This window comes from Tyto alba, unplaced genomic scaffold (assembly GCF_018691265.1).
Source record: "Tyto alba isolate M040663 unplaced genomic scaffold, T.alba_DEE_v4.0 Super-Scaffold_6, whole genome shotgun sequence".
Lineage (NCBI taxonomy): Eukaryota > Metazoa > Chordata > Aves > Strigiformes > Tytonidae > Tyto > Tyto alba.
In genome coordinates, this window is record NW_024881327.1 from 44,394,047 (window position 1) to 44,466,135 (window position 72,089).

General features: G+C 40.6%; 1 protein-coding gene across 1 annotated transcript; it reads left to right on the forward strand.

Moving 5' to 3' along the window:
• The first annotated feature begins 12,848 nt into the window (after positions 1 to 12,848).
• CPZ (carboxypeptidase Z) lies at positions 12,849 to 47,430 on the forward strand. Its single transcript, XM_032987367.2, has 11 exons — positions 12,849 to 13,111; positions 25,292 to 25,315; positions 27,058 to 27,432; positions 28,207 to 28,419; positions 30,527 to 30,723; positions 31,675 to 31,836; positions 36,276 to 36,434; positions 40,463 to 40,598; positions 41,680 to 41,819; positions 44,473 to 44,572; positions 46,345 to 47,430. Exons 1-11 carry the CDS (start codon positions 13,024 to 13,026, stop codon positions 46,698 to 46,700), a joined length of 1,950 nt encoding a protein of 649 aa, XP_032843258.2. The 5' UTR covers positions 12,849 to 13,023; the 3' UTR covers positions 46,701 to 47,430.
• Positions 47,431 to 72,089: the final 24,659 nt, after the last annotated feature.

Below are 72,089 nucleotides of genomic sequence, written 5' to 3' on the forward strand. Positions count from 1 at the left end.
CATCCCTCCCTGTCCTTATCTCTATTCCTGAGCCTTTTTCTCCTTCCCATTCCTGAGGGAGAAGGGGCAAGAGAACGGCTACATGGTGCTCAGTTGCTCTCTGGACTCAAACAATGTCATTTTGTTAGTGGACAGAGGCATAACTGAAGGGGAAAATATGTTTAAGGTAAGATCCTGGCTTCACTGACTTCAGGTGGAGGTAAGACAAGGTTTTACTTGAAGGTTTTCTTCAGTAGAGTCCAAGTCTGAATTTGTGGAAATCTTTCCAAAAGACCATTTAAGACCAGCTCAGTTAAGAAGTCTACTCACTGAATTAATCACATTAAAAAAAAATAAATAAAATATTTGGATTCTTTTGTATCCTAGCAAAACATTTTAATGACACTGAATGGAAATGTAATCTAAGAGGTATTAAGTTTTTCTTCAAATGATAACATACAGATATTAAGCAGATTGAAAATATAGATGGTATGGCTGTAGAGGAAGCTGCATGTCAGTCCTCTGACAGTTGCTTACACCTCTAAACCCTGTTTTTTCCCAAGCTTTCTAATGTCTCTCTCTGTATACCCCTGCTGTCCACTCTCTGATGGATACCTGTGGCTTGCTGGGCATCGACAATCACTCCAACTCTATGAATTTGGAATTTATAAGCTCCTTTCTTCTAGACCCAGAGGACCACCGTTACAGTGGTTCTGAAAAGTAATTAAAACCCAGAGTTTGTTCCTTCCTTCTGAAAAATCCTGTTTATTCTTATTAATAATAAATTCCCATCTATTCAGTTATTTTAATCTCTGGATTTAGATCTGAACAGACACAAGAACAACATCTCTGCATCTCTGCTAGCCTGTGATCCCTTTGCAACTGCTGAACCTCCGTCAATCCCCATGCTTTTTCCACCTTCATCACCTTTTAAAATCTCTACCTGCCCTCTGGTTTCTCACATCACCTGAAAGCCAGGCTATTCAGATCCTGTCTTTCCTTGATGTATTCCTTCAAGCTGTTGTGGCATTCTTTTTTTTTTTTTTTTTTTTTTTTCCCTGTGGTTTGTTTTGGTTTTCTGTGGGGTTTTTTTGTTGTTTTTTAAATAGTTTTCCACTGACAGACTGTTCAGTTTTTAACTTCATGCAGTTGAGCAGGATTGTAACATGCAAACTAAATGAACTAGAAAGAGAGCTGTGCCCCTCACTTCTTGCTGCTTGTCAAAGAAAGCAGGCAAAGGAATCAAACCAAGAATCTTACTGAATCTATTTTGACCCTTGGGATTACAGCCTACCAATTTCTGCAGTTGGAAGCACACAGTAGTAATATGAATACTGTCATATTTTCACTTTCAGATAAAATTACCAGATATCCATTTATGGCTGAATCAAGGTGTTCAACATTAATTTCTCATAAAAATAAAACTTTTATTTTTGGAATTTTGAGAAAACTTCCCACCTACTGTTCCAGTAAGCCTCATGAAGGGAAGATGGGATGGAATTGCAACCTACCCGGTGTGGATGCATAGTGGGTTTTTCTGAGCTTGTTCTGCAGTGGCTGAATGTCTGTTATCACTCTGGCAGCTCATAGCCTTTACTTTCAATGCTGATGCTCTCAGATTCAGACCTTAGAGTGTCAGTTACCTTTTGACTTTCAATTGTACATTATATGAACCTGCAAAAAAACAGATAAATGGATCCCAGGACCTTTTGCCTTGTAATTTCCCATACTGCTGCTGCATTGATTTGATGAGTCTTGAGGGTAGCTGTTGCTTGGCAACTTGAAGCTAAACAGGTCCAACATCAGGTGGAGTATGTAAATGGATTGCTCGAGCTAGCAAGGTTTCTTGACATCCTGACTTCCTCACAGAGGAAAGCTGGAGGTTGGACTTGCCTCCTGGTGCAATGTAGTTTACTTCAGGGAGAAAGAAGGAGCTATTGAGAACTGTGTCTAGCACAACAATCTGTAGGAAAATGGAAAAATTCAGCTCCTGCTGGAATTTCTCTGGATATCTGTGCTCCAAAGGTGTCCTGCTCAGCAGTGGTTTAAAGGAAGGCTCTGATTAATCAAAATTTTGACAAATTAAGTTAATCTTTTTGATGAGCCACTGTTTCTTTTTTTATTCCTTAATGATAATAAAAAAGTAGAGGATAAATCAGTGAAATTAACTGTTGAGGGAAACTAGAAAAATACAAATCCCCAGTTGTCGCAAGGAGCTCACTGTCAAAGAAGCCGAGGGAGATAGTTATGTGGCTAGGATGACTGATAAGGATCCCATCCTGAAGCCTTGTAGGCTGAAGAAACCTTTCCCATAGAGATTAGTTTGATATGTGGATGTTGTAGTTTGAGCCTGGTTGGCAACCAAACACCACGCAGCTGCTCACTTCTCCCTTCTCCCCAGCGATGAGAAAGGACAAATGAGCCAGGCTTGGGATTCGAGATAGGACCAGGAGGGGCAGATCAACCATTATGGTCATGGGCGTCAGACTTGTTAGGGGAAGAAAAAAAGAACATATATTTATTACAGACATTAACAACACTTAACAGAGTAGGACAGTGAGAAGCATTGCCACATCTTGAGAACACCTTCCCCCCAACCCTCCCTTCTTCCCAGGCTCAGCTCTACTCCCAGTATCTCTACCTCCTCCCCCAGCGACACAGGGGCAGGGAATGGGGGGTGCAGTCAGTGCTGCTGCTTCTTATATCTTCAATGGGGGGAGCTTCTGAAACTTGTTCACCCTGCTCCATTGTGGTCCCCCTCTCACAGGAGACAGTCCTCCACAAACTTTCTCCAACTGGATTCCCTCCCACGGCTGCAGCCCTTCCCGAGCTGCTCTGGCGTGGGACACCCCTGCATGCTGCAATCCTCCCAGTGCTGAACTACAACAGCAGAGGCTACCTTTTCCCACAAGAACCTGGCCTTCTTCAGGCACAGCACCTTGATCATCCATGTGAAACACAGGCCATAAATCAGTGTCTGCTCCACCGTAGATATTCATGGGTGGAAGGGATGGGCCACCCTGCTGTCTCACCACAGGATACAGGGGGGTCTCTGCTCCAGCACACCTCCCCCCTCCTTTCTTCCTCCGTTCCTTCACTGACCTAGATGTTCATGCAGCTGCTCACCACATCCCTTAAATACATTATCACAGAAGCACCACTGATTGGCTCAGTTTTGGTGCAGAGGTGGAGCTGACTTGGAGCTGGGGGAGCTTTGAGAAGCTTCTCACAGGGGGGCACCCCTATAGCCCCCTCCCCTGCTACCAAAAGACCCTACCACTCACTCAAACCCAGGACAGTGGATGATAAGGTATTTCTCACATCTGTACAAAACTTAGCAGTTCTGGATCAGATCTTTAAACAGACCAACAGCATAGTATCAGTAACACTAGATGACTTTACACTGGCAGAGGTTTTAATCCAAACCGCTGTCTTTTTTGAAAAGCAGAGAGAAGGATTTGACTAATTGATGGAGCTGTTCCCAGCCTTTAGCCCATGGTTGGTATTGTTCCCAGAGTTTAGCCTGTGGCTAGTAATTAAGGTCCTACAGCCTCCCTGATTGCCCTGTTCTTGTTCTATTGACCCTTTATAACTATGGCTTGGCCTGTCCTATACAACTTATTTTTTCTAGACTCCTGAATATCCAATTAGTCATTATTTGGCCAAGAAAAAAACATATTCAGCAATTCAAATTATTTCTCATGATGAGTCAATGCTGAAGCCCCCATCTTATTTGTTACCTCTCTCCAAATCCTTTCCAATTTGTTAATGCTTTTCCTGAGATGAAAACACTCATGCTTTTAATGTCACTGGATGCAAATAACATGACAGAAGGGTGGCACATAGCAGTGCTGTGCAGGACTAGCTCTCTAGCTGAACCCTGGAACAAATCACATGAACCAGTGACCCACCCACAGATACTGTTACAAACTACATTCGAAATAGATATCCAGATCTAGGAACTAATGCCTTTCTTACAAATAACTCAGGGAGCTGAGGTGCTGCATGTGGGTCTGGCATAGGTTATGACCATATAGACTTTGATAAAGCTGGGAGAACAGTCTCGAGATCAGCTTGCTCTCTGTAGAGCAGGCATTTGAAATACCTCTGTGGGGCTGGGTGTCGTGCTGCTGAATATACTGCCTGCATGGCATCCTGCATGAATCCAAGGATGGCCTCCAACCTGGTCTCTCCACCTTTGCTATCCCTATCCAGCACCTTTGGTCTTTGTCCTTTGTGGGCAATTCAGCACATCTTCCATCTGAGCAAAACACGTGGAGCTCGCCTGAATACCGTAGGCTAGAGATAACATCTTCCAAATTTTGTCTGGAAAAAATGGACCTTAAAATTGTTTTGTATTTGGTCTCTGTAGTTTCCACTGATAGTCTTTAAATTTTTGAATGAAAGAAGAAAACAGAAACGGAACCAAAATTCCTTATCTGTTTAGGAGGAATTTAGGCTGTGCCACTCTAAAGACGTGGAAGTTTGATATACAAAACATATCTTAAGGCACTTAAAAATTGTCATAGCCCAGATATTTAGTTGCTGATATGTAATTTTAAAGTATCTGAATACCTTTAAATACATCCAGTTTTAATTACTTTAACAGCCTATTTCTCCTGGATTTCAGTGAGGCTTGGGCCTTGATTTGATTTAGAATTTTATTTCTGAAAGTGATGTTGAAATCTTTAGAGTTCTAATGTCAATATCTGAAATGACTACTGGTCCTTGCTGTCCGAATTTAACACCCAGTTTTCTGGAGAATGTCAGCCTTAGAGGGCCTGATTTTTTTAGAAAGTGATGAGGATCTGCCTTCAAGGAATTGGGGTCCATTAAATTTTTCCCCCATTGGGTATCTACAAACTAAAGCACTCAAAGTCACTTTTTAAAAATGCTTCCCAGCACCTCTGCAAATGTGCAAAGCAAGCCCTAGAGGACTTCTTTTGGATGTTTTGGCATTAATGTTCTGTGAGACAGGGAGAAGAGATGAAGTAAAATGAGTCTCAAAATAGGACTGTCAAGTTCTTTTCTGATAGAGCTTACATTAATTTTTAATACTCCATCTGTGATCAGAAGAAAAGAAAGACCTTTAGTTCTCAGCACAGATCTTTTTTGAGCACACTTAGTTTTCCTTGTAGCCTTTATATATTCAATTCTATGATTCACCGACTTATTTGTAGTATTTTTCTTGCTTTATGGGAGTCAGGCAGAGTCACCTTTGGGCCTCATCTTGAACTAAAACCACAAAATGCATTACCAGTAACTCCTTAGCAGTAATTCTGCTTTGCTACTTTACATGTGGGAGTAATAAGAGGCAGCCTTTGAGAGGATAACAAGGTCCTCATGTCAGTTCTATCTTTTTAATGATTAAGCTGAAATAATATTGTGTGCTTATAGCAGGGTTTGGTGATCAGTTCATGCTAATTTGCACATGTTCTCCTGGATATAGAATCATATTTATTACTGTTGTCCCTCTGTGGTCTCGTTCTATCATCTGGTGCCAGGTTCCCTTCCAGTTTTTTGTATCCCTTGTGCCTTTGATCATGGCTGAATTTTAACTAGATATCATTTTCTCCTGTCATCAAAAGAAACTTTCCGAGTAGCTTCATGTCTTACTGATTAGCCCAAGAAAGCACAAAGATCACATGAAGTGTACGCTAAAAGAAAGATACATATTTAGTTGAACCTTTCTGGGACAGTAAGATCTTCTGCTTTAATTGCATTCCTCTGCAAGGTCAGGTTGGACAGGGCTCTGAGCAACCTGAGTGAGTTGAAGACGTCCCTGCTCATTGCTGGGGGTTTGGACTAGATGACCTTTAAAGGTCCCTTTCAACACAAACCATTCTATGATTCTATGACATGATGAGTTCAGTGGATCACTTGGAAGTGGATCATCAACTTTGTTAATCTGCAACAAATCATAAGATGAAAACAGAGTTTAATTATCACTGTTAGTAACTATATTGAATTTAAATATTTTTAAAGACCTGTTGGTTTTTTGGTTTTTGTTTGTTTTTTTTGTTGTTGTTGTTGTTTGGGGTTTTTTCTTTTTTTTTTTTTTTTTTTTCATTTATTATATTTAATCAGGGAGGAAAGAAATATCTGTGACTAATATTAAGAGGAAGAATAAGCCCACCCATTCATTGTTTGCCTTTGTTTCCAGCATATGAGGAAAAACTGGGGGAAAGCAGTTGGCAAAACATGCCAAAAAGACAAAAATAAAAAGAAAATAATTAAAGTCTAATTTTGGAGCCTTTGTAGGAAATTTAATTTTTGGACTCTGACTAGACTAGGTTGCTCTGAGGAGATCTACCAGGACATTACTCCTAGTCCCTTAGTGCTGGTACAAATATGGACTTGGTCAATAAAGATTAAAAAGTAACTGCCAGGGGCTACAGGGAGTTTGTGAAGTATTTGAGACTGAGTATTTTCGTCTGCTGTGCAAATGAAAATATCTCCTGGATTAATTTAAACTACTAAATCCTAAAGCTATGCCTACTGACTTTATACTGGAGCAGATGTGATGAGCTGTCATACACCGTTCTGCCAGCTTCACTAGCAACTAGAAAGGGGAGAGAATAACAGGACATGAAGTAGCATTTGGATCTGCTCTCTGCTTGTCTGTCCTTTAGAAAACAGTTATCAAGACAGCACTGCTTCTGTTTATTGTTCAACCTCCTATCAGCAGAATTAAAATAAAAAGAACCAGATAATGAAAACTATTCTGAGTCTGATATATCCCTCTGCTAAATTGCTCTGACAATAGCAAGAACCATGAGAATGCAAGCAAGTTAAATGCACTGTGTTTAATTCCAGTTTGAGTACCTGCCAAAGACATAAACCAGTTTTGGTATTCAGTCCTGTCTGAGCATTTCTGGATTGTTGCTGTACTGTGGACTGTTGGCTAACAGGAAGTTCTGATCAGAAAACAGGTAGTCAACAATAAGACCTAGTAAAATTATTTAACTTTATTGCAGTGATTAAAGTGCAAATGATTAGACTCAGCTGATGCTGCTACATCTGCTCATCACTCAGATTTGTTTGTTTATTTTAAAAATTCTTTTAGAATTGGGGTGAATAGATCATATTTAAGCCTAAACCAGAACTTGATGTCAACTCCCTGGAAAGCCTACAAGATTTAGTAAAACCCAAAAAGGAAAAGACTGAGGTGAGAAAATCCCTCTATTCCCAACCATCCCTTCCCTATCTGCTTTTAATGCCTTTGGGTTTTGCTCATGCACCAATACCTGTTAGTATTCCCATTTGATATAGTCAGTGTTAACACACAACAAATGTGAGAAGGGCAAGCAATATATAGAGTACTAATAATGGGCTGAAAAATAGCTAAACAAGGTAGAAATACTAGATGGCTGGAAATATTGTATGGGTGGGAGGAGCAGTAGCTGAACTACCGTCCCCCTCAGAAAGGTGTGGGTCTACAGGGGAACACAGAAGCAGCAACCAGGCACAGAGGAGTGGACAAAGCTTCATAGAAAGACACACTGTAAAGTCTGGGATCTAATCCCCTGGAAATAAGGAAAAGAACAGGCAATCTAAGGTAAGAGTAAATGAAATAATCCTTCCAGACCTTCTATTCTCCATGCCTTATGCATGCAACCATGGAAACATTTATAAATGGTGGTGACAAACTGATAAATTTATCTTCGTTGCTAATTAACTTAATGTCATTCTTAGGCCACTATCTACCCTACTTATGATGTGGTTTTTTTTACCTTGGTACCAAATAGACATCCTGCTTGAATATGAAAGGTCTGTGGAAGCTGAGAAATGAAGTTTGGAGCTTTTCAGATGCCAGCTATTGAGGGTTTTATTTAGTTCGTGCAGTGGAGCTTGTTAAGGGTGTGATATGTGTGGATGCCAGATCCAGGCAGCTGGAACCTGGGGATTCCCTCTTCCTGGGTGTGCTCTGACATCCAGGGGTGTCTGTTTCAGACCTGTGGGTGCAGCTACCGCTGTTCCAAATCGCAAGTTCAGCCAGCAGCAAGGACAAGTCCCATAGCAGCACACACACACACACACAAAGGTATACATGTGCCTGATGCCAGACAAGCCCTGCCATTACCAACAGCACTCACAGAAATATAAGCACGAAGAGCCCCGTCCTGTTGTTTTTTTTTCTGGCTGTTCAGGCTTGAGGTTCACTGGTGAAAACACACATGCTCCCACTCTCTCTGGGTTCACATGTACGCTAACATTCACTGACCCCTCAAATACCAGTACAAGCTCTCAGGACATGTCTGCACCTGGGGCACCTATCCAGCCATTGACTGAGACCTTGAGTCTTTCCAGATGCAAGTCTTCTCCTACTTTGCTAATCTAGACTGAAGTTTGCCAGCAAACTCTACATGCACACAGATGGATTTAAGATTATATTCAGTCAGAAAATCTAAATACATCTAGGTGTCTTCTGTTGCTGACACTTAGACCTCACAGTTTACACCTTGATCTCTGCAGTTGCTGGCACTTTGACCTTTCAGCACTCACACCTAGGTCAGAGAGGAAGATTACATAGGGAAAAAAAAAAAAGTTAAGAAAGGATTTAATATGAAAATAGACTTGATTGTAGGGACCAAGCACAGGACTCAGATGAGCACATTTTCTGTCAGCCTGCCTGCATGTAGATGTTCTCTTTATCTCCCTCCTCTCTGATTTTCCTCCTCTTGTGCCTCCCTGATCCACTCTGGTCCTTTGCTTTCCTCCTTCCCCTAAGCAGGCCATAATAAGTGTTTCATGGCTCATGAAGTCACTTTCAATATCCCACAGTATTAATGATAATCACATTTCATGTTTCTTATCAGTGACAAAGTTCAAGCTGACCCTTTTCAAGGCTGTGCCCAAACTGTTGCTTTAACGGCACACCAGTGACCAACATGTTCTGGTCCCTGTTAATATCTCCTTTATCACCTGTTCATTAATTCCTGAGTGGCTGTGGGTTTCATTTATCACCTTTCTTGTTACTTGTTTATTCTGTTATACTAAATAGTCCTTAACCAATTTACTGAACCAAGTGCTCCTTCATTGTGCACACCCATGCAGAGCTTACTCGGCAGCATGTTAGTGTGTATAGGAGCCATACAGCACACCATACGCCAGATGTTGTAGGGGATGAGCTAACTCTGAGCCAGGCTGGTTCCCCCATTCTCATGTTTGGAACAAACCTGGATGTGCACACCTCTGGTATGGGTAATCTCTGACAGCAATGCCAAAAGCCTCTGCCTCTCCTCAAGAAAAATCAAAATAAAAATACAAGAGCTTTAAAGTGCTCTTAGGCAGCCTGGTATAAAAATTATGGTGTGGGGCAGGATATAGCCTTGGAAGCACAGAAAGGGTACATCTCTGCTCCTATTATCTGAGATGGTGGCCCCTTAAAGCCACTCTGTAGCTCTAGACAATGTCGTAAAGACACCCAAGGTGACCTGCAGGAGTGAGGGTACCACGTTGCAGCCATGTATAAAGGTGGTAGCTCTGGTCCTGGAAAGCCTGCACTGAGGCCAAGGAGTCCTGACCCCTGGCAAGGATAATTAGGCTGAGCATATTGCTATGATGATGATACATAATGTTCTTTTTGTTCCAGAGCTCATCCAAGTTAATCACTATGTTGTATTGCCTTATGCAAGGCAGAGAAAATACTATATCCATTTACAATCATAAAATCATAGAATAGTTGGGATTGGAAGGGATCTTAAAGATCATCTAGTTCAAACTCCCCCTGCCATAGGCAGGAACACCTTCCACCAGCCCAGGCTGCTCCCAGCCCCGTCCAACCTGGCCTTGAACCCTTCCAGGGAGGGGGCAGCCACAGCTGCTCTGGGCACCCTGTGCCAGCGCCTCACCACCCTCACAGGAAAGAACTTCTTCCTTATAGCTAATCTGAATCTACCCTCTTTCAGTTTAAAGCCACTACCCCTTGTCCTATCAGTACAAGCCCTTGTAAAAAGCCCCTTTCCACCTTTCCTGTAGCCCCCTTTAAGTACTGGAATTCCACTATAAAATCTCCCTGGAGCCTTTTCTTCTCCAGGCTGAACAACCCCAACTCTCTTAGCCTGTACTCAAAGCAGAGATGCTCCAGACTCCTGATCATCTTTGTGGCCTCCTCTGGACTTGCTCTAACAGGTCCACATCCTCCTTATGTTGAGGGTCCCAGAGCTGGACATAGCACTGCAGGTGGGGCCTCACGAGAGCAGAGTAGAGGGGGAGAATCCCCTCCTTCAAACTGCTGGCCACACTTCTTTTGATGCAGCCCAGGACACGGTTGGCTTTCTGGGCTGCGAGCGCACGTTGCCAGCTCACAGTCAGTTTTCCACCCACTAACACCCCCAAGTCCTCCTCCACAGGGCTGCTCTCAACCCACTCATCACCCAGCCTGTATTTGTGCTTGGGATTGCCCTGACCCATGTTCAGGACCTTGCACTTGGCCTTGTTGAACTTCATGAGATTTGCAGGGGCCCACATCTCAAGCCTGATTTGGGTCAGAATAATATGATATAATAGCCTGAAGGCTGGTTGAACTGGGGCGTGTGTGTGGAAAATAATGCATAGACAAGTTGCAAATAAAATTAGATGGATACAATAACCTTGATAATAATAAATGATATAATGTGTACCACAATCTTTTAATTCAGGGAAATAATGAATGGACATTCTTAACTGACATCAAATCCGTATTCCCAGTGTGATGGGACTTTGTCTTATTAGTATTTGTGATAAAGCATGGAGCACAGTATGAATGTGGAGTATCACAGTAGGACTAACAGTGCTGGTGAAAGCAGATGTCAGTGGTTTGCAAAATTTTTTGGGGGATCGTGGTAAAGTGGTCTTACATTTGCTGGTATTTTAAAATATGTGTTCCTAAAGTATTTGGCATCTAAACTGGGGCTGCTGGCCTGAAGAATGGTGGAGGGGAGAAGACATGAGGATATAGTGCCTATGCTGAAGGATGGGAAATCAAGTGAGAAATCAGAGTCAGAAACAAAAAATACCAACAAGAAAAAGACAGAAAAGGGGAAAGCTGACAGGATTACTGCTACTCAAGGATTAGTTCTGCAGCAGAGCTCACCTCAAAAAGGATTGGGACGTATGGGAGAGATGTGACTCCATATTCTTAAGGGCTGAAGAAAATTACAATAAAGACAGCATTTTCAAGGACTGGCGATCAGCTTCTGTTTGTAGGTATAATCTCCACAGCCTTTTTTGCTGTAAGGAATTTGGCCACATTACTTCGGTTAGATCTGGGCTGCCTCATTCTTTCCCTTTAACACAAAATGCATGGCCCAGGCACAGAGCAAGCCTTGGGCTCGAACACACCCCCAGCTGTACCTGAGCACATCGGGTACAAATGTGGCAGACTGGCATTCAGAGCAGCCAACCCCAGGCTGCAGGGAGCTGGGCAGAAAGGAAAGTACTCCTGCCCTTGGAAATCATGCTTTCAGATAGTGTTGGTACTATTATTTTTTTTTTTTTTTGAGATTCCAGACATGCTACTGTGTGATCAGGACAGAAAAAAAGGCAGCTAAATAATATTCTTGTCCTTAGGAGTTTGTTCTTTGAACCCCAATGGCCTTTGGTGCAATTTACTCCCAGGGCAAACGGCAGTCTCTGTAGATCACAGTAGGAAATCCTGGGGGCAAGAAAAGCCACCCTCCATCGCAGAGCCTGACAGCAGAGGACGTACTTTACTGCTGAGCTTCCCAATCCACCTAGCAGTGTAACCTCTTCCAAATATGATGAGACATTAATTACTTTTTGAGATGCATACAGCTTTTTCCTGCATTGTTAGAGTCTTTAGTGTGTTTCCCTATAGGAGGGCTTATTTGATTACATTATCATATAGCACCTTAACTCCCTACTGAGCTCTCTGATAGTCATCAGCAAGAGACAGTGTGCTCTGACTGCAAGGCCAGATTCTATGCTCTCCTGTGTAAGCAGGTATCTGTCCTCAAAGGAACATGCACTGCCTGGAAAGATAGGACGTTTTGGTCTATTTTGGTCTAGATTTTTGAAGAAAAAATAATTTTCTTGTGATACAGGATATTTTTAGATGTGTAGGTAAGAAATGAGGAGTTCACATCCAACATAAGGCAAGCTTCACCACCATACCTGTTGCATAGGGATGAAAACATACAAGGCATATTTCTCTGAAAAAAAAACCAAACCCAAACCCAAACCAACCAAACAAAAAACCTCAGAAATAAACAAACAAAACTAAAAAAAAAAAAAAATCCATTTAAGATAAACTTAACATAGATTTACCATCCAGTTAAAGCCTGTGTTGCTGCTCTGGCATCTTATCTACATTTTTTTTTTTTTTTTAAGGATAGACAAAAAAGACACATATCCCTCCAAGTTGCTTCTATAAACTGGATCTTAAGTAAAATGCCCAGGAGGAGCATTTGGAATGGGATCCTGCTTGCTGTTTTGTGGATTCCCATTCTTGCTCTGCTGGAGGGGATGCAGCTGAGAGTCTCTTCACTGTCATGTTGTGTTTTAAACTTGTAGTTAAGTGGGTTATGAAATAGCATTCTTTGGGAGGAAAGTTACTTTTGACTGTTTGCTTTTCTCTCTTTTCCCCCTGCTCTTTCCAGGCAGTCGCTTTTGGCTTCAGCGAGACATGCTTTAACGAAGCTCCTATGTCCCTTAAGAAAACTGCTGCATGAAGACCAAAGGCGTCAGACCCATGGCCGAGGAGCAGGCAGGCACATCCCTGCAGGGACCCCCCTTCGCTCAAACTGTTTATGAAATTGTAAACCAGGCTGCAAGAGAGAGACACGGTCGGGAGGCAGAGGGGAGGGGGGAGCTCATTCCTCCTCCCTCTCTGTTTCAAAGCCTTTTGCTTTCCAAGCTCAAATGCTAGCTGAAATCCGACGCCTGGACTGCATATGCTGTGAGATGTGGGCATGCCCTTGCAGTGCACCGATTTCCTCCGCAGCTCGGAGAGCCAGAGCCGCGCCGAGGCTCTGAGTGAGGAATCGCTCCATCAGGCAGCGAGTGCCACATCACTGTGCTGCTTGCGCAAGGAGCTCCAGCATGGTCCTGAGGCTCCTGCTCCTCCTCGGTGGGCTGCTTAGGGCCACCGAGCCAGCGCCTCGCTGTGAAACCGGCCAGGAGACCCTAGGTAAGGCTAACCACCCCAAAAGTCCCCCTTCTCTCCTTCGTTCTCCTGGAGATGAGCAGAGTAAAGGGCTCCAGCTTTGAGGCGAGGGAGGCAGGAGCTGTCAATCTCCCTTAGAGACAAGGGGATCAGCTCTTTGGAAGTCTGCAGAAGTGCCAGTGATGAAACTGGGGTTGTGCTTGGGAAGCTTGGATGGGAAGGTGGTGTGACTGCAACAGAGAAACAAGTCTGTAATGTAAGGGCACGTAAAACTTTGCCATCACTGTCTTTTAAGGCCATGTGTAGATGTGTCTTTCTGCCAACATACAGAGTTCCCAGTAAGTAGGATCCCCCTCACTGGGGAATGAAGAGGATTTGCCCCATCTCTGGCCTTGCCTTCTAGGAATGTGTTAGTCAGATTGCAAGAAGATGATCTTTTGACCTTCTGTGTGTTTTTCTGCCTAAGAAAAAAATCTTCTCCTTACATTTAGCTTTAGGTCACTTATTTCAAGTCCAAAGTATGAGAAGATTTATTAGGATCTGACAGCTGTAGGGTGTGTTTTAACTTGCTATAAGCAATATGGAATTTGTATGACTTGATTGGCTGGAAAAGCAGATCTACCCATCAGAATAAAGGTTAGGTAGGAACATGCTGCTAAGTGAATTAAAAGATTTTGGTTTAGTAACTAGATGACTAATAAAAAACAAACAGTATCTTTTAAATATATGTGGTGTTTTTTATCAAGTGGGCTTAATTCAAATTTCATTTATATAGGGACAGTGGAGATGTGAATTCCAGTGTAGTGACAAGGTCTATTCTAAGAAAACTATTTTCAGAGGGTTCAAACTCAAAATGATTCAGAAAAATTATTTATTTTATGAGAATATAGGAAGGGATAAGTTAACCTGAAACTGAACTTAATCTTACCCAAAGAACTTCAGCTATATTTCAGTGCTTAAATATAAGCCATACACTGTATCTGGCATAGAACCACTACACAATGCAGTCCATGTGCCATGTGCTGCATATAATTTGAGAGTGCTGTTCCCACGAACATCAAAGTGAGGTCTACCGCAGCCTAAAGGGATTTTATTTTTGGATAAAGCTGCACAAAGAGAAGTGTTGTAGACTATTTACAGCCAATTACAGGAAGAGGCTGTGTGGCTTGCAGCATGCCCTTTCCCTGTGAGATATGATTCTACTCCAGTTCCAGCTGAGCAAATTTTTGCCATGGGGTATTAATCCTAGCAACCACAAATGTATGGATCATCGAGGGGAACTCTTCTATAGCAGGATGGTGTGTGTGTGTGTGTGTGTGTGTGTGTGTGTGTGTGTGTGTGTTAGCAACTGTGCTGTCTTTAGGGGAGAGCTTGAGGAAATGCAGGCAATGGAAATACACCTTGCATGTTGTTGGACTGGACTGCTGAATACGGCCCTAGAACGATGGTTCGGGGTAGAGAAAATGAGCTGTCAACATCACTACATGGTGTGCAACGTGAGGAAGGGGCACACTTCACACTGAGACATGTTGAACCAGGGAATAAAGTAGCAGCTTGGACATTGAGAGACCTGCCAGATTTCTCAAGGGTCTTCCTTTTCTAAAGGGGAGCTAAGGTCATATCAGGCCACATGAAAAGAAAGGGGACTGTGGTGCTGCACACGTTCACAAGTATACCTTGCAAGAGTCTCCTCCCAACATGCAGGGCAGTAGGTTATGTTGTCAGCTGTCAGCAGTGGGAGTTTCTCCCATTTTGGGTTCCCCTGTGCAGATCTTGGTGAGTCTCAGCAGCCAGACTTGCAGTGCCATACAGGAGGAGACCAGCCTGGAGCTGCTGGTGCAGGACAGAAGGGCAGTGGGAACCAGGGCCATGGTCTGACTCCCAGCAAGGCTGGAGCTGGTTTCTGCAGGCTGCCTGGCGTTCTTGGTGATATTTGCTTTGCTATGACTCATTTTGCTTTTTTTAATCAGAAACCAAAATTAAACATGGTTTACAATACCAAGAGCCTTACAAAATGCTTTGTGCTCCTCTGTTTAGAAAAATAAGGAAATGATTACTATCACCCAGCCCCACAATACAGCACAGGCATCACACACTGTGTGGGGAGCTTTTTGAGCAGCACTTGGAACCATGGCACTGAGAGAGGGCAGATCTTTTCTCCCCAGCTGCGCCCTGCATCCCTGGGGAGCCAGTCAGCCACTGTATCCTCCAGTGATAAGGTGCTACCTTGCCCCATTGTAAGGCAGCACTTCCAGACCCTGATGAGTTTTGCTGGCCTATTAGCCTCTAGTTTGGGTGAGAAAAGTACAGTTTAGCATGGTTGCCCTTTGGTGGAGGGAGCTAATAGCACAGGTTTCTGGTTTATCCGAGTTGTGCATGCCTCTGCTGCTGACTGATGTATTTCAGTGGTAATAATTACATGCAGCACTCTGCCATCACTGACAGAAAAAATAAAAACAAAGGAGTGGCCGGCTGAAGTCACATGCCTTGAAATACTAAAAGCAGTGATTCTTCTTGCAAGGGGGGGCAGCTCTACCACTGAGAAGCTATCCAGGGGTCAGGGCTAAGGCTGCAAAATACCAGCGATAAAAACTTTCCCGATCTCTCCTGCTCAGCGCCTTACTGGGGACCTATGGGGTGGAGGTACGCCGGTGCTCAAGGGGGTGTGCGAAGCCCCCGGGCTACAGGGCGAGCGGGGGGCGGGGGGGGCAAGCCCCGGGCACTCGCCCCGGCGCCGGCCGCGGTGGTGCCACCGTGTGGGCTTGTACGGACGGGTTCTGGGCAGGCACCGGGGCTGGGCTGGGTTTCGACGCAAAAGGGGTGCCTGAGCCTTCTGCCGCCCTCCCAGCTCCCTGCCCGAGCCTTTGGAAGGTGTTTCGGGTCGATGGCTTAGGCTGGCAGGCGGCACTGCTGGGGCCTGGGGCTGTTTGATCTGCAGCTGCGGAGGTGGGAGAGCAGCCGGAGCGCTGCTCGCAGGGTAGCCCCGGCCCCCACGCGTGTCACCTGTGGGCCTCCTCTTCTCCCGAGCGCCTTCGTGTTTCCCGTCATCCTGGCTCGCTCTGCTCCGGAGCCAGACACTGCCCCATCCTGAGGGTCTCTGAGTTTAACCACTGGGGATGGGAGGGAGTGGGGAGGCATAAGGAAGAGAGCTGGAGGGGGAAAAAATACCAGGGTGGGAGGCAAGGAACAGGTACCGTATTTCTGCTGGAGCCCAGAACAGGTACTGTGTTTCTGCTGAAGCCCAGAACAGGTTTTCTGGCACGGGCTCCTCTCTAAGAGAGAGTGGCACTAAGACTTTTTGTGGCACTAAGACTGATTGTCTTCTGGAAAGTCAGACTGACAAACTGTCTTCACAAATAGATGCTTTGCATTTCCCCTCTCCTGCTCTGCTGTTCCCACCTCCACAGTGTGCCATGGCTTTTGCTAGGTGAAAGAGAAAAAGGGAAAAGCCATTTTCTTCCACGAGCTTCACGCTGGCCCCAGCTTCATGGGACCCGAGCATACTAATTCACCTGGTATGGACATCTCTAATGCTTGTTTCCTGGTGAAACCTGTGTCTTCGTGCACACACACAGGCAGAGCCTCTCCAGCTCCTGCTGCTCTCTCACCATGCATGTGACTGCACTGGGTGGCCTGGCAGGGATCTGGGGGCTGCTCCTCTGCCCCAGGGCCACTCGTGCCAGCTGGGTCCCTCACCCTGCTGTGGCTGCCACGGGCAGGCACAGACACGGAGCGTGGCCACAGTACTGTGCTGCCATGTGTGGAAAAGCCCAAGCTGCAGCAATCTCACCTGCTGCACCCAAGATGGATGTGTCCAAGGCTTGTCAAAACAAAAAAATGCAGAACTAGTGTCTGCATCATGCACACTCACAAGATGAGAAATTCCAGATCTCGTAAACCCAGTTGTCATCACTGAGTCATGTGAGCTGCTCTGGATTCCCGCCACTGACTAATATTTCTACACAATTATTATTTTAGCAACACTGATCTTCAGCTACATTTAACATGGGAAATTGGATAAGAATCAGCCACTTGTGTGGGGAAAGTAAGTTTACATTGAAAATATGATACACAAGTATATCCCTTTACTGCTGACATAGTTTATGCATTATTTTAATCTGAAGGCAGAATTTTCATAAGAATACTTGTTCAGACATTTTTAAAGTGTGGATGTGTAAATACATAGAAGTCAAAATTTGAACAAAACCCCCACTGCCCTAAGGCACAGGGAGGCTTTCAGCAAGACTTAGTAACACTAATGGTTGACCCCCTTCAACATTTCTAGACATTGTTTTTCCCTTCACTCAGTCTATTAGTGGTTGTTTGGGAGTGATGGCTGGCTGATAGCTACCATGGTCCCCTTTGGGCTGCCCAGGCCACGTGAGAGCCATCCCCTTCTTGAGATGGGATGAAATGTTGGATAAATGTCACAGGTGTCATTGGTTGGGGGGGGGGGGGGGGGAGGGGGCCTGAGCATGGAATTATCATGCAGAATTCACCTATCATGTTGTGAACATGGTGTTTGAGGCCGGTGGGCCACATCCTGGTCTCTTTGCTGGGCTTTTATGACTCAGGGCTTTTATGACTGCTGAATCTTGTCTGGACAGAGTCACCCTCCCACATGCACTCAGCTGTCACAGACCAGTGGAGTTTAAGGACTTAGGGTTGTTCTGACCATTGCAGAAACAAAACTGAAATTTCAGCCCCTTTGTTTATCCTATTGTACAGGGTTATAACAGGACACCCTTATTTAGGAGACAATATGAGATTAAGGCATGGATTTAAGTCAAGGCTATTGAATTAACTGTCAGTCTTTTGTAGCATAAAAATACCACAGTTGGCTAAAATTCAGCTACCTACAGAAGAACCAGATGTGATGTTAATTACAATCATTCACATACATCTAAACTAACAAAAAGAGAGTCATGATAGGGGGGCTTCATAAACTGTGTTTAAAGAGGATAGAATAGTGTTTTGGCAAGTATTTTGGAAGGGTTGTACTATCAAAGATAAAAACCTCAGTTTTTCAGGCACAATCCTCTGTCCCATGGCACTCAACAGACTTGAACTTACTCTGACTCTGTGGTAAACTTCTGGCCAAAGCACTTAGTACTGGGTCCTTAGACAGTGGGAACTGAGCTATAGAGGGTATAAGGTCACAAAGTAAAGCTGTGGAGGCATCACAGCTCAAGATGACCAGCCTAATAAGTGTTTTCACTCTTCTCCAGTCACCCTGACAAAAATGTGATCCTTTAGATAACAGCTGTAGAGGTTTCCTGATTGTTCCACCTTCTCACTTCAGCTGTTGTTTTAACACCAACATCCCCCAGATCTCAGGTGATTTCTTCTTTCTTCACTATCCAGACTGAGAGATGGTCTCTATATGTCTCTAGATCATCTTGGTGCATAGTTAATGCATATTCAGCAACAGCCCAGCCACATGTGCAGCCTAGCAAATCTTCAGCCAATTTGGCAACTGCTTCGCCATTTTGTTGTCATTGTCTGTTTAAATTTGTTGTCCCAATTGGTAATTTTTCCCTTAAAACTTGGAAAAGATCTCAGCTGTGGCCAAAAAAAAGCATTCACTATTTTTTGTTTAGGGAATTATGCTTCTGTTCAGGATTTTCAGCTGGGAGGACTCCCTGGAGCAGCACTTACTGGCCAGAGACTCAGCTGGGGTGACACAAGGGATCTTGTCACTAGAGGCAATGAGTCAGGTGGTGAGGACAGACAAGGCAGACAAAAATACTCATTGTCAGTTCTTTTAGGCTCCTACAACTACAGCCCTGTTTGAGTTGCATCTGGACAACTGAAACGAGGGAGAATTTCTGACCACCACTGAGGCTGGCTTTGAGCTGTTTCCAAGTGATAGGTCTTGGTGTGCATCTACAAAGATTTTGACCTGTGGTCTTCAGGTTGCATGAACTCCCATCACTCATGAGAAAGTTTCATCATCTTCTCTCAGGCCCCAGACCAGTCCTGTGAGAGGAGCAGTCCTGGAAGAGCCAACTGCAGCGTCACTGCTCTGGGAACACCATCAGTAATTCAATAAAAACGGGTGTTTAGCTGAATGCCAGGCAGCAGGTGGGTTAGAAAGAAGGGTGATTAATAACGAACACTGGCTTGCATCTTCCTGCTGTGATCTCGCTCTGCAAAGTGAAGGCAGATTAAGCATTAATCTCTTTCAGGTGCTTTCAGGCTTCTTCATGTGAGAGAGCTGGGCTAAACCAGGGCTTGTCTCACGGCCTGCTCTTGGGCTCCTGCATACTGCTTCTGCCACTTTGCTAACATATCTCTCCCCTGGGGCAGTTACAGCAATTGCTAGAGTGAAAGATTAGTAACAGGAATTCAGTTTTCTACTCACGAAAGCTTTGATTTATCCAGAAAAAGGAGTTAATCACGTGGGCTGCTTTTTGCAATCATTCCTTTCTCTCCTTCAGTCTTCCTGGAATTCCTTCTCTGCGGCAGGGGATCTTCTCCACTTCTGCCACTGCATGTATGCCTATGATATGTAGCTGCCTTCTCTCCTGGGCTTTCTGCTGGACCATTTTCTCCCTAGCTGAGCTATTCATCTGCCTCATTTCTTTGCCACTAGTCTTCTTACTTATCCACTCCTCCAGCACCCTCCTCCTGGCGATTCTGATCCGTTATAGTATTCTGTAACATATCTTGTCCTGCTTTTGGTTTTGTGCTCTTGTGGGGAGCTGGCTCTGGTAGCAGGCTGTGCTTTGCCATTTGCAGGTGCTGTTGCAGTGTTTTTCAGAATGCTACAGCCCAGGAGTGTTTGCATGTTACTGCTGATACTAAATTTTGTCTCTTTAGTATTTCAAGGCAGATTATAGTTGCAAAGACTGACTCGATGGACCGTGTAGAACTGCAAAGAGAGTAATAATATGATCAGAAACTGAAATGCTTTGTTTGAAAAAGCAGAGGTTTTGACTATAAACAGACTAAAATGAATACATATGTCTTCCAGTTTAAAACAGTATTGTAAGAAACCCAGAAAGCTGGTAGGGGGTGTGCTGGTCTGTACATGATAAATTATCTAATCTTGTTCGGTCTGTCAGTCATAACAATGTAATTGTGTAAGCCTCACTGAATGATTTAGATATTTTGAATTTAAGACTGGCCCTTGGGCTTATTCCATATCCTCAAGTGCACAAGTCTCCTGTTGGCTTTGCTCTCAAAAAAGTAAGCAGCCAAGCCATGGCACTGGAAGCAGCTGTTGAGCTCTGTTGTCTGGGTTAGGGTTAATCACAGCAGCTTGCTTCTTTCAGTGCTGAATCATCAAGGGGAAAAAATGTAAGCTTGGCAGTAAAATATGTATGTGCTGCATTGTAGATTTTCAAGCTTGCCTTTGCAAATTAAAACCAGAAGCGTATATTATAGAGGGCTCAGAAAGCTTGAAATGACTTTTCTCCTCTTCAATAAGTTATTTTATCCATAATCTTAAATAGAAGCTGTGCTACTGAAAGGACTTTTGTAACTCTGGTGAAATAGCTAGATTACAAAAATAAACATTAAAAATTGAAAAGGCTGTTCTGGGTCAGGAAGAAAAAGGTCTCTCTGTATCAACCTGTCCATGGATGGGACTATGAGAAGAGGCGGCACTGTCTTCCTCTGAGCCCAGGGAAGTCTCTGCTCAAAATATGGAAGCGGTTTAGGCTCTTTCAAGCACATAAGAAGCATCAACTGAAGCCTGCCAAGTTAATCTGGAGACCTGAGAAACTCTTTGTATATCATTGCCTGTCATTCCTCTTATGAAAAAGAGAAAGGGAGTGGCTGAACTCTTTTGTCATCGCCAGAGCTTTGACAAAATGGTCTAAAATAGGTGGGGGCAGGGATTTACTGGTTATTTCTGTGTACAGAGACCCAGACCCGTGGGTGCAGGGCTTCAGGAGCACAGGGTGAAGCCGCAGCTCGGGAGCTGCCCTCGTAGAGTTTCCTGCAGCCTGCTCTCCAGGCCGGCAAGCTCTGGCCCAGCTACGTGCATCCACATTTACTTATATAAGCACACATACTGGAGAATTATCTTTGGCTCTTTCAGTGCCGCACCCTCCAAAACATATGCAAGCATTGGCATTAGGAAACATAGGAAGAGTCCAAACACCACATCAGCACACATACACATTTAAGACTAACTACAAAGCAAGATCTGGTATAAACCAGACATTTGCTGTACTGTTTTTATGTCTATTAACTCCTGATAGCCTGAAAGCTCAAGCTGTGTCACTTCTGGGTATTTACAAGACAGAGATGTGGCTGATGTATGGATTATATGGCAGTTTGCATGGGCCTGTGATGGGGAGAGGTGTTAGAGTTTGGGCAGAGCCAGCCTCTGAGGAGCAGAAGTTGCATAGACGTTTCTGTCAGAGAGAAACAGAGAGAAAACAGAATGGTACGCTACAAAAATGTTAGCCTTACATCTAATTTTAGGCTTAGATCTAGGTTTAGGACCCAGGAGGAAGGAGTCAGTTCTGCTGCTAGTCAATGAGTGAGCCTCAGTAGTTCTGAGTTTGTGAGGGACATCCTGGGCCAAAAGTAGTGGAAAAGCTTTATCCTGTGTTAAACCATCACCTCTGCTTATTACATACTGAGATAAACAACTTCAGTTGCCATGGGAAAAGTTTATATGGATTTGGGTTCCTCACCTGAAAAATAAATATATCCTCTTCAGTCAGCGTCTTTCTTAATGAGTAATACCCATGTTGCTTAATAGATTGCCTTTCCCTGAAAGTATGGTGAAAATAACAAAGTGTACAAGCCAGGTAGCAGACAGTCTGAAACCAGAGCTGTCTTTACCTCTCCTGTGCTAACATCTACTCCTGTTCACATAATAATGCAGTCCTCTTGTGAACCCAACTACAGCAGATGACTTCGCAAAATTTTGCATGTCTCTTCTATAAACTATCCATTGCTTCCTGACCTGTCCTTCTGGCCAGCTGGGCAGAAAGAGGCATCTGCTAAACGCAGCAAGAGTGTTGCTGCTCGCAGAGCCAGAGCAGGGGAAGGAGCAGCACCATGCCCAGACCCTGCCTGCTGCATTTTCCCTTTGGTTTCCTCTGCTTGTTCCAGCATGTTGCCAGAATACCTTTTTGCTCCAGCTGAATAAGCAGAATATTGAGCAACCACAGAGAACAGGTTTGTGCCACGTATCAAACTGACTGATGGCTATAACACTCCTGCACAGTAAGAGCAGTCTGGGAGATTGCAGGTGCCTCAGTTTTGTTATGTGATCAGTGCGTGTCGAAGAGACAAAAAAGGACTTTTGGAGCTTGGTCACTGAGCCAGCAGAAGGGAAATGCCTCTTACATTTGAGAAAACGTGAGCAGCTGCAGAAAGGCCATTCATACTCCCCAGGTGATCCCATGAAGAACTGTGCTCAGCACACACAACCCTCTAGTCTAAAACAATAGCTACAATTTTCTGCTGAGGGTTTAAATAAAAAAAAAAAAAAAAAAAAAGCATCAAATATTTCTTAGCCACCCTTAAAGGTAGTGAAAGGGATTCATTGCTAATGACCCTGGTGATAACCAGAGATAGTGTCACTCTGTTGGGACATGGCTGAACTCAGGCCAGTCCCATCCACACCACATTTTCCCCACTATATGGAACATGTGGCTGGCTCCAGACATGTGTTCAAGGCCTCACAAGTTGTGGGTATGGTGACATTAGGATGTAAGACTATTCAGATTCAGAGAGGTACATCCAGTTTTATCAGCAGGATTCACTGCTGGAGCTCTTACTAAAGAGATCACTCCTTTCTCTTTCCCAGCTAGCATTGTACCAAATGCTATTCCTTGATTATCCCCAGGTGTAAAACTACATGTAGTATCTGGCTGAGATGAAGCTTTTTTAGAAATGCCTTGGCCTTAATAAATAACTCACTGGGGGGATTGTGCCTAACTAAGGGAAACACTGCAGTTTTATAATGGAAGGTACTGTTGATGAACCAGGTACTGTTTATTGCTATTAGCATAATGTACCAAGCCAGGAAAGGAGTTTCTATGGATGTAATTTTTTCCAGCTTTGTGTTGGTGTTGAGGATGGGCTATTTCTGCTAGTTCTGATCCCTCATTTATTTTATGAGGTAATGTAGATCAATGACAATTCATAATATAGAGCCAGACTAATTTCCAATTAAATATCTCCCTCCAAGATAAAATTCCAGGTTTATTTTTTTTCTCATTATAATGATTTTATTTTGGCTAAAGACTGATCAACTCATTAGCAGCACATATGCAGATGATTACATTTGAACAAATATGCCAGGAGTAGAAGTTTACATTTTCCTTAGTAGGAAAAAAGGAAAACAATGAATTTGGTCTTACAAGGACAAATACTCAATTCACTGAGCAAGAATCTAGATGTCTCCACCCCAACCCCCCCCGGCCCAGTGAGAGTTAGAAGAAATAGTAGCACAGCTAGATCTCCAATACATCACCAGGAAAGCAGACCTGTTGTGTTTAAAAAGCTTGCACATAGTGGCATAGCTCCTGTGAGGCATTGGTGAAAACAGCTCCAAAACCTTGGTAGCAATATTCTTCTTTAGCTGCCAGTATCAGAAAAGGGCAATATAGAATCACTGGCTACAGGAGCAAAAGAGACCTCTCCTGGATCACCAAACCACGTTCCTTCAAAATCAAGAGAGCTTCATTTATTTGACCTAGTAAACAGAAAGCTAAGGAGATCTGACTGCTCTCCTCAAACACACGATGAAGGCACGCACCAGGGAGCACAGGGAGCTATTTAAGCTGAAGGACAATGCTGGCACAACAACACATGGATATGAATTGGCCACGAATACTTTTAAGCAGGAAATTAAAAGGCAATTTCTAGCCATTAGAGACGTGAGCTTTTGGAAAAGCTTTCCCGTGAGAGTAGCCGGGGAAGGAAATAATTAGTTTTAAGACATTATTAAAAGGATTATAAAATGCAGTTGCTAGAGATAAGATAAAATAGGATGGGGAAGAAATATGTCCCCTCATATACCCCAAATGCTTAATTGCTTTCAAGAAAGTTATACACAGCATTATATGTGACCAATAGATTTGCTAGGCAAAGATCCACAAGGCATCTTGGTATGTACAGAAGGACTCACATGGGTTTTTAGATTAAACCACGTTACTAAAGAACTACATTTTCATTAGGAAAATTTCCTAGGCACCTAACTTACAGTTTTTAAGCATGCCTAGAAATATTGTCATCGAGGCTGGGCAGCTCAATGTCTTTTTCAAACATAGGCCTGATTTCTTGCACAACCATGCTTCAGATATACTGTTAAGTCCTCCCTTTTTAAAGTGGATCAAAGACTGGCTGGTCAGTGTGCTTGTCTGGCCATGCCCTGCACCTGATCCCTTCAGTCTGTCCCGTGTTCTTACTAAATTCAATTTCCAACTCTTTGCCTGGCTGAGAGTCACTTTTTGTGTGTGTATTGGGATGTAGGGGGCTCCAAATACCAGTGACTGGTGTGAGACCATGAGTCAGAGGGGCTTGTAGGTCTGGGGTACAGGACCTAGAGGGACCAGAGTACATATGCCTTGTGTGGGTATGTCAGTGTGTGCAGTTTCTGACAAACACCAAGCTGGACTAGCAATGGACAGGACAAAAGATTTGGGAACTGCATATTTGAGCAGCTGTGATCCTGGGCTGGATACCAAAGAGACTGGAGGGTCTCAGAGCTGGCTACTGGAGGAACCATGAGGTCCAGGCCAGCTATTGGGAAGACCATGGTGTCTGGGGCTTGGCTACCAGTGAGACCCTAGGTCTGGGCCAGCCATCTACCAGAGAGACCATCATGTGTGTCAACGCATGAGTCAACTGAGAGATCAGTGGACCCAGGGGCCAGCCACTGGGTAAACTGAGCCTAGCTACTGGGGTTCAGTGTGTCTAAGCTGAGCTACTGAAGGGGTCTACCTGCTACCTATGCCTCTTTTCTGTCAATGGTCTTTTATCCTGATTAGCCAGAAAGGGGAACAAGGTGACACTTTTGGTGCTGGTTGTGCTTGCCAGTACCATGGTTTGTCTTTGTGTATATATGTAATATGTGCCTGTTGGGAATATGTGCTTGTCTCTGCTGTGGCTGGACCTCGGGCACAGAGCTGCAGCAGCCTCTCTGAGATACCAGATTGGACAATTTCTAACATGAGGGAGAGACCATGGATACCTGTCCCATAATGCTTTTTTTTAACTCTTTATTTGTAGGTCAATGCCAAACTGTACAGAAAGGTATGATGTGACTTCACTCGCTGTCCTTGGAGAATCTCAAAACTTTAAGTATTTCTTCATTGTTTCCTGACAAGTTTTCTAATGTTGGTGCTATAGTGAGTCTTGTTCTTATCAAGATATTCTCTTTCACACAAGGTAGGATTTTGCTGTTGTGACAATGGTATTTGTTACCAGCCAGAGACATTAACAAGAGAAGGAGGCTCAAATGTAGACCCATTACTGTAGTAGCCAGTAATTTTATGAAAAGATGTCTTTCTATTACTCCTTTTTCACCTCTGAGTGGGTTGAAAGTATTACCAGCATTTATCCTTCCTAAACCCTCATAACCCGATTTCTTAAAACATATTAGGTTTATGAGAATATATGTGTAAACACAATTATGGGCCTGCTTCAAGTCCCAGAATAACTTTTGATGTCTTTGAGCAATTTCAATCAAACTTCATAGAGGGGCTGCAGTTTCAGACATATTAAAGTCTCACAAATATTGTAGGGCCAAGCAAGGAAGAGAGATATTTTACTGATACCTTCCCCACTAAAGGAAAAAATCTGTATGATCTCACACCTCATCAATGAATCCATACTAAAAGTCAAGGACAGGGAAGAGAGTGATATTACAAATACACAAGCAATATGCACTCACAGACCAGAAAGCCAACCATGTCCTGGGCTGCACTAAAAGAAGCATGTCCAGCAAGTCCAGGAAGGTGATTCTCTCCCTCTACTCCACTCTCGTGAGGCCCCATCTGCTGTGCTGTGTCCAGCTCTGGGGCCCCCAACATCAGAAGGACATGGACCTGTTGTAGCGAGTCCAGAGAAGGGCCACAAACATGGTCAGAGGGCTGAAGCACATCCCTTATGAGTACAGGCTGAGAGAGTTGGGGTTGTTCAGCCTGGAGAAGAGAAGGCTCGGGGGAGACCTTAAGCAGAATTCCAGTACTTGAAGGGGGCCTACAGGAAAGCTGGAGAGGGGCTTTTTACAAAGGCATGTAGTGATAGGACAAGGGGTAGTGGCTTTAAACTGAAAGAGGGTAGATTCAGATTAGCTATAAGGAAGAAGATCTTCCCTGTGAGGGTGGTGAGGCACTGGCACAGGGTGCCCAGAGCAGCTGTAGCTGCCCCCTCCCTGGAAGGGTTCAAGGCCAGGTTGGATGGGGATTTGAGCAACCTGGGCTGGTGGAAGGTGTCCCTGTCCATGGCAGGGGGGTGGGAACTAGATGATCTTTAAAGTACTTTCCAACCCAAACCATTCTATGATTCTATAGTTCTATGAGTATGAGACAACTTTTCATTTGGAAGTCAGACTTCATTAATTTTGGTGGTTTCCAAGCTATTTGCTAAATGAACTCTAGGTGGGCATGGTACTCCAGTGTTTTCTGGATAGGGATATTGTCTTTTAATTGTTGTTCAGGTATTGAATTATCAAAATATATCTTATTTAATGACAGTGCTTATCAATCAGATAAGCCCTGGTGCTCCATCAAATTGTCAGATACCATCTGAATTCTGAATGACATCTATTTGCATCAAACTATTCTCAGTCAATCTGCAGACCAAACATACTTTCCATCATCTTTCTATAAGTGGTTTTAGACATTAAATTCATTTGAGAGTATTGCAAACTGCCTCCAGTCTATATGTGAACAGAAACATAAGTTAATTGAATGAGTTGTTATGTTGTCTTCAAACTGTTCAGAGTGTCAGTGAAGCAAGTTATCTTTCATATGTTCATCTCCTTTTCATAGCAAAATGCGTGGACATTGCCTTAAGTTCTTGTACTGATGTTGCCTATACTCAAACGATGTACCCTAATTTTCTGGATCAGAAGTCTCGAGAAGTGATTGAGTACAGCTCTGAGTACATACTCATCAGCGTGCTGCACAACTTGCTCCAGGGAGAGTGCAATCCAGACCTGAGGCTCCTGGGTTGCTCAGTGCTGGCCCCGCAGTGTGAAAAGGACAAAGTCATAAAGCCCTGCAGGCATGTCTGTGAAAACCTGAAAAAAAACTGCCTCCCTGCCTTTGATGCAATAGACATGGCTTGGCCCTACTTCTTAGACTGCGACCGCTTTTTTGCTGGGGAAGAAGAGGGATGTTTTGACCCACTGGCAAAGTTGAGAGGTAAGGAAGGAAGCTTTGCTGACACATCTTACTCATCTAGATGGGAAGGGTCTCATCTCGCTCAGTTTGACATGTCTATGACACAAAACATCTCCACTTGTCATCTTTATAAACACCTGTAGGGTGTGATTCATTTTGTTCCACCTGTTCTAAACACTTAATTAAACTGTGCTCAAGAAGCATCTATTTCTCTCCCTTATATGCAAAGAGCATCAAGACAGGCAGCTCAGAGCTAGATGTTTGGGCTGCAAATGTGCATTTAGATAAGTGCTGCCCTGTGTGATAGCTGTCTGTATACTTGAAATATTTTATTTAAAACCTGAAACTTTAATGCACTCATAAATTCATGACTACTTGACAAACTTAACAGCATATTAAAATAATATCATTGATGATTGCCACAGATTTTTGTTTGGATAAAGAAGATCTAGATAGCTAAAGACAGCTGAATCTCATAAAAAATAAATTTAATCCGCCAGATTCAAAGGGAAAAATCTGTACATTTTGTGACTAAAAGGTGGTAAGCATGCCAAAATTATAACTGGATGTTGCACAAAATATTTGTCAGTGTGCATATACATTAGTATGATTTTGTAAACAAAATATGCCACAATAAACAGTGTAGGAAGTACTACATAGATTTAAGGTTTTGATTGCAGCTGTATTTTCTATAATTCTACTACTGAAAAAGGTATTTTGCAGAAAAGTGGAGGCATTTATACAGTCCTCTGAGCACTATGATTTTAATCACTGTGTTACAATTTTTCTTTACAGGAGAAGTAGATGTTGAGGAAGATTTGCCTTCAGACTTGCCAGCAACTTTCATTCAGTTCAAACACCACTCATATTCCCAAATGGTGAGCATGTTGAAGAAGACTGCTTCTAAGTGCTCCCATATTGCAACAACTTACAGCATAGGTCGCAGTTTTGAAGGGAAGGATCTTTTTGTGATCGAGTTTTCAACCAAGCCTGGACACCATGAACTGCGTGAGTTATATCAGTGTTCATCTGGTTGCTTGAGGGGAATCCAGATTATCCAAGTGAAAACAAGTCCTTTTAATGGGATCTCACTTAAACTGTAAAAAGCATTGATTCAAAAACATTTTGCCTCCTTTATGTTCCTGAATTACAGTGATAGCTGGTGGTGCACTGTAGCAATTACAGCCCGGTTGCAATTTCCTAACTTTATGACCTCTGTTTATGACCATGGTTAAAATCCCTTGTTCCTAGATGTATGACTGTGTACTTGATTGCAGTGATATGGCTATTATTTATTTGTGCTCATAGTACAAAAAGTTGGGATAGTTTTCTGTTACTGATTAGCCCTCTCCATCATCAACCATTTCTTCAGTCTCTCTTTATTTATCACTGTACCATCAAATCCTACACACTTCCTGCAAGTAATGCCTGTCCCTAGTCTAAATATAGTCCTTCACATCCTAAAATACATACAACTTATGAGAAGGCCACAGAAGGATGTTGTCATCAAAAAAGGGCAATGCAGCACAGAAAACAATCCTCCTGAACAGAGATTCGGGTCAGTGCAATACCTGTCAGTGTAATAGATTAACAGTATCAGGAATTTATGTTACCATAGCACCTGAATACCTTTAGGATATGAGTCCTCACAACTTTTCTGCAAAGGGAGACAGTGCTGATCTCTATTTTGTAGATTCATCACTGATACAGAAAAGGTCAGATTTTTGAATGTTCTAAATGCTTCAAAATGCAGACAATTTTCTTGGGGAGTGTTAAGTATGGTTTTCCAGTTACCAGATCCCAGCTCCAGTATAGTACCTGACTAAATCTGGTGGCTGTTCCTGCTTACCAAGACCTTCAGGTTGCTTCTTATCAGACTAGCTCTGGCATCAAAGCAGCCTCAGCTGTGTAGCAGAACTGAACTACATCTGACTTAATACTTTATTGAGATTATCATCTCAGGTCAAGCTGCTATGTTCTCTGTGTGCTATGCTTCAGTGGAGACAGAGAAGACCATGAAGATTAGTATTAGCTTTGTTTACTCTCAGCCACACTACCTTGCATGGTGTAGAGGTATTTTGAGGTGCCTTTAAACTTGAGCAAGGTCCCAGTAGACATCTTTAACAGAGAAAAGATCTACATTACTATTTCCTGGCCTATCATCCTTCCTCTTTTGTGTAAAGAAAAGAAGTTGCAGGTATCTTTTTAAGCTGATACTCCATTTACCAGGAAAACACAAAGCCTATGAATCAGGCTTTTAAATTAAAACTGTGATATGGCATGATGAAAGATGGTAGTTTAACATGTTACCTAGCATTTCCTTCTAAATCTGTTGCATCATGCTGCTCAGGACAGCATAAAAGAGGGTGGAAATAGCTCTAGAGCTGGAGATTTTGCCAGCCTGAGCAAACTGGCCTAATAGCTCTGTGCAAGCCCTTCTCCAGTGTCTAGTGCTCACGGCTGGCCAGGATCAAAGATGAAAATGACGGGGTAAACAGGAAAGGGTTTCTCGAAAGAGCATCTATTTTCTACTTTCCATTAGTCTCTAAGGAAGGATGGAAATTGAGAGAATAACTGCGGGGAATTGTGAAGTTATATGTTTCTAATAGTCTTATTCCAAGGCTATTTAGCCTAAAAGCTACTTTTTATGCACGACCTAATTTCTGTTCCAAATAGAGGGGTAATATATTACACATCTGCAGGCCATTTCTAGGATCTGTGACAATAGAAGGCATTGAAACTGCCCAAGGTAAGTGAGAGTGCCAGGGGTGTATTTTGTTCATTTCCAGACATGGCTTGACATTTTTGTTTGCAGCATTCTTTGTTCATAATTAATGATGAGTCCAGCAAAAGCTCAGAGCAATGATTGCCTCTTATGGTTTGGAATCCTGAACGTATGGACTCACTTTATTTCACACTACTTAAGTTGTCACTGAACGGACTTGTAATGGAGGGAAATTAACCTGGGATTGGTGTGCTATTTACAGGAATGTATGCATTAAATTAGTGTAAATAAAACTTTCTGACTCATCAGTAAGATATTTGGGTTACTCTGCTTTTGGAAGCCATCCAGGTATAATTAAATTAAAGCATCTCATTACTTCATATTCCACAGTCAAGCCAGAATTTAAGTACATTGGCAATATGCATGGAAATGAAGTTGTGGGGAAAGAACTGCTGATATACCTCGCACAGTATCTGTGTTCTGAGTATCTTCTCGGGAACCCTCGCATCCAGACCTTGATTAATAATACCAGAATTCATCTCCTACCTTCACTCAACCCTGATGGGTATGAACTAGCTGCAGAAGAGGTAAAAGACTTTTTATAAGGAAATGTTCAGGTCTTCATGTTTCTAAAATTCCCCATGGGAAAGGAGAAACTGGGAGGGGAGTGTCACGTATGGAAGGGAGTGTTAATAATCGGCAGCCAGAATCCCAGCCTGGTTTGGTGGTAAGTTGCTTTCCAAACATGAGGTGAACAGAGCTAAGAGGAAATCAGAGCCGTGTTTGTCATTCTTGCTTCCCGCATGTGATGACATGGGAATGACTGTGTTACTTTTTCACACATTTACCACTCTCTAACAGTTCTAGAACAAAATGACCACTGACTCATTGTAATGACTGTTAAATTATTTTATAATGAAATGTAGCTTAATACTGTGGAATAGATGTTCTTCCTCTTTTAGAAGAGCGGGTATAATAAAATGTGAATATTTTCTCTACTGTCACGCTTTCATAATGGATGGCAGTTTTCAAGATCAGACGGTGACTGAAAGACAGCAAAACTTCTATTATATGCTACCTGACATCTTTCCTTTCACCTCACTTTCATCGCTAGCACCATTAGCATGAAAATAGGACCTTTCTTTTCCTGTGTTGCTCATGTGGTGAGCTCTGTGTTTTATGAGTCTGGGATTACTGCATTCTGCCGCCTGATGCTGTCTTGGAGTGTCAGCTGTATTTTCTTTTTCTCCTCTTCTAACCCACCCTGCACGTTGCTCTGTGTTGAGTAAGAAGCTGCTGTGTTTCTCTCTTGAGTCACATCGCTAGTGAGTGAAATGTTTCCTGCATGCCAGTAAGTGTGTTAGTGTCCATGAGGATAAAAAATTCTTAGTAAGTGTGCTTTTCTAACACTATAGACATTTTCAGTTTACTTCTTTTAAAACTTCCCCTTGATTAAAATGGCATTTTAAACAATTTCCATAAAGTGATATTTTGAGACATGAAGTTGTTCTGAGGTTGGCTTCTATGTTACAAATTAGGGAGCTGGTTACAATGGATGGGTCATCGGACGACAGACAGCTCAGAACTTGGACCTGAACAGAAATTTCCCTGATTTGACATCTGAGGCTTACAGAAGAGCAGGGATTCGTGGGGCTCGCCTTGACCACATCCCCATTCCACAGTCCTACTGGTGGGGTAAGGTATGAATTCCAAATTTTATAAATTACATATACTATGGAGCAACTCAGGAATTAAGAAACTGAGATTGCTTGATCTGAAGTTATTCTCTAGTAATCAGATTCTATAAGTAGGACTAAACTGGACAAACTCACAGTTAGCATGAAAAATCATGGTGTAGGTCTGGCCCAAAGAGATGTCACAAATCATTGGGAAAATTTGTGGATAACTTGGATTTTTTTATTTTAGAATAAGGATAAAGACTGTTAGAAGTTGGGTCACAAGTGTGTAATGATTAAATTAGTGATTTAAACAGTGGTAGCATGTTAAAGACTTTATGGATGTGGCTTTCATTGCACTAAGCTCTGCACAGGTTCGATGCCATAGTCATTTCTGTCTTGGAAAACATACAAAGGCTTCATGTGAAGTTGTGTGGCATCAACTTCCACAAAAAGGATGTTTATAAATGACTGTAACCAGCTGGAATGATGGAAACAGCCTGTCAAACTGCAGTGGTGCTAGAAAGGAACGTTGGTTCTGCCTCCAGTCCTGGGGAGCAGAACGGGGGCAGCACTGCAGGGTCTCACACTCATCATCACTAAACTTCGTGTTATGTGATGTCCAGGAATGCAAAACTCAGACCTACCTGTGTTGCTGGCAGCCCAGCAGCCCCTGACACCAGCAACTCACAATGGGACTTAGTTCCCCTTGAAAGAAGAAACACAGGAAGCCAAATCAGTAGTTCTGATACTGGGACCTCTGCAACAACACCAAAAGCATCTTCAAATCCATATGATCTGCAGAACAAATGAAGGTACCAATTTGCCTGTGACTTGGATGGCACCACAAAATCTCCTTACCAGCTGCAGTTTCACGTGGTTCAGAAACCTGGCAGTAAGCGGTCTCACAGCCTTACATCTCTCTCCTCTGCTGGTGGTATCACAGGACAGCCAAATCAGCTCCCCCATAATAAGCTTCGGTTTTGTCAGGCAGATGAACCTGTGGCTCTTACAGTAGTCGACTTTGTTCATGCAGAAGCATTAAATTGGATGTTTCAACACCAGCCTCTCAGCTTTCATTTACTTAATAGTGTTTATTACTGGTCTCATTAAAGTAATTATCTGAGTATTACAGGGCATTGTATAAAGATCAGAAAATGAAAAGCGAGCCCCCAGCCAATCCCATGAACTCAGGAGAGCTCCTGCCTCCCTGTAACCCACTCTGTACAGCATGTTTTGTTCCCCACTATTATGAATTATTGTAATAAGTGGTCTGAGGGCTCAGACTGAGAGTCGTCATGCTTCATCTGAAATTAAGTCAGTTAAATTGGCTTGATTCAAACAGAATTTGGAAGTCTGTGCCAGTGGAGGCTGACATAGTCTTTAGTAAAATCTGTCTGGTTGCTTCTAAAAGGGAAAAAAGAAATCTTTGAAAGCCATGGAGACAGTGACTAATTGCAGTATAATTGGCAGAAATAAGATTCAGGTTTAAAAAGGGTAGTGGCCGTTCCCTATACTTATGCAGAATTGTTCTTGTGAGATGGATATGTTAAAATTGATCTCCTCTGACTAAAAAGTAAGAACCCTGGTGAAAAAAAAATCCAAATCCACAAAACCCACATTAAAGGAAGAGTCTATGAATAGTAAAAAGCTAGAGTGACACAGATAGCATCTGATATCATCCGGTGGAGCTGAACCAGGATGTGCACATTTCAAAGCCTTAATCATTGTACATGATGTCACTGAAATGCTATTAGGATAAAAATAGTGACGTTGAAACTCCTGATTTTCCACAACATTCACTTCAATAAGATGTTGGCTCTGTGACACAGCAGTGTCTTGTGGTTTATGCAGGTATCCAGTGAGCAAGTTGGTTAATCAGGGGGAGGGACTGAATTTAGGAGTCCTCTAAATAAAACTGCATTTTACCCTTGCCCACTGAATTACAGAAACAACTTAAAAAATCTTCTTATCGAGGCCTGGGACTGATGTTTGAAAGCAGGGCTGATTCTGGCATCAGGCATGCCCTGGCTGGCTGGGCAGCAGGAGCTGGGGTGGCTGCAGGCATGGCAGGGAGCTGCTGAGATTTTGGGGGCAGCATCCTCCTGGGGAGTGCTGGTGCTACGGGGCTTGGAGGTCACTAGCTTGGTGCCAGGTCCTCAGCCACCCCGTGAAACCCCAAACAGGAATCCATGGGGCAGGCAGTGTCACTCCCATCCCCTTAGAAGCCACATGGGGTCTTCTGCTCTTCAGAAAAGAAAGGCCCAAAGGATGAACAAAGCACTTTCAGGATTCAGGTGAGAGTGGCTGGTTCACTCCCAAATTCCCTTGGGATAAAGGTCATTATCAGACCATCCCAGGGCACTGTACAAAGACCAGAACAGCAAATACTTTGACCACTGTGGGTAATGTTCTTTGGACTCTGCCAGGTTCCTTGTCACAAAGCCCTGTAGGCTGTTTTCTTCTCCCACCTCTGTGTTGTATGAGTGGGTGTGTGAGACTCCAAAGAGTGCAGAGCATTTGTCCTTTCCTTTTGGAGTGCCCTTTATCTGCCCTTTTAAGAATGTTTTTCAGGTCATGCCCTTCCTGGAAACTCTGTGTCTAATTTTCCCAATTATGCAAAAAACCTTGATTAGGTTTCTGGTGTGCAAAGTGCATTCTGTGTGTTCCTGAGTTGGTCAGACCTTACTTTTTACATCTCGTCTTCCATTTAAGTTGACTCTTTATAGTAGCAAGGTTGAAAGGGTTGGAACACAGAGATTTGGAGCCTGCCACTAGGTTGGCATATAAAATGGGCCTGGCCTGTTCCTCCTGAGGACCAGGGGCACAATCTGACTTGTGTCCATATGTTAACCACAAATTACTAATTTAATGTTTCCACTTACAGCAATTGGAACCCTTAAGTTCTTATTTCTTCCCAAGTACAAGGTGCAGCCTTTTCAAAGAGCACAGCTGCAGTGGTTGGAGTCGCTAGTTCAGCTCGATGACTACAGAATTGCATTTTAAGGAAACCTGAAAACTAGGAGGACTCAGTTAATAACTGAAGAGAGGTAGCCTTCTGCCTAGGACAGGAATGGGCAGGGTGATATCTTCTTAGATCTTTCCAGGTAAAACTGTGTTTAGGAAGGCTTTTTCCTGAGACCCTTTGCTTTCTACTTCATTGCTGGGACAATATATAACACATCTGTGGTGCACCTTTGCTTCACAGTGTTTTTGTCTGCTTCACACCTAAGTTTGCGCTACTCCTTGCATCCCCAAAGCTGTGATTTATCAATAACAGAACAGGGACTGATCAAAAGAAAGCAGGAATTACAATTTTTGCAAACCTAACATGTAGGTCTTTAGGGTTTTTGTTTGGTTCATTTGTTTGGTTTGTGTTTCTTTTCTGCACATTGCTGACTCGATTCACTGTTACTAGTCATTAGCTGTTCTAGGATCCTGGATGGATGATTTTCTAACAGCTGATGGAATCACCTCAAAGGGTGTTATATAATTTTAGCAGCCCTACATAGATGCTGGACTAAGTCCATCATAACAGATCTTGCTCATTTTTTTAAAATCCTGCGTGTCTGTACTTGCGCAAAGCCAGTTCTGGTTTAGCAGCCTCTCCCCTCACCCACTTTTCCCCTGGTAACTTCACAAACTGCAAGGAACAGAACCTCACCTCCTCCAAAGACAGTGGCCTGTGTTTGGGCTTGCAGGGACCGGCCACCAGATGACACTGTTACCCCTAAGAATTAGCTAACACCGGAGCAGGTCTGTGAAATTACTCCTCAGAAGGGGATGAAGGAGCCTCCTGTATGCGGGAGGGAGGTGGGTGCCTGAGCATCTTTGGGAGTCCGGGGCCCACTCCTTTGACCACTGTTACTGAGCATGGGCTGTCAGAAAGACAAAGTTTGCGACTTATCTGCAGCAGTTCAATGCAGGTAAACTGCAGTTGTTGCTGTGCTTTATGTGCATTAGTTTTCATTTATTTGCAGATGAACCTGGGCCAAAAGATAGCAAATGAGAAAATGTATTTCCAACAAGTGCTGAGAATTACAAATTGATCCCTGTATTCCAGTTTATCTGTCCAAAGTCAATCCCGCCGATTCAGAAATTAAATTAGATAAGGTGTTTGTTTTTCAAGTAATAGTACAATGCCACAATTTTTCAAGCCTAAAGCGCTGTCATCAACACTTTGAACTACTGAAAATGTCACTGTAATAAAATGTGATTCTTCCATCAAAGTTTCTCTTTCTTATTTTTCAGTTTTTCCACAGTGAACAATATGTCTCCTCTGTTCCCTGCAGCAAACTGCCGCTCTTCCCCCATTAACCTTTGGGTTACAAGATCCAAAAAGCCTCAGCATTCTCCTTTTTGACACACTCCCTTCCCTGCTGGGCTTCATCCTGCTCAGGATCAGATCTCTTCAGAGCTGCACGACTACTCACAGCTTTTTTTTCCTTTTTCCTGGATTTCAGGTGGCCCCTGAGACGAAAGCAGTCATGAAGTGGTTGAGGTCTATCCCATTTGTGCTTTCTGCCAGCCTCCATGGGGGTGAGCTGGTTGTGACCTATCCTTATGACTATTCAAGGCATCCTATGGAAGAAAAAATGTTCTCCCCTACACCTGATGAGAAGGTATTTTTTTTTTTTTTTTTTTTGCAGGGTAAGAGTATTGGTGTGGTTTGCACATGTGGAGCTGTGGAAACTTTTTCTTTTAACAGATAATAAACTTTGATTTGTTTAGATTATATACATGTGTGTATATGGATGCATGTATGTGTTAAATATGTAATAAATCACATGTTTATACACTTAATACATTTATATATACATATAAAAATATTTATACACTTATTTAATGTGTTTTAAAATATAGGATCATTTACACACTATTAGCTGGATCTGTAAAGATCTACCCATGTTTTGTGAGACCAAACATGATTTCACAAGACACAGGTTAGGAAAAGCCAGGCTTTTACTATTTAAGGGGTGTAGGCTGTGATATTTTTACCACTGATTTCCAGAAAAAAAGGAACAAGCCTGACCAGCAATGTTTTTTTCCATTGAAATCTCTAGGAAAAAAAAAAAAAAAAAAAAAAGGCTAGCTGCCATATGGTGGCAGCCTTGTAACATTTATTCCAGGTCAGATGAACAGAAATGGTTTTCCCCTCTCGTCCCTGGAAAGTTCCCCATTTGGGACTCACTGTAAATCTTCTGTGAAATTTTTTGCCATCTTTCTTATTTCCCTTTGGTTTCCTCAATCTAGTATTAATTGCCAACATGTCCACTAGGAGAACAGCTAGTTTTTCAGCCTTTTAGCGTATGTTAAAAATGTCCATGGACTCTTAAGAAAAAGTGGTTCTTTATATAACAAACGGCAGTTGAAAATGGTCAGAAGTTGATCTTTGACATCATCTTTGGACATATGTCTGGGCTGACTTCCTCTAAAGTGACAATTCTCGCCAGCACATATTAAATATTTATGACTACTAAATATTTTCTGTATCAATCTATTTCTTCTGAGCTGTACAATACCTACTGACTACATGTATATGACAATGATTTACCAGTAAAATAAACCAGGCACCACACAGTCGAAAGCCCATGTGAGAAATCTCTGATGGGTGGTAATGAAAGCTACAGCAGCTCTTGGTGAGGACTAGGGGAAATCATAAACCTGTGTGCTTATATCCCATCACCTGGGCTAGAGGTATCCTGATTTACACGTTGATGGTGGAGGAATATGGCCGTGTGTGTCTTATGAAGCAGTTCAGCTGTGGGATGGAAGGACAGCAGTCCCTCCATCATCTCCAGTGAGGGACAGCATGTGTGTTTTGAGTGAAATGATGCAGTCACGTGGACAAAGTGCTCCATCCCAATGCAGTGCACAACTGGGCAAACCCTAATGGCATCCCCGGGGTGCAATGGTGTAAGATACAGGACCTCACACCCGTGACTGCTGCATAGTCAGTGGCTGCAAAGCCTGGGAAGTTAGCTACATTCTTGGAAGTTTAAAACATACAGGGGAGGGCCAGGAATGTCCTCAATTAAAACCAATTTTTCAAATGAGTCAGCACAGGAACCTTAACAACACTACCAGTATCACTTTAAATTTTGCCCAGAAAGTTATAAAACCTGTACCTGTGAAGCGACCTGCATTTAAATAATGTCACCTGCAGCTGCTGATGCCAGGGAACCTGTATCCTGAAGTATAGCAGCTTGTTTTAGCTGCTGTACATTAGCCATAACCCTTGTTCTGCCCACTGACCTGTTGAATTTGCTGTGCAAGGGGAAATGAGGCAATTTTGCACCCTTGGCTGCAGCCCAGGGTGAAATGTTGCAGTGCAGAGAATGGCCAGAAATTAGAAGTCAAATTCTGTGAAGTATATTCAGACCAGGTTGCCCTGTTTGAAAAATGCATCTGGGTGATGCCACCTCCCTGTGTCCCTCATGTGCAATAGCATGAGGATCCTCTTGGCACCTGCTTCAAGACACTGCAGATTTCAAGCCTCTTCAGCCTGCATCACAGCCTGGGATGATACCTGCTGAGGTCAAGGGGTCTCAAAGCTGGACCATGTCCTTACACTCACATTCTTGCATCTGGTTCAGCCCACCTAATCTGAGTGTTTCATCCCACCAGAACTTTCCCATTTTTCCAGCTTTTGTGAAGATAGATGTTTTTAGCAGATTCTTGTTACTTTGTGTTACACAAGAAGCTGCATGGATGCCTCTGCTCAGCAGAAAGGAAATGTGCACACCAAGTCAAGTTCACTCCCTTTGGTGAATGGAAACACTCCCTTCCCTTCCCCTGAAAAATCCAACCTGAGACAGTCAGTGGGGTAAAAGTGCTGGACAAGGTAACAGCACTGACCTCGTTTTACCAGGGGAAGACTCATGCTTCCAAAGTGACAAAGATTATTCTGTGTTTTTCCCTTTTCGTTCCACTGTATTACACATAAATGTCTAAGTTTTTTGAGGTCCATGACTAGTCATACATTAGCTGCTAAGTGATAATGAATGAATCCAAGCACATTTTAACTTTTTTAAGCAGAAGTTTAACTTTATTACAAAAATCAAGTTCACTTGATTTTTAATTTCTTACTTTCTCTTCTCACTACCACCCGTCTTTGTTCACTTGCACTAGTGGTCAGGCAAAAGCCTTATGCCTCTTGGTTTGAAACAAGAGAAGAAAGACTTGGTCACTGGAAAGAAAACATCTGCAGATGTCTTTGGGAAAGGTGAGGAACTTACTCATAAGTCACATAGGCACCTTCTAAATTTTAGCAAATATATTCCACAGAAGGTTCAGGACTGTGACCCAAATTCCTGTAGAAATTAAAGGTAGTGGGCTTGGCCCCACCCTATTGGCAGTAAAAGTTCTGCTTAACATATTTAATTAACATCCATTTCTTTCCAGCAGAACTTTGAAGGAGGCTTAATTTTCTGGGCTGAGCAATACTTAGACACAGAGCTAGAAATGCAAAAACGTTTTATATTGTCAGAATATTTAGAGTCTGGTCATAAGAAGTATTTTGGTAAACTGTCTTTATACTCACATAACACTTTCTTTCCACCTTTCCTCAGTCACCTACCTGATCCCATAATTGGCTCAGCTTGTGATTATTAGAAACATTCATAAATATTAGATCAAAGTCGTGTGCTTGGTCATTTTGTTTTTTATCCTTGATGACAACAGCAAGCATAGAGTTTTAGGATCACTCCTGAAAATAGAATTTTAGCTATCCAACTTCTTGCACACTTTGTCTTAAGCAATATGCAATGAAACTCATGATGCTAAGTAGTAGGTTCTAGTAACATCTGATAATTGCTCTCATTTCAGTGTTGAAATCTGAAATGATACCTTTTGTAGATGAGGTTCAAATAAACAAAAAGGAGAGGGAGGATTTCTGTACAAAGTTGGAATAAACGTTGAAGACAAGTGTCAGGAACCTGATTCTAAGAAATGGTTTCTGCAGACCACTGCTGTTTCTTCTGTCTTCACTACATGTACTTGTCACTTTTCCTTTCTGAGTGGTGACTCCTCTGATCTTCATCAGTATGAACACTATTAGGTAATCAGTGGTGACATTCTCCATCACCACATCCTATCCTTTGCTTTTTAGGAATGGGTTCTGCCCCACAAAGAAGCAACTGTCACTGAGATCAAACTGGCAGTTTGTCCTTTGTGAGTGATAAGTGCAAAGCAAATTGGCACTGTCTATTTTAAACAGCAGCAGCCAATGCAAAGATCTGGTTGGGCTGAGGCTGTTGTAGGTATTTTTGAAAGGGTAAAAATAGCAAGAACTAAAACATAACGAGGAGAGTTAGTATCAGCTTTAAAACCTGGGACATGCATTACAAAAACACAAGCCCTCTACTCCTGCCCCAGATCATAGGTTGAAGCTAAGTATCACAAAATCCATGGGTATTTAATGCTGTCTCTGGATAAATGTGTTGGATTGCAGAGAAGGACCTTGGAGAAGAACACAAGTGAAAACTTCGTGGCAGAATATCCTTGCATGGAGGTTCACCCTGTCCATCAGCTTCAAGGATTCAGGGTGGCTCATTGTATTCTCTGGACTTGCAACAGCAATAGTTACTAGCAGTAATGACAGTGTTTACAGTTTGTAAAAGTAAATGTATTTCAAACCCTTTTGTTACAGGTGTTTAAAATGCTGGCTAAAGCCTATGCAGATGCACATCCAGTCATCTCTGACCGATCTGAACTTCGTTGTGGTGGAAATTTTGTAAAACGTGGAGGTATTATAAATGGTGCTGAGTGGTACAGCTTCACTGGAGGTAAAACCACTTTACCATCATATCAAGTGAGGTAAAACCTCTATATGACCTTTATGAGACACAAGGGTTTGAAAGAAATAATTTTATTCATTTCAGTTTACTTTAGGTCAAACCCCTGCAAAACGAAACTTGTAAGGGATTTAAATAGCAAAATGTACACTGATAACATTTATATTCAGATACCATGGGATGTGTTCAGCCCTGATATGACCTGAGGAAAGTTAACAAGCTATACGAGGGTCAAATTTGTTATTGCATGTAATATCATTCTGGCTTTCAACTCTAGAAATAAATACGTAATGCTATGCTCTCATTCCTTAGCAGCATGGGTTTGAATCCATCTTGTAGATTATGCAAGTGCTGCTTTTTCAATCTGTTTATAGAAACTCTTTTACAGGGAAAACTACAACAGAGACAAACATCTCATTCATTTGTGCTTATGTTGCTAATTTGATTTCCCCAATAATAGTATTTAGTTTTCTTCAGGATTCCTGGAACACTGGCTCAATGAAATATCAGTGTTCATAAATTTTCAGCAGTGCTTCAGTTATGTTTTCAAATAGGACTCAGCTGGATCCCCAAATAATTATGTTGAAACTAGGCATTTAGAAAGCTTTTGAGGCATGAGTGAGAATTTGGTTTAGATATCTTTGGCTTACATTCTTCTGAAAATTATATCCAATGTCTTTTGTACATAAACAGTTTTGAACAGACTAATGGCAAAAGGTCATCTCTTTACTGGTGACCCTTGGCAATAACCTCTGATACAGCCGATTATCCAATTACCGTGATTAACCAATCCTCATCTCTCTATCTCTACTTCTTGGTCAGGTGAATAATAATTTAAAATGCTGCTTTTTCGCCTGAAAGAAGTGTCATTGTCATTAATTAATTCATAGTTGAAATGATTTCTAGAATTCTGAATCTGTTGAATACTTTTTATATATTGTCCATGCACACTCTTTACGATATATTAATCCACACCCACAGGGACTGCATTCTGCTGACTGCAACAGCAAAGCTCCTGTTAAGGGTTACATGGCTTGTTCATGATCTCTCCTTTGTCTTTTGAAACCTATAGGTATGGCAGATTTTAACTACCTTCACACAAATTGCTTTGAAGTTACCGTGGAGGTAGGATGCGAAAAGTTTCCTTTGGAGGAAGAGCTGTTTACAATCTGGCATGAAAACAGAGATGCCCTTCTGAATTACATGGAAATGGTATGGCTCTGCTTTTACAGGCCCTTGTGCTTGCAGTTTTTATTCTTCATTCTTTGTTAATATTAATTTCTTTCCTGTTTCCACAGTTAGTTATCAAGATAGCACCAAATCAATCATCACACTCCACCAGGTGCCACTGTGCCTCAGTTTGGCAGGACACAAGGATAATATTTTGCCTATATTGCAGGAGGGGTGGAGATTGAGGATTGTAAAGGCCTTGAAAACAGTGAAAAAGTAGTTGTCCGTAAATACTTTGTATAACATTATAGATCAACTGTCCAAATTCGTATGCTAGAAAAAAACCTACATATTCAGAAAAATATGAATCAACCTTTCTCTTGAAGAATAAACCAACAAGATCTGCTTTCCAGAGAGCTTCCTGGAACTTTTTCCTTTCCATATTCCATGCTTGTGGCCCAAACCCTACTGCATGGCAGCAGGAGATTTAGATTCAGCTAAAATGGAGAGGTTCTAAGTATCTTTCTAGAAATGCAGTTTCCATGCTTTTCAGCTTTATTTCTTTATGAAAGTAGTTTAGAAAGATCTGAAACCTGATCTTCTAAAGGAACAACTGTATGTCTGTGAGCATTAAATCATGCCACTTAGAAGTCATTTTTAATAATAAGGTTAAGCTCGGCAAAAACAAATACTTCACTGACAATAAGTAAGTGAACACAGAAACAGAAGTTGCTCATCTTTGTCTCAGCCATTAGTAGATTAGCTTTCTGTCATGCCTTATTTTGATAGAGTACGCAGTAATATAAAATTGTTAGGAGTGTTTTTATGGCCTTTCAAAGCAACCTCTTGCTACTTGTGGTAAGTATTATCATTCAATAAAGTCTAACAGTACAGACCACCAAACTCATTTCATTTTACAGCTGTCTGATGAAAATGAGTTTTAGTGAATCCAAATGGAACTGGGTTAAATCCATATATATTGCAGTTGAAGTCTTCAAGATGTAAAGATTTTTATGGTATGAGATACTGTAGAAGTGTATGCTGGAAAAGCTTTTTGAGTAAACGCAGGACAGTAAGCAAAACAACTCTGTAGATAAGGATGACTGAATTACTCCTGATAAAGATTAAGTCTGCCATAACCAATTCAAACTTTTCTTATTCTGATATATACCAGGCTGTTTGGTGTGTGTACAAATCTACTTGGCTTAACACGCAGAAGTAGAATTCATTTTCATAAATGCTGATCTCTTCTCCCCATCTGAAGTGATATCAAAACACTCTCCCAAACTTATGTGGCACAGACTTGAAGCAAAACAAAAAATAATGTATTTACTAAAGGAAGAATAAACAACAGCAATAAAGAAATTTCAATTTTGTCATTTTTATCCCATCATGTTGTAATTGCAAAATTATTGAAGTTGGATGAGGTCATACTACTTTGAGTATGTCTACACGGTAAATTAAATTTGGGTTAGAGATGATTCTTCTGACCAGATTTACCCACTATCCATATGACAAATCCTCAAGTCCATGCTGAAAAGTAAATTGTAGTGCTTCATCATCGTAGTTCTTAAGGGACAGTTTTCAAGTCCTTATACTGAGTTGTTCCTAAACTCTCCAGTGAATATCTCCACTCGGTATGGAACAGCTGTTTAAGAAGAACAGTGAAACACAGCCTCACTTTAAATAAAAAACTGCTGTCACTAGACTAGACTTATTTTTTTCCAGCTCCATATTAAGAATCACTGTAAAGTTGGATATTTTAATGTTTATTTTTAAACATCTTTATATTCCAATAGAAAAACAAGTATATATTTTTTCCCTTGTTTTGATGCTTTGTTCTTGTTTCTATTCTTTTGTGACAAAGGATAATGGGGAGGGAAAATTGAAAGGAAGAGAAAGAAGGAGGGAGCAAAGTGAAATAAAGAACAGCTCAAGCTGATTATAGTGGTTTGGGGGAAAAATCGAAGTGCAATTACTTTTAATTTAAAAAGGTCATATAGAGTTTCCAATAGAAAATGTTTTCATTTTGGAAGGTTGCAAAAGAGAACCTTAAGAGGTTTAATGTTTAAATAGTTGGATTTTTTCCTGTTTTGTAATATATTATTGAACTTCAAATATAGTGAGCTGTTTGTGCACCTCTTTGTATGACAGAATTCACATCACTCTTTAGTTTGTCACCAAGCATGTTTCTCATCAGCTCAAGCAGCAGGGAAGAGAAAAAGGTTATTATACACACTGCTATCATGCCATTCTGACATGTAGTGAAGTGTAGGCAACAGAGTGATTATGAATTCCAATTAGATAAGTCATGCCTTCTCATTGTATATAGATTGGGTTTTTTAAACCTTAACTTCTAATTTTTTTGTGGTTCTGGGTCTAGGGCAGACTTTCAGAAACAGTCTTTAAATACAGTGTTCAGATCATGAGGTGCCAATGATCTGTGCAGAGAAGGGTCTCTCAATACAGACCCACATATCTAGCCCCCCAAAAAGCTCTTGTTTAGTTATCCCTTTCCCTCAGCCCCCTTGAAACTCCCAAAATAGAGAATGTGATCTGGAGTAGCTCCTGAGAGCCCCTGTAATGTGTTGAATATCTTGAAAGTTGTTTCCTCTCTACAGGGTTTTCCTTGTAGAAGATGAGGAGGTGGTACAGTAAAAAATTACTCCCATCTAACTTTGCTTTCCTTTGTCAGGTTCATCGGGGAATAAAAGGAATTGTGTCTGATAAGTTTGGCAACCCAATAAAAAATGCTCGTATTTCAGTCAGGGGCATCCAGCATGATGTCACCACAGGTAATATTTTTAGTTTGAGCTTTTTCCTGGGACACAGTGAAAGCACTGAGATCTCAACCTGCAAAAGTCTTGTTGTATTTGATAGAAATTGTACCTTAATGGAGAATTGAAAGCTCAGCTATGGGTTTCTAGAACAACAAGAGAGAAGACATATCAAACTGGCTCTTGAGTCTGTCATGTCTCTGGGCTGACATAGTCCTAGCTGTTAAAACTTCCATCTGGAACTGTCTGCTGTCCATCAAATCCAATGTGTCTTCAGTGAGATTCAGAAATCCACCTTACGTTTCATGTTTGTGGAATATGGCAACAGCCCTCCTCAGGGGCTGTAACACATCACGTGGATGTATGGACCCCTGATAGAACATGTTAGTTGAAATATTGTGAGCATGAGGTGTAGACATTAGAATAGGATCTGCACTGACTTTAACAACCCTAATAACTGCATTGATTGCAGGGCCAGCAAGTATTTTTGTTCATGTAGAAAAGCATAAATATATGCAATTTTTGGACAATATTCATATCAAATGCAAAAATCTAGAACATTGAATTATGTTCACTTTATACCTGTCGCCAGCTTGTAAACAGGTATTGAGACATATGCAACTGTTAATTTTCACAGCCATAAAGTTCTGAGCTTTTAGGCTCTCACTGAAATCAATGTTCTCATTTTATTATTGATTTCACTGAGAACAGGGTAGGCTATAGAAGTGCAAAATAAAAGACTTGAATGTTAACATTTTGCTCTAATGATAGTTGTTGAATCAATTCGTAAAGCCAGAATGGTTTATAATGTAGTGGATGCTTTCCAGCTTTCAAAAAAAACTAACATTAGAGGGGATACAATAGTGGGGATGATGCAGATTCTTGAGGCTGGTGGGAGACTCTGGCATGAATTAGGGTCTTTTTCAAACTTCTTCCCAGACAATGGCTTTCCATTGGCAGTGGACCTTTAAAGAATTAAGAATTAAGTAAAAAATGTGTTTACATTGAAAGAAAAAGGAGTATTTGTTCTTGAGTTAGGTGGGGTTAAGAATGTCATGTGATTAAAAAGTCTTTTAATTTCAGTGTTAAAAAAGACTGAGAAATTCCATGAGAAAATAGCATTAAAGCAACATTAACTGAGCTAAGAAACTTGCCATTCAAAATAAAGGAAATATAAAATGAAGAATAAATATTCTGTTTTAAAACTCCCTGCTTTTGCCTGCAGGCTATAACCTTCAGCTGGAGGAAATTTACACCCATTTTACACTAATGGCAATTTATACCAGCTGCAGCTCCGACTCTATAGTCTTATGTGCTATAACGTCTGCAAAATAATTGAATGTAATATAATAAAAGCAGGGATTTCTTAGCTTCTTAGACATGCTATATATATACTGCAGCCTGCATTCTGCTTTCACTTTCTTAAGTTTCACAGAGTTTTAAATGCCTTTGATTTCTTTGGAGTTATTCCTTGTACCCATGGGAGAGCAACATGAAGGAAAGCTTCCCTTCTCTGCGATACAGGCACAGCAGTTACTGGCATTTTGCATGTGAATTTTACTACATTAGCTCCCAAAGGCCTGATTTTAATAGGTGGAGTCCCTTTTTGTCATTCAAGAGTTTCCATCTGAACTTTCTTCAAAATCTGAATCAAAATCTGAGATCCTTTCAAAACCTGCCCCCTAAATGCTTGCGCAATCAGTGCATGCACGTGTATGTGAGTATATAAGTACAAAGGATGCAAGGCTAAAAACTAAGCTCAGTTTTCTTGTGCCTTTACCTTTCCTAAGCTGCTGATGGAGACTACTGGCGGCTCCTGCCTCCGGGGACGTACATAATCAGCGCCCAAGCAGCAGGATACAGCCGGGTGATGAAGAGGGTCACCCTTCCTGCCAAGATGAAACGGGCTGGGCGAGTCGACTTTGTGTTGCGCCCTGTTGAGGCTTGGCCCAACAAACTCCTCCGCCGCTCAATGGAAGACATGTACGACCCATACGACCCGCTGGAACTTTTTGACCCTCACGCCCAACATGGGCAGCCCGAGGCTCGAGGTGGGCCTCCGCCGGGCAGGGAGAAGCCCTGGTGGTGGTCTTACTTCAGCTCTCTAGACCTGCACAAACCTCTGTGGCTGCTCAAGAAGCACTGAAATGTGTCACGGTGCTCGGATCACCTCACCCTGCTGCCCTTCCACCCGACTCCACACTCTCACTGCTCTTGGCAATATTTAAATCTGTTTCATTTGAAAATAACGATGTTAATTCAAGCACGCTTACTTCTTTTGTTTTCTTTTCACATGCAACTGAGTATGTTCAAGTGGTTTTATATATTAAAAACAATGGTGCACACCCGTTCAAAGGCAGGGTTTTATGAAGTTTTTTTTCTTGGTAATGCTCTGTACTTCTGCCCATGTAGTTTATCATCACAGTCATTATTTATTAGGTTCTAAGTACCTGCAGGAAAATATTCCTGAACCTTTAATACATTTTTGTACATGTCTTAACACATTAATGTCTATGTGCTAAAAGCAACTTTCAGAAACATTCAGAAAACTCTTTTCTTTCCTCTTTTTACGTGATTTTAGCATATTAAGTTCAGTTCATTATCTCTTCTAATACAGCTCACAATGATTTTTGTAAAATTCATTATGTGATATTAGCATTGTTTCGGACAGAAAAATAAAACTCTTAGGAGTTCGGAAATAAATATGCATCTGAGTAAGTAACATGCTCAGTAGGATGGGCTGCTCACAGGCGGGTTGGTATCAGTAATAACATACTTTCCCAAGAAAATTTTCATAAGATTTCCTTTGAAGACATATGTATTAAAAGTGTTAAATCTTTACAGCCTTCCTCCTTTGAAATTTCTTGCACCATGTGTAGGCCCATCAAATCAAGAAAAATCCTTGGAAAGTAAACTCTGTTCCAGGGAGTTTGAATATCCAATCTTTATGATGCTTAAAAGTTAATATAATTTGAACAGCTTTTAATCTGTTAAGCAAATATATTTTCAATCTATTTCAGAAAAATACTGAAAAATTCTTTTACTATGAGAAATACACATATCCTATGATGTAGAAAAAAACATGAGAGAATCTGTGAGGAATTTAGGTTAAAAGGAGACGTGTTATACTAAGGTTGTTAACATCATGCACTGTTTTGAGTCAATGTACTTAATGAAACTAGTAGACACCAAAGAAATCACAAAATTCTTTTCAAGTTGGGTAAATCTAGGTGAATATCAGTCTTGCAAGACTCTGTCCTCTCTCAGACATCAGATGTAATGTCTTTTTTAGGATGATTAAAAAAAAAATCTTTGATTGTGATGAAAAACATAGGCCCACACTTCATTTTGGCTTGAACTGGTTAATGAACTCTATATACTCACACTATTTCCTCATCTAAATGCCAGAGTGTGAAAAGGGAGATTGTTTGGAGCTGATGTACTTACTGCAGGAGCTGCTGGATTAGCTGTCTGGATTGCCCTTTGATTTCTAAAAACATTTTGCTCATCTTAGGTAAAGAAGTCCACATTGCATGAATCTCATAGTCCATGTGCACATACCTCATACTATAATTGCCTAAGAAGACCCAAGAGATGAATGATCTTAATTCTGCAACCAGATGCTGCACATGCCTAAATACCTTATTCCCAGTTGTAATCTGATTGAAGTTAGGAGTCTGTTATTCATGTGCTTGAATGTCTGCAAGTCTGGAGACTATGTAAAACAATTTCATAGCATTAACAAAAAATAATTATATGGGAGTGAATGTACTGCATGCCCAGGTTTGCCAAGTTAAAGAAACTCTGAATCCTAAATATACCAAAGATAAGCAAGCAAGAGATAAGCCTCCAGACTTTATTTCCCGTAATAAGTATTACTACTGTTCTCTGCGGTCATTTTACTTGAAGCCGTCATTCTGTAAAAACAGTGATAAACCTAACAAAATCAGAACAATATGTCAAACTGCTGGCTATTAGTTGCTCTTTTTATGCACTTAATGTCTTGCACACTTAGAAAGATGCTTTCTGTAAGTATTTCCTAGATTCTTACAGGGCTATTTAGAATTTTTTTCAACTAATCACAGTAAACCCAAGCCCATTGAAATGCAAAGCAGAATGACTGTGCAGGAAATCCTCTTCTTTCCTGGAGTCCCAAGTTGAAATAACAGATGGCAGTCAAGACTTGGGAAAGATGATTTTCTGGGAAGATTGTAAAGATGTGTTATGTTTGAGAGTTCGAAAAACTAGCATTCTATACTATTATACTACTAAAGTGAAATCAGTATGATAGAGCAAGGGTAGCCTCTCTGTGTCTCTCTACTTCATCCACAAAAAGAGGTGTCCAGCAGAGAGAAAGTTAAGATCAGACTTGCTAGTTCACATGCAACAGCCTGTATAGATGGGATGTGTTAAAGTGCATTGAAGCAACTATGAGGTGCTTGGGAAAATGCATGCCTCAGTCTTCTGGAACTACTTAATTTTTTTGCAAGATAAAATCTTCAGTTTTCAGTTCCTTGGAGATGGAAAAGACTGTCAGAATTCCCTGGGTGGCTCTCAAAAATTCATTTGAGTTTAGATCAGATTTAGGACATCTTTATTGGTACTTTGAGGTTAAGAAGAAAAGAAAATAGGTAAAAGAAAGGGAAAGGGGAAGGGGAAGGGAAAGAGGAAGGAGAAAAGGAAGGGGAAGAGGGAAGGGAAGGGGAAGGGGGAAGGGAAGGGGAAGGGAGAGGGGAAGGGGAAGGGAGAGGGGAAGGGGTAGGGGTAGGGAAAGGGGAAGAGGGAAGGAAAGGAAAGAACTGGTCAAAACCAGCCCAGTAACAGTGCAACCAAAATTAGTATCACATTTTTATTTGAGATTAATATAGTTTCATTTCTACATTCATCTGGGTGATAAAGTATTGCCTTGAATTTGTATCCTTGACCGGATTACATAAATCTTCAATATTTATTTAAATGAAGAAATGTGTGTTTAATATCAGATAGTTTTGCTGAAAAAAAAACACCCCAAAACACCACCACCACCACCCACTATAATATGGTTAAAAAGATTGTAAGTTGTGGTGAAATTTAAGCAGCTGCAGGCAGCTCTGTAATTAATATATGAACACAGTGATCAGCTCACTCATGAGCCTCTCTGGAAGATGCTCATGTGCAGAGTTTAATGGAACATAAAGTTAGGAGCATATTAAATATTTTCTGAATAGGAAGAGGGATTGAAATGGTTAGGTGAAACATGTCCTCCTACAGGTGAAGAACAAGTAACATAAGAAACAAGTGAAAACCAACTAAAGTTCCCTAGCAGTCTCCATCATGCTTAGGCCATGACTTACTGACTGGGCTTGGCCTTTTTCCAGTGCTACTTTGGAGCGTGACAGGTTCAGCAGCCAGACAGTGCTGTCGTAAATTATAGTGTGTGTTCATGAGACTCCCTCTCCTTTTAAGTCAGAGTCGACATAATTTTTTTCAATTACCTTCCAACCACATATTGAACAGTATTGATGTATGTTTTTCTAACATCCTCCTTAATAATTAATTTCCTAGTCTCCACATTCGTTTCAGAAGGGATCTTCTCTACCATGGAGCCAAACTTTTTCTGCACAAAACCATCACATTAATAAGCATTCTGACCTGCCAACTGTCCAGACCTCATTGCTCTGCCAGCAATGAATCTTCCCAACAAGTCAAAGCATACAAATCTAACTAACAACATTACAAATATAAAGAGCAAAGAGAAAAGTCTGCTTAGGTTATACATGCAATTTCTTTTTCATTCATATGGCAGAAAAAAGTCAAAAACACATACAAAAAATATCGGGATAAATCACAAGCTGTGTGCATGAATTATACCATAGAAGATTTGGTTCTGTTTGTTCCATTCATAAAAACTTTTTAGATCAAAAATAACAATAATAAACAAAGGCCTAAAAGTTTGAAGCTGTTGACATCTTTGTCTCCTGTAACAAAATAATGTCCCAGTTTTAGGCCACCCACATATAGGAAAGAGCATCTTTATTCTCCTAAAGATAGAAAAGAAGAGAAAGATGTCTTAAACTGACTGCCTGAAAATCAAAACTTCAAGTGTCAAAATCACTTACTAATAGAAGTTCTTCCTGCTATCATTTTTCATAGTGTTTATATAGTTCTCCTTTTCATGCCTCAGTTTAGCAGCTAAAGAGAAGCACTCCAGAACAATATTGCAGTCTGTTTTGAAGTCCTGCAAACCAGCTGTCGAGCAGAGTTTGCCAAGCCAGTGACATTTCTTTGTGTCCATCACTCTAGTATTGCACTGCAATTCAAAAACAAGCCAGAGATGTCTTTAGCGGTTACAAAAGCAGCTGTCAATGTGAGACAAGACTGTATGTCTCGGCAGTGATGCCTGCAGACAGACTGGAAGATCTCTGTGATGCGTGGGCACTCCCTCTGAAGCAGTGAAGTGCTGAAGATTCAGCCTTCAGGAGCCAAGGAACAACAGGCAATGGAGCCATTTGGGTGGCTTGGATGGGAAAGCAAGCTGAAGCTGATGCACCTTTTTACAAAGCTCCTGTCAAGGGTACTCTCACCGCTGCCTTCCTTTGCTGTGCAAGATCTGTCTTTTGAAGCTACCACAATGTAGAAGGAGTGATGGGGAGTTTGTCATATGCTTCCTTTGTTGTCCTTGTCTTCACAGCATGTCAGAGAGATCCCGTTTGATGTTTGTCTTTTCTGATGTCGTACAGTCTCAAGTCATGCTGCCAAAGGACTTCGTCTTCCTTGGTGGGGCAGCCACGTCTCTGTGAAGAGGGGTGCTGCTTCCAGCCACCCATCATGCACAGGCGAACACCAGAAGGGCTTCTCCGTAGGGGCTTTTTGGTGGCCATGTTGTTTCTGGTTTCAGATCTGCTTCAATGAGGTGTGATGAATAGGGGATTACCTCAAATTTGGCAATTTCTCCTGGCTCCCAGGGGCTACCGGTATTGCACTGGTACAGCAGCACTAGTATCAGTGTGACCATGGTGGTATAATGGAAGAGACTGACCACCTCTGCAGCACACCATCAGTAAGCATCTCATTGTAATACCAGGGCTGACCCAGATTGCCTTTATGGTCAGACCTTGGAAGCATAACACTGCTTTCCCATCCCATTCAGAGTTGTTACTAGCACATAAGGGCAGCTGGCAAGATATGGTCATATCACTGAACAGGCAAATAATTATATAAATATAAGAATTCTTTCCAGGTGCTTGCTACTGCAGAGGCTGTGTGGAACTGGATTATGGAAAGGGATGTAGCACTCTAAAAATATTTTTATAATTTTACATATATGTCTTTGAAATACATCTATAGTTTCAGTATATAGGTCCTAACTTCAAAAGGAGGCAAGAATAACAACAGAAAAGAAAATCAACAGTATACATCTGTAACTAATCTTTGTTATCAGGGATTATTTTGAATTATGAGAGAAGAGACATAGAAGTTAAATATTTCTTTAAGGGGTTATATCACCTTCTAGCAATAGAGTTAAAAGAATAGTGGTAGTGGATGCTGATATTGTTTTTAATTTCCTTCTTTCAAAATGGAATTTAAATATTTTTGTGCAGTCAGTAATGTAACGCACATGCATCCCTTTCAGTTTTCTCTTTCTACCACAAGATACATAATCTTTATTTTCATGCAATTAGTACTGGCATTGCTGTACCCTGGACCTGATTAAGCATTTTTTTTTATTTTTCATTTAAAAAACAGTAATTTAATGAAACTGACAAGAAAGAAGCACTGGAAAATTCCTTTCTGATGAAGTCAGGATATTTAGCTTTTCATGATTCACACTGAAGCACAATTCTGAAATATCAATTTCCTGCAGAATAGAAACTACATTTTACAGCTTGCACCCTGTTGGTTTTGAGGAAGATCTTTCTAATTTCTATTCCTTCCTTTTTAAGAACTGTGATTTAGTGTGTGAAGAACAGACTTGTTCTTCTTTTCTACCTCATTAGTCATTGTTATTTTGAATAATTGGATAAAAGTCTTAAATTACAGTATTTGATTTGTTTTACTCTTTTAGGGAAAGGTTTTTTCCTGCCATAATGCAAAAAACCTGTTCATTTCTCATCAAAAATTCACTGAGCAGCCTCAGACTATTCAATGTAATACATGATATGTAATACATGCTAGGTACCACCATTTATCCTACAATGACATGTTCAAAAATGCCAGCAGTGTTGTAATAATTAGAAGTTAATCCTTGAATATCTTATGGGGTAAATGTACAAGAAACTTTAAGAATGTTATTGTAACTTTTGGCCCAGAAGCATGAGGAAAAGAAGCACCAGAGATGAAGTGTTACAGACTGACCACAATCCCCATTCCCCATCTTCCTGCACTGCTCAGGGGGGAGGATGTAGAATAGTCAAGACTGAAGCTGAGCCTAGGAAGAAAGAGGTTGGGGGAGAAGTGTTTTTAGTTTAGTTTTTCTTTCTCAGTATCCTACCCTATTTTTAATTGACAGTAAATTAAATTAAACTTCCCCAAGTTAAGTATGTTTTGCCTATGACAGTATTTGCTGTCCTTATCTTGACCCACAGACTTTTGAATCTTATTTTTGTTCCCCTGCCTTGCTGAGGAGGGGGATCTAGAGAGTGACATGGTGGGAATTTGGCAGCCAGTCAGGGTTAACCCACCACATACTGTCTACATGTCTCAATGAATTTTGCACAGAGTGGCATGCCGTCTGTATTGTGAGCAGGTATTTAATATGGGGTTTGAATTCCCCTAAGTATCCAGGCCTTAAATAAAAAAATATAATGATGAGGGCAAAGTTTGCTTGTGAATCTACATCAACAGGCCTGAGGTGTCTCCTAACAAGTTGCTGGCGGTCCTTTCAGCAAACTGGCTGCTGAAAAAGATATGGGATTGTTTAAGACTATGTGTGGAGTTGGTGATAGAGTGAAGATTGAGTCTTATGGTTTCTTGGCTTCTTCAACTACATGAAACCAATGGCAGTTTTTCTAGCATGTATTTCCACTAACTTTTACTTGTCTATCAGTGACTAGTAGGCTAGCTGAAACAGCCCTGTGCTTATTTTTCACTCAGGCACATTGACAGTTTACTATAGCCTGCTCTCCTCAGCTCCACAGTGGTATTAATTTAGTTGCAATAGCAGTGATTCATTTTAAAATGAGAATTTCTATTAAAGCTACACATGTAACAGCTAATGCAGATGATAGCAATAAGGCATGATTAACGATGAGAAGACTGGTGAAACCCATGTAAGTTAGATTAATAAAAAATTACTTCAGAATTCACCGCTTTATTCATCTTTAAGAGGAATAAAGATAACATTTGTCAACAGAAAATAAAGCTTCATAGATAAAAATCACAGACAAGTGTGCAGCAATATATTGTAGAAAGCAATGTACTGCTAACTAAACCAAAAATAAGACAGCATAGCTCTTACAGTGACTTTAAGTAGCATTTTATATCTGTAATAATATATCAGCTAAATATATATTTGAAACATATAACCCAGTGTTCAAATGAACATTATTAAGTCATACTTTGGATGTCTCAGCTGACCTTAATATCAGTCACCAATGTAGTTATAAAAAAGTCCATATATCTACTAAAAAATCAAACTGCCTTTACCCTATAGAAGGACTAAATCTCTGGGAGATATATCATGAACATGTACAAAGAAAGGATTACAGGCAACACATTTTTATACATGAATATAATCCAGGGGCAAGGTGACTTCTTAAAACAATAACTTATATATTGGAGGATTGCAAGGTGTGACTGCTACTCAACCTTGGAGAATACTTTATCTCCTGTGTAGCCCAAAGAAAGCGAGACCCAGTCTAATCATAAATATACTACAAACATCAAGGAGAAATTACAAAACTGGACTACACTGGATTTAATATGAAGTAAACCCATTTTATGGTAAGGATTATCAGACATGGATAAGGCTGACTTTGTTATCCCTTCTGATCAGCCTTTCTTACAAGAACCAAGTTGGCACTTATCCAGGATGGCTCTTTTTGACCATAAGAAGCTGGGACAGGTGATCAAGGACATGGTGAACTTTTGGGTGACAGGGTTATATGAACAGGCAAGGAGTGTGGTGAGGACTTCAGCTGGCACAACTTCCACCCAAGAGAAATGAAATAACTAGCCCAAAGGCTTAGCAGAACTATTTCTCTGGAGGAAGAAGAAAAAATACACTTCCGCAATGATATGACTACATCCACAGGAAAAACCTATTGCTAAACTAACTGAAAGTCGTACCCACTGCTGAGACAGTCAGATCAGTAGAGAGGGACGTAGGAAACACTGGTGTCAATCAGAACAGTGGTCATCTCTGCGCGGTGCTCCCTGAGACTGGCAGCTAGTCCTCCCAGACAGGGGGTACAATCCATGTCCAGGGAGCCTTGGCCTTTAAAGGAGTTTTTCTTCTGGACATTAGCAACTTTAGTCAGGGCTTGAGTTAGGCAGACAATGGTTGTGTGATGTGGTGGAATCGAGCTGGTATGTTACCAGAACTTTAGGGAAAGCAGAATAAAGCAAGGTGGTTGTGTCAGTGCTCAACTGAACAAATAAAACAGCCTCTTGACAGAACTCAGCTCTGGGATAGCATCATGTCCTGCTGCCAGGGCTCGGAAGGCACTGAGGCAGGTCCCCAGGTGTCTCTTTATCCCTGTACCCATGATGCAAGTCCTCCTTAGACTTTAAGAAATACCACAAGCCTTTATTAACCCACAACATGTTTTATTCTTTTTCTTACCCACAGGGACAATCCTCTATATGAAAAGCTAGACTGGAAAAGGAATTTCACATTTATTAAATTTAAAATGTCACAAACCAGAACTCCAAAAATTAGAATGCTCATTTTGAACATCTCTTAATTTATATATACACACTCATACATGCATATATACACACAGACGTGCACACACACATACAGAGAGGCATATTTTTATATAATGCATATGTAAAAAATAATGACCTATAAGTTACAGAATGTATTACTTATTTTTTATTTCTATCAAAAAGATATTTGAGTCTTTAGGAATAAAAAATATTTCCCTTATTTAAATTGGTTCTAATGTCTGAAGACTTGATAATATGCCTTGTTTCAAGTGAAATAATAAAGGCTCCAAAAGCAGATGGATCACAAAACCTAAGGTATTTTTCTCCATTTTTTATCAGCTAAACTGAATGAAACACTACTGTGGCCAAAATATGAATATGTGAGTTTTCTGCCAAAAATTAACACCAAACAAGTGATTTAGTTAGTTCTTCTGTTTTTATTAATGTAAAATGCAGTTCACAAGATGCAAGCCTTCAGTAAGATGATTACTAATGAAATCAAAAGTAACATCTGAGCAGGTTAAAGCAGCAGTAAGACTTAGTAGTTAGGGCTACCAGGAAGCAAACAAAACAGAAAGACATGGCAGATAAAATGACACTGTTGTGTGGCTAATGCAATGTTCAAGGTGACGCTTCTGTTCTCCATTAGGTAACTAGGAAATCAGAAGTTTGTTTTGACAAAATTTATATTTTTTCATTAATGTTAAGAAATGAATGGAGAAAGGAGGAACTTAGTTTAAAAATTAAATGCAGCTCAATCTGTCTCTAGCAAATAAACCACTGCAGTCAGTTGAAATTATTAAAAAAACGTTTGTCCTATTTGTGTAAAGGACATGTGAAAATCCATTTCTGACCAGAAGGCCATTTCATTTTAGGAATAGGAATTGAACAAGTCCAGATTTTAAAATCTCATAACCCTTGCACAGCTACTGCAGTTTGAGTACCAAAAGGATGCAGGTACTTTGCTTCTGATGTTAACAATGTTCACTTGAAGTCTACTTGTCTGCTTGCTCAAAAGCATCAGTCTTGGCATGCTCAGGGGTACAGTTCCTATTTCACTCTCTGCAGGGATTCATAAATTGGATTTTTCTCTAACTACCTCTCCTGAAAGGCTTGGTCCAGTCACCACTCATGTTGCTCATCTGAAAAACTCCATTAGCTGTGTCAACTTGCATTTAAAACCCAGCTAGAGAAGACAGCGTTCAGTAGCTTAGTGTTTACAGTATAGATGCAATATCTTCACCTCTTCCCTCCATAAAAAGTGCTTTGGTCATATATTTTCCTTCTAACTAGACCATTTTCTGATCACTAAGCCATTCTGGGTAAGCTACTTGATATTTCTTATGCTTCTTTATAAATATGCTTTTAATAAAAAAGACAAAAAGACAGAACATTATATCATGGTTATGCTCCCTGTTTTCAGGGGTTGTTCAGTCATATTAAAGTGTGTTGAATATGCTTAACAGACTGGATGTGTGAAGAGGCGGAGTACCTCTGGAGGGTATCATCTCAACAGACTGTAATGTAAATGTACACAACCAAGATAATAGCACTAAACTCAGTTTATAGTTAATGCAGGGAATTACGCAATTTTAAGTCATTATCCATCTAACCTGGAGGTCTACTTCATGTCTGCTATGAAATAGGATAGATTGTCCCAAAATTTCATGTATTTCTCTCCATTGGCTTGTGAGGTAACTAGCTTAGATGACATTTTCATACCAACTCTAGCCAGGTCCCAAGTTTCCAGCATAGGAGCAATTTCTGGCACAATTCTTGGCACACACAGAAACATATGTGTACGTTACTGGAAAAATTTACTGACAAAACTAATAAATCTGTAGTCTTCAAATACCCCAGGTTTAGGTGATGTCTGAGGAACTCATCCTTTAAAGGATACTGGCAAATTTTACCAAGGACTGCTTTGAGTCCTTCTTATGTCACTTTATGATGTAGAAATATATGTGTACCCAATTGCCAGTATGAAGTACGTATGCACTGGTAAGAGTGCACAGCTCCATCTGGTTTATGTTCAATCAAGAAAAGAAGAAACAGAATGGATCTCAGTCTCTGTGGTTTACCATGATGTTTTTGACTGGCACTTAGTCTGAGTACAGAATATTTCCAAGCCATGGTGTGTGTTTCCAAATTTCTTATGAAGATCTTAAATGATTGATTGAAAAGCAATTTGGCTTGACAAATTGACAAGTAGAAATATACACAAGACACAGGGAAATAGCTGTAAATACCAACCTTTTCATTGCATGACCAGTGTCTGTACAACCAAATTTTCTTTTAGCAGAGATACAGTGGTTGCTGGTTTTGTAGATACTCTTTGACAGAATCCTGAAGGTGCATCAGCTATTGTGTTTAGCTTTTCTTCACACAAAAATGACCATTGTAGATTGAAAAATCAGATAGATAAATAAATCTGCTGGGGATAATCCTCTGGCCTAAAATGTCTGCTCTTTAGAAGACCTTAGCCTTTAAGTTTGTGGGTACAATCAGGAATACCTATGTAATTTTCTACAGAATCCAGAACAGAATTCCAATTTCAAGTGTATCTTGCTACTGCTTGGATATCTTTAAGGTAGGAAGGGAGACTTACTTAAGTGTTGCTGCCCAGTGACACTACCCATGCAGTACATATGCTACCAGGCAGGTCCACACTGCTCTGCTGTGCTTTTCCTGCTGCTTCTCTCTTCACCCTCCCCCTCATCCAGCCTCTGCCTGCTTCACTGATGGCAAACAGCAGCAACATGATACACTACATACATCCTTCTGAAAGACCTGTCTGTTCAGGAATTTCTCAGAAATTCCCCATTACAGGAAGAAATGCAGTAATGGATAGTGGTAGAAATCTTAACTTGTGAGCTTAAAGGCATACAGTTCTGATGTATGAAAACCAGTATCTCATTTAAAATGATTCTTTAACATATTATATAGTTGTGGATATCTTCAGGAACTATTTAATATCAACTCTTATGCTAAACTCTTGTCAAGTATTTTGCTTCAATTCTACTCTGAGGCAGTGATTTCCATAGTTTGCAGACATTTTAAAGCTCTCAGCTTTATTAAAATGATATTGTAGTTTACTAACTAAATAAAGCTAAGCCCCACTGCCGAGACTAGGAACTACTTTCAGAAACTGTGATGCAGAAATCCACCTGGTGGGAACTGGCCACTTGGCCCTCTCACTGAATATAAGTTTGAATGCTTTCCTGAATAGGAATGGGCTATTTGATTTTGGCAAAGGGTGGACATGGAGCAGATACTACAAATTGGCCCCTAGGCTGTAAGAGAGTTTTTCAGGCTACACTAGCCTGTGTGATAACTTTAAGTTTTAAGTTTCTTTAGGGATACATCTTGGGGTGGAGTAAAGGTCAAGGACTCTTCTGCTTTCCTCCTGCTGATGCTAGTATCCATTCAACTCCTGTTCTGCTGCAAAAGGGAGAGACTTGTGGCATGTCAAAAAGTGAGGGGAAGAAAAAGGCTTTGAAGAGATCAATGAGGCTATGGCTAGACAATTTCCAGAGCCCACATGTACTTGGCTTAAAGCTAACTTGGGTAACTAATCACCACTCAACATCATAGTGTGCAGTATAGCTATACCATTAAATGCATCCTGCACCCTTAATGATGTCTGAAAATCTATTTGAATGGGGAATAAATGCAGAGATTTGAATCTGGCATAACACAAAACAGTTTCCTTCTATTTAGTCCATGTTAAAAATTCAAAAGGGTGGTGCAGGCATGCTCCTGGCAGTTTGGTTTATAAAAATAAATGTTGTGGTTAAGTGGGTGGGAAATACAATGAGGAGCTGAGGATCAAATGGGAAATGTTTCCTTGTTGAGAAATGCTTTTGCAACCTTGATTTTCAGTATGTAAAGTCAAACTTGCCATGCGCAGACTAAGAGAAGAGACCACACAACCCTTTGGGGCATATGGGAACAGTCATTATGAGAACTCAGAAGCATTTGGTAAGATTCCTTAATAATCGAACAAAATATCTAAGCTGCCTTATCTTGCTGGAGAATAGATTGCTTTCTTATGCCAATTACAGAAACAATGCTGAACATTTTTTCCTCTTATCATTTAGTTTCAAATTCTTCCATCCTTCATCATCTTATGTAGTTCATTCCTCTGTAGACAATTCCAAACAGCTAAACTCTGGAATAATAAAAAATATTGTATACAATTCCCTGTGACTTTTCAAGTGTCTGACTGGTTACATAAGCATTGACCTTGGAGTGGTAGACCAAGGAGTTGGCTCTGGTCTTATTTTCTTAGACAACGGTGGAGAGACTAGGATGTCTACACTGGCTCAGTATTGTAGGATGTGTTGCACGAGCAAAGGCAGCCAAATGTGAATGCTCTTGGCTTAACTAGAAAAGTCAGTAGGAATAAACCAGCTTTTAGTTTCTGCTCAAAACCTTTCTGGTGAAAAAACACCTTTCAGAAACAACTGTACCCTACCATGACTATACAGGTACCACAGATCTGCTTTGTCTTTAAAAGTGACATAGGTGTAAATATAGAGTCTGGTGCAAAGGAGGTTACCTTTGAAATTACCATCTTTAATGATTGTAAAACTACTCCCAAATCAACATGGGCAAGGAAAATATTCTGGTGGCAGTGGAAGGTTATAATAGCACAGAGGAACAGTGGAGAGTACACATAACTCTGGGAGCACAGGAACAAAGGATGTCTGGTGTCCTATTAATTTGTCTCTCAGGGTAGAGTTCCCAATATCTCCCCATGTCCAAGCTTGGCTAAACTCACTGTAAATTCACCCTTTCAGTGGGAGCCTTATCAGGATTTCTTCCTTTTGAGATATTTCTCCCTCTCTTAAATTTTGATTGCGATTGACCAAAAGTCAGTGGAGAGTAGAGATAATAACATGACCACACATGCATACACACGTACACACCCCCCCCCCAGAAACCAGCCCAATACTCTTGTAAATGCAAACACATCTGCCTCAGACCACTGGAGTGGACTGCTGTTCCCTCTGGGGTGCAAAAGTGTTCAATTGCTGGGAATATAATACCCATCTAGAAGTGATGAATCCACCTGCTTTAAACTGCCTTGCCAGTGATACAAATAAAAAGCCAGAATGAGCTCCTTCACTTTACCAGCAGTGATAAATGCAGTAGAAGCCACTTAATTAGTCTATGATAAATTGCATGCCCAATTAATTGTGATGATTGCCTAGGGGTCAAAACCCAACTGGAGGCAGACTCCAAAGAACAGACTAATGGCACACTTTAGTGAGCACTGGAGAGTCTCTTCCCATGCCTTTTCTGCAGTTGTTGGTAGCTGAATCACAACAGTTAACTGCCATGGATGTATTCGCTTGCACCGGCTTTGTCCCAGTTTGACCTTTTCTTCATTTTATGCTGGTTATATGAATCAATATGATCTTAATACAGTGTTTCCTTTTGTCCTCCCAGTAGTAGTGCGTGGTTATGCCATGGACTTAAAATGTAATTAATGAAATATTAAATGAGTGCAACAGGCTTCCTTATCCCTCAAAGTTGCAGGTGGGAATTGGTATGAAACACATTAAAGGTAAAGGAGTTACCTGAATGTTAAATCAGCATAGATCTGAAAGCTGAGCTTCCTAAATTTCTGTACAGAACCTGTGAAGCATGATCATTGCAAGCACGGTTTTACCAGTTTGAGCAAAAAGGTAGTTTTAAAATTATTTTACTAAACTAGTGACAAAAGACCATGAAGACATTTCTTTCAGTTTTAAAATGTAAAAAGTAAATGACTTCACAGGGAAGAGTCAGGTCCCAAATGTACCATTTGCCTGTTCACAGTTTACTTTATACATGATTGAGTTTAGTGCTTGTCTTGATTCCTCTTACATAATGATGTTATGATAACCATATAATGAATGTTTTTAATGTTTAGCAGATAAATGAGATGCAAAAAGCGAGAGAGAAATATCTTATATTTAAGTAGAAATTCTTCTAAAATGATCAGTAGGACCTAAGCTTTATTCTATGATATTTAATCTTTAACATACAAAATATTTATCATTAGTTTACAGTAATAATAAAGGTGGTTCACAGACCATTTCTGGGATGTTAATGAGTGGGTGAAACAAATCCTTTTGTCTATTTTTTTCCTCCCACGGTTTTTTTTTCCTCCCACATATTAATTTCCAAAGCTACACAAAATTTCATCAGCAAGTAGGTATAAACTGACACATGATTAAGATAGACAAAAATATTTCACTTTATTTGGGGAGAAGTTGAAGGATCTCCTGAAAATCTCATTAAAAGTGTATTCTTGAAAATATTTCAGTTTTTTTCCAACCTTCTATCCCTGCAAGAATCTGAATGCTTAGACGCTTGCCCCTTATTATTTCTTATACAAATGTGGAGCTTATGCTCTTGGTCCTTTTAATTTGGAAACTTAACATCTCTGCAAATACAACTAGCATTTGAGCAGAAACATATGGAGAAATACATGTTGTTATTCTGGTTTCACAAAAAAGTATGAAGTAGAGGTGAAGAATGTGAGCTTGGTGGGGGAAGAGGAGGTCAGTGAGAAATTTGTCCCTGTTTCAAATATTTTCCCATCATAGAGTACATTAAGCAACGTTCTTCCCAGGTCAGGATCACAGAAATGTATCTCCAGTGATTTGACTTCAGCCTCTCTGGGGATGGATTTCTGTCGGGAATTCTCATAGTTCTTAACAATGTTTTAAATTGCAAACATTCAGATAAAGAACTCCATACATTCACAAAAAACAAGTTCTACTGACTTCTGTAGCAATACACAAAGCTGATGTCTGCTATTAAAAAAGTGCTTTACAGGAATAATTTTGAAGTGGAGTTACACACTATCAGTGGAGACAGATCTGATGGTGAAGCAAACCACATTTGGCAGCATGAACATTTACTAAAAATGCCATTAAAGAATTTAGGCTGTTTGCTACCAAGTATTTTGTAACTTTCTCCACTGAATCTTGGCCTCTCTTTTTCTTTCATGTCTGATAAGTAGCTTGAGGTGGTTGACGAACATTGGAATTGAGGAAGTCTGGCTTCTCACTGCTATTTGTCTAAAGTTTTGTCGGCTTTGACACCTAAGAAGACGGAAGCTCTACCCCAGAGCATGCCTCATTTTGTGCATTTAGAACTTTCCTAAGGCTTTTCTTTCATGTAGGTTTTACGGTGTCAGAAAAAAAAGTAGGGTTTTTGCCATAACTATTTCCTTAGTGGAGGTAAATTTACAACTTTTTTCTAATAATGAGTGCCTATTTTCAGAATTTAGAAAATTTGAGAACTTTTCCAATCATTCCGTGACAAATTTATATCAATGCAAGTTGATAAATTTTGCTTAAATCTTCCACTAAATGATAAAGAAAAATGGACAATCCAATAGGCTTTAATATCCACTTAGAATGACACCACAGGACCTATTTCTTAGAAACCCCACCTATGAAAAAGAGAAGCCATGTGGGATGTATTTCATCAAACACTTCATTCAATGTCATCTTTGGGAGAAAGTATAGCTTACTGCTGCATCTCTTACCAGGTGGCATCTCTATTTGAAATGCTGAGGCAGTGAAATGAAATAGTTATGTCTGGAATGAAATGCAGCCTCAAAGACTGGCTTACTGGAACAGGAAGTTACCATGCAGGTTATCTTTGGGACAGACTGGAAATACTGGTAATGGTCCTGCCATTTTTATTTAAAAATAGGTAAGATGATCCAATTGTTACTTTGAAATTTACTGATATCACAAAACAATGCAAACACCTAGGGTTTTTTCTGCAATACCACTGAATATTGCTGTTGTGATTTAAACCTGTCTGTCAACCAAACACCAGGCAGCCACTCACTTACCCTCCCCCACCCTGGGGAATGGAGGAAAGAATTGGAGGTGTAAAGGTAAGAAGACTTGTAGGTTGAGATAAAAACAATTTAATAATGAACATTAAATAGAAATTGAAATAATAATAATAAATAATAAATAATAATAATAACTATAATAATAATAATAGTAATAATAGAATATACAAATGAGTTGCAATTGCACAATGCAATTGACCACCACCTGCTGACTGATGTCTAACTCGTTCCCAGTTAGTGATCCCTGAGGAGGGAAAATCCCAAACCCACAATCCTGGAAGAGAAAGACAGCTTCCCAGCCAACCCTCAACTATATACTGAGCATGACATTTTATGATATGGAATATTTCATTGTCCAGTTTGGGTCTCTTGCTCTGGCTCTGCTCCCTCTCAGCTTCTTGTGAACCTGCACACTAGCAGGACATGGGAAATTGAAAAGACCTTGATTTCTTAGCAAGAGTGGAAAACATCAGTGTATTATCAACATTCTTTTCATACCAAATCCCATACTGAATCCAATATTCTATCTACTAAGAAGAAAAATTAGCTCTGTCTCAGCCAAAACCAGGACAGTTGGATATAAATAAATTGCCCCACAGAGATGGAATTAGAAAATGAGGAAGTATTTCAAATGATGGGAAGGTCCATCTTCAGCACCCAAAATTTAAGCAGATGGAAATTAAAAAAAAAATATATATATATATAAATAAAACATTTTTTTCCACTGGATATAATTTTTATTTTCAACTGGATATTAGATGGCTCTGCAAGGCCTCACACTGAGTTCTCCACTCATTGAATTTAGGGCAAGAACCTGTAAAGACTGTATGGTCTGAAGGTGAACATCTTCAGTTAGGTCCATGAGCTGACATTTGTGATCTGTAGATACTCTGATATTGATTCCCAAAGATAACAAGGTTTCAATCATGAATGTTCCCAACTCCTTAGGAAGTGCTGAAGGCACAAGATTTTTCTTCCAACAGCTGTGCAACTTTCCTAGATGGATGAAGTGCCTCCCTCTCCTTAGGGCTTACAAACAGAACTTACCCTAAAGGTCAGTCCCTCTTTTTTCAAAGTCTTACTGGAATTTGGTGTTGGCCTCATCTTAACCTTCCCAGGAGCTGGCTGGAGCCACCACCTTGGAGGCTACCCTGTCCTCCTGAAGGCTTCATATGGGCATGGAGTAGTGGATGAAACCTATATCCGATAGTCTTCCTGAGGAGTTAAGTTTACTCTACTTTTCACCAAAGTACTTAAATATTTGTTATTTCAGAAGGCGAAAAAAGAAACATGACATTGGTCAAGTAAGGGCAGTCCAGCTGCTACCATCTCCAGGGGTTGTCCCCCTTTACTGGGGAACCCTAGTTACTGGTAGGTGTTTGCTGAGAAATGACACCTGCACCCACGCTTTCTAGAGTCCAAGCTGATGTTCTCCATCTTCTAAGCAGGGCAGCCAGACCTGCACCCTGAGCAGGGGTACTTTGGGGGGTGTGCAGGAGCTGAGCTGCTTGGGCATTAGGCGTGTTGACAGAATGTAAAGGTTTCCAGTGTTAGATGAAAAGAGGGTGGTGGTTTTGAGGAGTGAAATATGAGTAAACGCACTCAAACCCTACAGTCTATTCAGGAGTTTAAATCCCTTTGTGGATATTGGCCTATATAAAAAGCTGCTGGACTGTGCTTTTATATAAGATCCTGAGTGACTTTCTAAGCCTTCAGCAGCTTCCAAATCCTTCACTTTCAACAACAGTGCTCTTTGTGTTAAAAATTTAGTATATGAAGCTGTACCATAGACTTGGGCTTGAATATACTCAGAAAAGTTCTGTGTAGTGACATCTTAACGCCTAGACAAATGCAAAATTAATATACTGAAGCTCTCCAGCAGCAATAAGAGTAAGAGCAGTATGATTTTTAAATGTTTTGTTGTTTTTTTTTTTTAATAACAAGCTCTATTTCTGAGACAGGCAGAGGAAAATCTTCTCAAGCTGTAAGCTCAGCGTCCCCGGAGTGAATAGGGTTCAATGTAGCATGGATAATTTGTTTGCTTTGCAATTATTTTCCGTCAGTGGAGACAAATTGATTTGTACAATAAAATTGACGGTCACTGCAAGGCGTCTGGCTTTCTAAACTGTAAAATAATTTGACTAGGTTAAGTGAGTACCAAATTTTTGGAGTACCGGGATGTCCTTTCATACTGGTAAAACTTGCAACAATTTTAGGGCTTGCCAGTGATTGCTATGTGCAATTCAGCATCAGAGAATGCCAGAACTCTTAATACCACTCTGAGCAGGACCATTGCCTGTTTATTAGTGGCCTGCTTTGAAAATTATTTCCACCAAAACAGAAATAAAAACACAGGAAAAGAAACAGATAATAGAACAGATGAATAGGTAGGAAGGGAAGAGCAATAATTGCCTCCAAACTGTCTTCTTAATTACTAAAGAAAATTAGACATTTAACATGAGCCAGAGTCAAGGATGTCCAGCAACAGGAGAGTTTCTGCCAGAGAAGAGCACATAGCAAAAGTTTTATCTGGAAAACAGAAGCATGATCAGCCAGTGAGCTGTATTCCCAGAAAACAATGGTAGTGGAAGCAGAGAAGAAATAACCATTTTGTACTGCAACTAAAATATTCGGGTTTGTCCAAATAAAAATATTTAAAGCCCATAAAAACTAAACAAATATTTACATCTGTTCTTTTATTTTTCTGTTAAAAAAAAAAAAAAAAACAAAAAAAAAACAAAAAAAAAACTAATCTGGCCTCTCAAAAGCCCTGGCAAAACTTTAGTGCATGCATGGTCAAATGCTAAATGTTATTAGGAAAGCTGTAGTATGTGGTAGCTGTCTGGAATGAGGCTTTGATTCCGCTTTTCACAACACTCAGCTAATCAGGACATACTGTCATATTCAATCTAAAAGCATAATATGCCTGAGAAAAATGCTGAACCTAAAAGTTCAGTAAATTGCTCTGGTTAAACTTCATTTGGATGTTCCAAGTGTTAAACCTCACTACAGACATCAGGATTAGATTAGTGATACTGTCAGTTTTGTAAAAGTCCAAGATCAGCACTAAGTAAGGTAGAAGTTTGCTAAGACAGGCTAGTTTCTCTTTACTCAGACTTAAAGGACCTGGGAAAAATTGATACTGTACAGTTCAAGCACATTTGACTGGGCTTAATACACAAGGTAAACAAAGTGCTCCAAGCACCGATCAAAGTGCAGTTCTGGGGGCCAGTGGCATGATCTTTAGGTGTGAGAAAGAAAGTTTTGAGGAAGAAGGTCACATGTTTGAAGGTCCACACAATCAGGCTTTGGCTTGACCTCTCTGTCTAACTGGGAGCAGCTCTCCCCAGCTACTCATGTGAGCAGAGTTCAGAGGTTACCAATTACTTAGGGAGGCTGAGAAAGTTGTATGGAGCAGCTCTCAGCTGCCATTTCACATTAGCATCAGGCCACTTGCAGGTAGGCCGTCATGGTTAATGCTTCATTGCCAGTCACTGATGTTCTTCAGCTTGCAATTGCCACAGCACGGATGTAACGTGTCCCCATCCCACCGAGCAGCTCTTCGTGTCTCCCTACGGCACAACCGCCCCAGGGTCACTTGCCACCCCCACACCTTTGCTCATCACATAGCTGTACCCCCACTCTGTGGAGGTTGTTTTAAATGCTTAACTGTTGACCCGGTAACAATTTTATCCTTTTTTTTTTATTATTTTTTTTTCCCTTTTTTTTCTTTTTTTATTTTTCCCTCTGATTATTTCAGAGCCATCAATAGAGTGAGCAAAATGCTTTAATTGGTTGCAGATATTGAGTTGATTAGAGTAATTTCTGGCAACTTTTTCTCACAAATCTTAAATTAATGTATGTGCCTGCACACACTTCATTACTAACAAATTAAACAAGGGTGACTTATAACCTTATGATAGCAGACGTATACAAAAATACTTTCAATAAAAGTCTTGTATTTTATAGTAATTTACTGAAAGTTATACTAAAGCCCTTAATTTAAGATTTTATATAATTTTCCAACTTTAGAAGTTAGAATTACCCTTAGAAACTATCTTAGGGGGGATAGATTGTGTCAAACGAGCTCCCTGGGGGGAGATCTCATGCTTTCTTCTGAAGCTGCTCCCTCGGGTAGTGACAAACAGGATATTGAACTACCCAGGCCTCTGGTTTGATCCAGTATGGGAAGTCCTATTCTTTCCATTTCAGAAATAGGATTTGGGGGGTTGGAGTTTTCGCTTTGTGAAAGTCACAAAATCGAGAATGATCACACTTCCCTAACACAAGACATATTTTCATTCTAAAAATGAGCCAGTTTCCTGCCAGAAATAAGTCTGGTTTTGATTACACATCCTTTTACTTTCCCTGGAAAATGAGTATATTTCTGCTTGGAAATATTCACATAAGTGAAGAAATTTTCTAGGAAATTAAGTGAGCCACTTCAATTTTACAGTGAAAAGCAAAAGCAGCCCAACCTTAGACCGTTAATACACGATTTCACATACACTGCCACCATATGTATTTATAGTTAGTTATTTATTATTTTTTTTTAAATCCCCAAAAGCAACCGGGATTATTTTATTCTTGATTCAGACCTCTCTTCTTCCTCTTAACAGCTAATTCACCTCTAGGGTGAAAGGTGGTATCTGTGAAACAGTGTCTTACAAAGTAAATATATGGTCTCCATAACTTATTCTGTGTCATTTACAGCTACAAGCTTACTAGAAGTAATATTTTCCATACAACAAACAGGCATGAATACAGACTAGTACTTTCAATATCTGGATGATAGAGTTGGGATATCTTAGTCACATGGCATGGCATGCTGCATGGCACAGACTTTGACATATTTGGAGAAACAATTGTTACCTCCTAAGATTTTTCAAAAGCCAGTCTTCTATCTTTCTTTGAGATTGAGATATTTTACCCAATAAAGCAGCTTTCCTTCCTTATAGGCTTTTTCTTTCTATAATTTTTGTTTTACCATCTTTTTACATAGATCTTTCATTTGCTGTTGTGCCTGAAAATTCACTCTTTCCTCATTTGCCAGCACACACTATTTGTATGGCTGCAAAAATTACAGATACACATTTTGATGTGCTTATTAATGGTATAAGAAAGCTACCTTTTACAACCTTATCTCACTGGCATAGCCTAAGAATTACAGGAGAGTTACTAAAACTGATGTAAACAAATACTGAAAATTAGAATAAACCAAAACAAATAAGTAGTGTACAGATGGAAGCTTACAGACAAGGCTAAAGGGAATTTTAGAGACTGAACCTGCTCCCACTAAATGTAGCTGGAGTTTTCACACTGGCATTAATGATATTAGACCAGATCCCAGGTTTGCAGTACTAAATATTAATTGAAATCCTGACTCTCACTCATACCACTGTAGAGACTCTTATTTAATATGCAGATACATTACAAATGGTCCAGCTTGTTTCTTTTTGGCATTTTTGTTACCGCTTGCCAAGTGAGATTGAATGGGATGGCAATTATTTTCCATTTAACTTTTAAGTATTACTTTTCTCTTCCAAAATATTCCAGTGGTATTTCTACTATTAAGAAAACTTTAACTGGTTAATCCTTTCAAGAATTTAGTCTTGTCACTGTGGGTTTAATAAGAGAAGTGAGTTTATACCTTGATATAAATGAAATTGTAACCTTTTAACTAGTCTGTGACTAGGAAAATTCAATTACTTTCAAAGAAAAATGGGAGCAAGTATAGACGATACTCAGAAAGGTTAGGATATGATATTCAATACAATTTATAGGGGTCATAGGTTTATAATTGTCCAGATTTCAATGTCTATAGCTGTTATATGTTATGATGTAACAGATATCTTCAATGGATTATCAATGAAAGAGTAAGGAAATGTAAAGATGGTGTTTTAAGTGGTTTAGACCCAATTTTGTGCAGATTTGTCCCTCTGCAGAAATGTTTTCAGATTTCAACCTTCATTATCAAGAGGCAATTCAAAGCATTGTATAAATTTCAGGAAGAAGACTGTGGAGAATGTGAGGGAGGAGAATAGCCAGGAAATCTTACTAGAAAAACAGGGTTTGTAGAGATTTTTCAGCTCATTACCCACTTGGGTTGAAGCCAGAGCAGACAGATTGATGCAAAGAAGAGAATGGGTGAGAATTTGCTGAAGATGAGGAGAAAAAGACTGGAGGATTGGATGGATGAAGAGGAAGTCTATAGGAAGAAAAGAGAAGGTACATGAAACTTCAGATGAGTTTTAGGGTGAGCATTAGTCATAGACCCTGATATATAACAACAAGCAGAGATCAAATTTAAATGCTTGACAATGGACAGAAGATGTTATTTCTATCTGTTTTACATTATCCGCTGTTAAACAAAACATTTATTAGATTACATGCATGAACTCAATATTGAAAGCAGTACTACTGTAAAATATTCTGTATTTAATGTAAGAACATTCTTTTGCTCCTTTAGAGTTTTCTATAGAGACAAACTGCAATTCAGGCTTTTTTTGTGAGTAGTCTTTGCAAGAAAAACCCAACAGTATGGCATTCCAAATATTTTAATGTTTAGGTGTTTAACACCACCATGATTAACTTAATGATAAAACCTCCTTATGCCCCGTGTGAAATTCAGTGTGTTTAAGAATATACTTTAAAGAAATTTTTGTCAAAAATCCCAGTGCAGTGCAGAAGTAAAAACATGTATTACAGAGAGAAATGTTTCTAGCAGAAGTGTCAGGAGTAGCAATTAGGGGAAGATTTGGAAATTTAGAGTGATATAGGTGGCAGAGACTTCATTAATTTAGCTACTTACGTAGATAGAAAAGCTTGAATATACCAGGAGTATATATATATATAAAGGTACTGTCAGATGTAGATGTAAATACTAGACCCAATTTGGAGGTCTTACAGAGATTCTGCAATGATGCTCTGGATGGCTGAAGAAAAAACATGGAGTACAGGGAGAACAGAACAGTAGATTTTTGCAATATGTATTTTATTTTTTTTTTATCAGTGAAATTTTCATGACTGAGCAATAGCAAAATAAATACTAAGCAAATATACATATTGAAATGTCTACTGTATTCCTTCTTCTCATCACTGATTATATTTAAAAGTCATGCATCCTATACCAGATATATATGGTACAAGTTATTTTTTGTCATAAATATTCTGCCCTGGTTTCTCCATGAGGTCATATAGAATTTTCAATTGCTTGAGGGATGTGGACACCACTTATTTCAGTGTGCCATCTGGTGTTGAGAGGTGGACAGGAGACCTTGGAAAAGTGGGCATGTGATGAAAATATGATAGAGAAATTATATATATATAATACAATAGACTCCTCATTTCTTATTCTCTTTTTTAAAGAAGATCTCATCCAGATCGGAACTATGGTAGTGCCATTTGATTGAATAACCAGTCACATGCTATAAATAATGAAAATTGTAATTAAAAAGAGCAAATAGTTGAAGTGGCTTTTCTATTGTAATCTCTTGCGAAAAATGTTCCCTAATTTTGTTAGTGACCACTTCTGAAGTATAAGGCCATCAATAGAAATCAAGGGCTCCACCTGTGACAAGTCTATGACCAATGAGTCAGTGGTTTGCTTTCATCTGTCATGACATCAGTCTGCAGAGCAGATGAAACCAATGGCTAAGATATGTCAGTCAGACCGAAACACAGAGATGGGCATCTCGATGGAGACAGAAACCATGGAGGAAGAAAGCAAACATTTAAGATGGCAAAAGCTAGGTAAGAGGTTGAGGAGAACAAGGGGAGTAGAACTCAAATAGAATGTCCTATAAGGTCTCGGGAAAGGCTTTCTGGTGCTTGAAGGGTGTTGTTGCTGTGTGCTTCAAAAGGATGCAAGGAGTGAATTTGGGGTGCATAGACCATCAAATCTCCCAGATTATGGATTTCAAAGACATGGTGCTACTTCAAAGCAGAAGTTAAAAGCGTTTATCTTTGTGCCTCTCAAGTGGAATTAATTGTTCTTAAGAATCTCTAAGCATTGTTTTGTCTCCTCCTCTAAAATTTATTAGTCTTCTCTCCATGATAATTTGCAGAGGAATTTAAAAAAACATGATGATAAGGTACAGAGTTTACAGGGTAGGTTTTTTTACCCCCTAATAGTTCAAAACTGAAGAAATATACCCCGACTTTGAAGATGAAATCCACATCCCTCCCATGTCAGCTGATCCTGGTTAAGCTAATACAAAAAACAAATAATCACAGTGGCAAAGCACAGTCAAAAAGTTCAAAGGCTGTTACTGTAGTGGCAGACTCCTAAATGATGTCCTGTCTTGGATGAGTAGCTGCTGAATGGTGTCAGGAGAGACAGGGAAGCATTTGGTTGATTTTTCAGAATGAGGAAGTTGGATGGCATCAAGCGTCAGATCAAATGAGGTCTTTGAAATGATAGTTCTATCAAATTTGTTGCATGTCACTGAGACATACTGATAGCAGCCAGCCCACATAGGATTGCATTTCAGTACAAAGTGGCTCATTTTAAAATATCCCAGTGAATATCACAGGAAGAGAGGCAGCAGGAAAAGTGAAGAAAGGTTGAGCAGACTAAAGCTCTGATCTCCCTTTATGTCATGTGTAGGTGTGGTGAGAACTGGCGCCATGCACACACTGGGCTTTTCAGTCACACTGCCACACAGAAAACACGACAGACAATAATATCCTCTTTGACTCTGAAGGTCAATGCACCAACGATTTCATAGAAACTTGCAGCTCTTGGACAACATCACAGAGATCTGATTTCTGTTATTCCCCAGGAACATTATGATGACAGGAAAACTTATTAAAGGG

What these genes read in the sequence shown, in the direction of transcription:
- CPZ (XM_032987367.2), top strand. Translation starts at nt 13,024, where the DNA reads ATGGTCCTGAGGCTCCTGCTCCTCCTCGGTGGGCTGCTTAGGGCCACC. An exon ending in CCCACTGGCAAAGTTGAGAG is followed by an intron (nt 27,433 to 28,206) that starts GTAAGGAAGGAA and finishes TTTTCTTTACAG; the next exon opens with GAGAAGTAGATGTTGAGGAA. An exon ending in AGTCCTACTGGTGGGGTAAG is followed by an intron (nt 31,837 to 36,275) that starts GTATGAATTCCA and finishes CCTGGATTTCAG; the next exon opens with GTGGCCCCTGAGACGAAAGC.